The sequence below is a fragment of the Gopherus evgoodei genome, chromosome 17 (assembly GCF_007399415.2).
Source record: "Gopherus evgoodei ecotype Sinaloan lineage chromosome 17, rGopEvg1_v1.p, whole genome shotgun sequence".
NCBI classification, from domain to species: Eukaryota; Metazoa; Chordata; order Testudines; family Testudinidae; genus Gopherus; species Gopherus evgoodei.
The window spans coordinates 8,288,448-8,360,536 of NC_044338.1; the positions used below are offsets into that span (position 1 = coordinate 8,288,448).

Consider the following 72,089-nt stretch of genomic DNA (forward strand, 5'->3'; position numbering starts at 1 on the left):
GCTTGTCTAAAGGAATCTATTCATGGGCTTTTAAGTCAACTGTGGATATTCCCTCAGGTCTGAAACCTGGCATGCAATTTTGGCCATTCTACTTATCACTGGGTGTTTAAACACTAATCACTCTTGAACCATCAGAACAACTCATGGCTCAGCCTATTTTTCCACCTGCATCACTGCTAAAATATGGGGGAGCAGGGACAAGCCAAGGGAAAGCTCCTTGGAGTGGGGATCACATCTTATTCTATGTTCTGTACAGGCCCTACCACACACTCAGCACTCAAACAGTGAAAAACCTCTACTGGGAGTTGCGTGGCTTTGGCCACAAGCAAGTACTTGGGATGTGCACCTCAAGTTATTTGTACAGAAACAGGGGGTTGAGCCTCTGTGGGTCCGCCTTTAACCCTATCACTAATTAAATAGTTGAAATGTTTGTGCAGCTGTTTGGGATTTTTTTAAGCCAATGGCTCCTTTGAAATACGATCTTTGATTAAACACTCAGTGTAAAAAAAAAAGAAAAAAAAAGAGAGAGGGACTAACCTCAAATTATGTTCTGTGTCTCCATCTTCTGCCCATGAGTAGGCCACTCTATATCTTTCAACCCACGCATTATATGCATTGCATTTTCAGCTTCGAAACATTCACAAATCCTGGGTGTGCCTCAGTACTGTCCCCTTCTGTCCAATCACAGTTTTATAAACAAACGAAGAGAGAGAACAGGTTTGTTTCTACAAGTGATATGAGAAACTGCAGGTTAGTTTCTGAAGTTTGCAGGTCAAAGCTCAGAGGAAAACTATGGAGAAAGCAAGGATTAATAAAGTTTCATAAGTCTCCCTTCTCACCCTAGAGAGCAGGGATAAACTAGAAAGTAGGCTGACAAAAAGTTCCGTTGCATTAACACTAAAGCCCTTTAAACCCCTCGGGCAGTGTAAGAGCTTTAAGATGGGAGGAAGTATAGCATCGTATTGTGATTTCCATAAAAGATCCTGGCTGCAGCTCTTGAAAACAAGGTTGATGGTTATGCTTGACAGCAATAATTTTTGGGCTGCAACAGCAGTTTAATGTACCCTTCCCTAGACAGCTGCTGAGTGTATCAATGCTTTTTAGCCAGCCTTGGATGTAAACCAGCCACTGTTGCGTTTGTTTCTGCTGCGGCAGTCAGAGGGAGACAGTTCAGCGATGGGTGGGAATTGCAAATAAAATGAGCTTTTCAAATCTGCCTACAGGACCTGGAGATCCAGTCCCGTTAATTTGAACAGGAACTGGACATTCAAATTGCTTTAGGCAGCTCTGAAAACTGCAGACGTAGATTCTAGGAGGGAAAAATGTTTTCAAGGCTGTAACGAGGATGGAACGTATAAATAAATGTACAAAGGCTATAGCTGAATGAGCTTCTGTAAGAGAATTAAGACAGGGCAGATTTCTGTTCTTTTTGTTAATTTAGGCCCAGTCCCGCAACCATCACTACATAGACTTCTGTGGCCACATGGAGCTCATGGTAGGATAGGGGTCTTAGGTCTTGAAATATCTTACCCCACGGTACCATAACATACGCATAGGTAAATGTGTAGTCCCAAAGCTGTTTGGGACCTGTAAAAAGTTAGGTATTTGGTACTCTGAGGTGGGAAAGGGAGGAATTATTTTGGGGAAGTTTTATGGCCTGTGTAATATAAGAGCTCAGAGTCCCATCGCTGGCCGTTGGAGATATTTGCTGCTAGCAGTCGCAGATTGGTTACATACCATTATAGGCAGTCTCATCATACCATCCCCTCCATAAACTTTTCAAGCTCAAACTTGAAACAAGTTAGGTTCTTCCCTCACTGCTCCCTTGGAAGGCTGTTCCAGAACTTCACTCCTCTGATGTTTAGAAACCTTTATCTAATTTCAAGCCTAAACTTGTTGGTGGCCAGTTTATAACCATTTGTTCTTGTGTCCACATTGGCATTTAACTTAAATAATTCCTCTCCCGCCCTGCTATTTATCCGTCTGATATATTTATGGAGGACAATATCTCCCCTCAGACTTCTTTTGATTAGGCTAAACAATCTTATAGAAACAGAGGAATGCCGTGTTAGCTAAGTTTAGGCTCCAGAAATCATGTTATGATTTTGCTTTATATGGAGCCATTTGTTTCCAATAGTCTCATTATCACTGGAATATCTATCTGGTCTTTGAAAATAAACTTATTCGGGTTTTCACTATATCTATATGTGTGGTGCGTTAAGTAATGTGATGATCCTGAGCTGAATCTTACAAGCTAGAGTGTACTATTCCTTTGGGAACTCTGGATCTAAGAGTTCTTGAGTGCTCAGCGGAACATGGGTTGATGTATGCCTATTGCTAACCTGTACAGGTAGCGAGGCCTGTGAGGCAGTGCTTGTGTTGCCAGAAGCGCATGGTTTCAGGAAGCTGATCCATAACAGGCACAAACAAGACTTCCTCAGGTGAGGGCAAAGTGCCACACAATCTGGGTACCCCGCCCCCTCGGAAGTGTCACACACAGCTGTGCCTATCTACAATGCAGATTGGTCAATGGGGAAGTCAATCCGTGCAGCAGTCCTGCTGCATGCTATCAATTGCAAGGTGGAAGTCCTGTACCTGTAAACATATTCCATAACAAAAGTAACTAAAATAATAGAATCACAGAATATCAGGGTTGGAAGGGACCTCATGAGGTCATCTACTCCAACCCCCCGCTCAAAGCAGGACCAATCCCCGGACAGATTTTTACCCCAGTTCCCTAAATGACCCCCTGAAGGATTAAACTCACAACCCTGGGTTTAGCAGGCCAATGCTCAAACCACTGAGCTATCCTTCGCCCAATAATTTATACTCAAGAGATGACATGTCCAGCTAAATCACCAAACAGGAGCAAAATCTGGAAGACAGAACCACATCGTGCTTAAGTACTATATGCAGAGATCAAACGAACAAACTATGCCTGGGATTTTCAATACGGCCTAAGGAAGTTAGGCTCCCAAATCCTCTATGCCAAAATCTCAGCCCATATTCTATGAACATGGTTACCCTCAAGAAACCAGCTGCAGTTCTTGGGCTGGTAGGATAGCATCTTGGTTGCTGTACTGTACTATCAGACTTGGGACTATAAGTCCTAGACTCAGGTAGGAGTTTATTTTTGAGAAGAGGGGAAGTCAATGGCCCTGCACCAGTGAAGAAGTCCTCCTGTGCAGGAGGGCAGCCAGAGTAGATATAAAAGTGTGTATGAATTGATTTACATCAAGCTGTTATTCAAGTATTCCAACTGATATTTGAGTTTATTGTACAAGTGCATTAAATGTGACAAAATGTCATGCTGAGAAGAGTATACCAACTCTCCATATTTATGATCAATCTGACTTCCAGAAAAGCTAAGGTAAAAAATACCAATTCTGCCCGTGTCCTTGTGGGGGTAAGTTTTTGAAGATAGCAGCCAACTGTGATAAAAGGCTTTGGAAACAAGCTCATAAAAGGCTCTGTTCTTATAAAATATACAAAGAATAAAAAGACATTTGTTTTCAGAGTGATAACTCTATATCAGATCAGTCATCAGCCAAACCAAATGGTGACAATTTACAACGAACTAAATAGTAGGAAAGTAAAGGAGATTAAATGTTTTTTTCCCAGCATTGTAGAACTTTTTCTCAAGAGTTTCAACTGATTCAAATAAGTTTGAAATAAATGTTTTAATGTTGCCAATAGGAAACCTCTCTCCTGGACATCTTGCATACATGAAAGCAGCGTACTTCCCTCTGCATATAATCAGAAGGCACAATTTAGTCATTAAAGCAATGGATTTCTCTTCCTAAGCCTCCGTCAATTCAGTGGAGTTGATGTGGTTTGTCAAGATATCTTCTAGATAAGCAGCTACTACTACTTTAGCTTTGCCTTCTGACACTTCCTCAATACCACAAATATGCTCAATAGCTCTTTTCAACAATCTCTCTCTTTCATGGGAGTTTGTGTGTATTCCTGCTTCATCTTCTTCAACCCCCAATTTCATATATTGGGAGACATAGGATCTGATCATATCCCCATTTTCTGCTATAGTTTTCCTAATGAATGGCAGGTCTGTACTGTTTGCCAAGTTTAACAAATGAATCAGAGCCTGGCAGATCTGCGTTCTTAGGCTGGCACTGTATTTGAACTCCAGAAAATCCTTGGTGTCTTCACTCTTCTGCAAAGCTATAACCAACGCACTCCAGATCTGGGAAAACTGTTCAGTGGTTCCGTAGCACTCCCTTTGGGTAGGGATGGAGAGGGCCATGGCAGATTTGATTCGGACTTTGAAATTCTTGCATGATTTCACCACTGATGTAAGAGCGTTATAGGCGTGTGCAGTCCAAGGAGCTTCTCCTAGGAAGCGCACAAGTTTGCAGTCAATAAAACATACAAAATCAATGTTACAAAAGCAGCTGTTCACAAAGGTTTATTACACTGATCAACCCTGTCTTCATTTGAAGACTCAGGATTTCTGTCATAAACAGAAAATTATCAACTGCGTTTTGATTTATTGAAATAAAAACTAATATTCTAGCCTTTTCCTCTATATCTGAAAAAAAAAAAAACCATACTCAAGTGACATCACATTTAGACTCCACTTGTGTAGCTTATATAACAATTCTTCCAGATAATCAGAATGATACTTTTTGGAAGCTCAGTGATTGAATAGATGCCATTCATTACAAGGCAGAGCCCTTAATTTATTTTGTTTTGGTTTCACTGAAGGATGAAATTTATTAGCAAGTCCAATATCTTTACATTATCCTGAGTCACTAACCCTCATATCTAGTACCTGCTGCTGCCCTGATCCTTCAAACATGCACATACTTAGTACCATAAGTAGCCATACGAAAATCAATGTAGTCAAGTTAAGCGTGTAAATAAGTGTTTGCAGGAATGAGGTCTATTTAATATCAAACGTACATTCTGGGCCAGATTCTTCCCTTGAATGTGAAAGAAACATTCAGCCGTTTGAAGATTTATTTTCTTTTTTTCTTTCTTTCTCTTTCTTTCAGTTGCAAACACATACATATGCCAGATCAATTCTTAGTAAAAACACAACCTTAAGATTCTTCTTTTGCACAGCTCATTGTGCATTCCCAAAGAGGTCAGCGAAAATGTTTAAAAAAGGAAGATTTCACTTACCAAGTGGCAAGGCAGGGTTTTTAAATACGTTTCCCAGCGCATAACATGCATTCCACCGTACTTTCATGGTAGCCTCACTCTGGACAGTAGAAATAAGGGCCTGAATGGATTCCTTAATGGTTTCAATAAATCTGGGTTTTACTATGTGATATGGCTGAAGGAAATGAAGCAGATTTCCTAGGGCCCGGACTGCATTGCTCTTTACCTGAAACACAAAGCACAAATTATATTTTCAATTTATACACATGCATCTGGCAAGGCCTCTCAGTGCATATACAAAAGCAATTAAATACATATAGTGCTGAAATAAAGTAATTTCAGTTATAAAAAAAAACCCTTCTCATACCCTGTCAAAAAAAAAAAAAAACAACCCCTCAAACTGCCTCTTTAAAAAGTGCCTGGGAAAATAAGACAGGCTTTACAAAATGCCTGCAATGCCAACCAACTTAGGCATTGTCCAACTGATAAGAAAAAGTTACACTTTGCACTTCACTCAATGTAAACACCTAGATGCCAGCAGTCCACATCTCCAGATGAGATAGTATTATTTTATTCTACACTAAACTAATGGTGGATATGGATTATGGTAATGCCAGTTGGTGGAGTCTCAACATATTTTGCAATACAGCACATAGGATTTGTTTATATGCAAGTACTACCATCAGCTTCCCCGGTTACGCCATTCTTATGGATTACTCAAATAAAACACACTGTAATAAAAAGTTGAAAGCAAGCAATGGGTGATTTTAACTTTGCTTCTGGCTTTATTCCTTTCCCTGCCCCGTTGCAGCGTACCTTGTCTTTGTCCTTGGATGCTTCAATTGCTGATCGTAACATTTTCAGTAGTAGGAGATCTGAGAATTCCTCTTGGAAGCTCTGCCCGATCATTTCCCTAGCAAAATAAACCACACACCATCCAGGATCAGAGCAGTCAGAAACAGAAAAGACCAGATCAGAGTAGATCATCCTGTCAAGATAAGATACAGTCCCCCTATATAGGGTACATAACTGACTACATTGACAACACTCTTGATTTTAACTAAAATGCTGAGATGTAAGACAAACACTGAGCACAGTAAACACATATGATATTACACCTAACTTAAAATGTAAATCATCATTGCAGGAAAGCCTGCTGGTAGCGAAATAAGACGTTCATAAACTGCTATCTGAGATGTTCATAAACTGCTATCTGAGAGACAGAACACAGCATAGGAATCAACAGTAAATTCTCAATATGGCAAAAAGTTAATAGCAGGCTGGTCCATCGTTCTGTACTAAGACTGGGGTTGATTAATAAATATATTCATGATCCTATTTACCCTTTCATTTAACACAAGAATACAGGAATATGCAATGAAATCAAAATGTAACAAATATAAACAAGATAAAAGGAAATCTCTTTCTTATGCAGTACATAATCTGTGGAAGATATGAAACTAAGAGTTTAATGGAATTCAAAAATGGATTAGATCTGGATAATGAAATCATTCACAAGTTACAGAAGGTAGGAATACAAATTCTCATGCTTTGAGGCATAAGGCAAACTCTAATTAAGAGTGGCTATGAAGAAGCTTCTGGTACAGGCACATTAATCCATAATGTGTCCTCTACATGGGTTCTTGCACCTTTCTCCAACGATTATGGTAGAGAACATGGTCAAATATAGGATATTGATCTATTTGGACTATTGGTCTGCCCAGGTATGGCAATTCATATATTACTAGGGAACTAATAATAAAGATCTCAAGCCATTTATCAAGTTTTATTAGCCAAAATGTTGCTACCTACATGTTGACAATCAGCGTGTCTGTAAGGTTGCCCAAGGACCAGGCTGCTTTGGCACGGACGTTTGGAGACTTGTCCTGAAGGGAATTCAGGATAGCATTTGCTGTGTCGGCAACAAACATCACATCCTAGAGAATTAAAAGTTTTGTTGTTTTTTTAAAATGCATGGAAGTTCTTTTTTAAAAGATGGATGGATTTCCTTAGCTCTGTACTCTTCATTGTCTTTATCGTCACAGTGAAATCTGCACAAACACCAGCTCCATTAAAGCAACCTTCTGTGCTAACAGCTTTAAAGTATCTCTAATGTTCCCAGTACAGCTTTGTTTCATCTCTAGTTAACGATCTAACTCTAAAGTGTCCAAATTTGCTCCTCTCTTGGGTGACTGCGTCTACATGATTTCACTGCATATTTTAATTTCATTGGTACTTTAGTTACTTTGATTTAAGCATAATTACCTGGACTGACAATCTCATACTCATCAAATGCCACTGTCGAATTAGTAATTGCTTCTCCAAACTCCCTGTTGAGCTGTCTCTCTAATCTTCTCTTTTGTGGCATGTTATATTTCGTTTCCATTTCCTTGCCTATGATTAAAGCTTTTCTTTCAAAATATTTTAGACTAAAATTTCAACTTCAGCTACAGTTCAAGTTTGTCAAAACAGTCACCCATGTAAGACTTCACAACCATGCTGCAAAAACAATGGAATCCTCTCTTGCAACCAGATGGGTTAACATGGTTCCAAAGGGCAGTTTGGTCCACCTGCACAGTTGCAAATCCACCAGCCATATGCACACACTTCTCCCAGGCCCCACTGCATGCTCTGCTGAAGGGAGCTTTACAGTACACAGGGACAGACTCAGCTGCACCTCTTAGAGACACAGCACAGAACTCGCAGTCCTGACAGGGGCTATAATCGCTCTTAACTAACTTTGCATCCTCCCATTCTGGGCTGCTCCTCAGCCCCTGCCATAACAGACAGTTCTAGGCCTAAGTAACAGCAACCTATCCCCAGCTGCTCATGGGCCATAACACTGCCTGGAAACTCTGCAGCATTACGTGCTGTGACCCTATTCCTGTCATTCCCCTCCTGCTCCAGCCCCACCCTCCACACACCCCCTAAGCGAGGACTTGTGCAGAAGTCTTCAGCTCTACAGCTGCCTTCTGCAGTTCCTGCAGCGAGGCAATCCTCTCCCAGCCAGATCCAGGGCTTTTAGAGCTTCCTCCTACCTAGCTGGCCCTTTCACCTGACAAAGGGGCTGTGGAGGGTGGGGGGGTGAGGACCTTGCACTGCACCTACAGACACTCCACCTCCTGCCACATTTCACACAGCAAAATTGCACGGGTTCCATTGCCTATAGTGCCCATAGAACAGAGGAGTCAGGATTGGAAGAAGCACCAGCAAACTGCCAGAATATTTCCAGCTAATATCTCAGCGTGTTGTATTACCATTGGCCTAAGAGGGAGGCCTGCTTCCCACAAAGAAACTCATGCTCTCCGGCTTGCTGCTCAACAAATGCATTGTTAAGAGCTCCGAGTCAGATAATAACGGCCCACTGCTAACCTGCCGAAGACATGAGAAGAGGACGTAGACTCCAAGGGCTCGAGCAGCAGCAGCTTTCACCAGGGGATTCTCACTGTGATTCAGCCCCAGTAGTAGCGTGATGCACAGTATCTGCTGGTCATCCTGCAATTAGCAATGGAAATGGAGAGAGCAGTGGTGACAATATTGTACTGCAGAGCCCCCTCTTTGGGGAGAAAAGCAAAAGCTAAGAACTGATGTGTGTTTTAAAAAACGAACACCAGGAGTCTGCAGAAGCAATGAGAACGTCCCACATTCCTGAATGGGAAATAAGTGGAAGAGCTGACTGGCATCTAGATGCTACACAGGAGACAGGAGTACTCCCCACTTTTAACAAACTACCCTATGCTGGTAAAGGCGGCATTGTTGATTTCACCAAGCTGTATCTTTGTGATGCAGTAGCAACCAGCTGGGGCATGTGTGCTGCGGAAAAAGGAGCAACAAAAAGGATTGGGGTAGACAATAGGTTCACTACCCACCTGGATAGAACAGGAACGATTGTAACTGTAGGGGAGCCAACATGCCATGAGAGAGTGTCACTCTTCAGCATGAAAGCATTAAAGGAGGGATCATAAAGCATGTTAAAGTTCACATTGTACGGTCTGTGAGTATACAAGCCTGCAGCCGAGTCAACTGTGCTGCATCAGAGCCATAGGTCAAAGCGGGCAATGACTGACACCGAAGTCTGAAAGGGAAGTGGGATCAAAGTCCAGAGGGATGAAGTACACACTGTGCTTGGAGAAGTCGGACCAACAGAATTCCAGGGATATTGCTGCATTAGCAGTTCCTCTGTAACTGAGACCTGGCAGGGTTCTCTGAGGCAAGCAGGGCACAGTGACACGAATGGAGCTGCACAATACAGTGGCAATATGCTGCCAAAGCTTTAAAGTACAGAAGCATATTTCATTGTGTAAAAGAAGAGCAATGCCATCAGATTCAGTTGCAATTGAGAGCAAACATTACAGTTTCAGCTACATTTTGCTAGCCAGCCAAATGAAAAAAAAAACCCAAGTGTGTGAACAACATCAGTCCACTGCCTTCAGTTCAGCTGTCTGCATGCTTGGCTGAATTTTATCAGCAAAATAGCAGTATCTTCCACATCTCACCCACAGAACGAGATTCTAAAGGCCTTTGTTTGCCATGCAACACAACCAAGCTATTCAACCAGGCCATTAATATTCAAGGCCTCAAAGCAGTCTAGCGCTTGCTTGAGTAGCCATCTCCTAAAACGCCTCTACAATCAAACTTTTTTAATATTCCCAAGCATGCCTTTTCCCATCCTAATCGGTGATCATTTACACAGGGTTTTTTTAATATGAGAAAAGTATGAAGATTGGATGTAAAAAAAAGCAGTGACTCCATCCTTCATATGAATTTAACAGGTTCAATATTAATATAGCTAAGAGGGATAAAAGCAGAAGACTCTACTACTAAAAAAGATATCAAATTTTACCCGCAAACTGCCGAAAGCTTCCGGTAAGATAGAAGAAAGAGCATCACAGGCACTTGTCTGAAGGGTAGGATGTTGAGCATTCTGAAGGGCACCAGGTAAAGGGCCATTTAGCATCATAGTCCAAAAGGTTACAACCTGTAGCAGAGAAACTATGTTTACCAACTGAAACCATTAGACAATTGATGCTGATGTCAGATGGGCTTGACAATATTGCCCATATCTCCGATCTCTGAAATGGATGGTCTTTTCTAAGATCATCTTTAAAACATACCTAGTATCACATCAGTGGGTGTACACAAGCTTGAAACTGACTACTACAACTATTGGAAATCTTAAAATAGTTAGTTGTACAAACAATATTCTGGCTCGATCTGCTTGTTTTGTTTCTATTTATTAACATTCCCTAAAATTATTTTTAAAATAGCCTTCAGTTCACAGAAAGAATACTTAACAGACCTACATTACTGCCAGAATCCCAATTTCTCAGCTTCAGTGAGCTTGACAAAAACAGCCCCAAGCAATGGATTTCTCTGTGATCACATGCACTGGGGTATCAGCCACCTACTCAGTTCTTGTAGCAGGCAGAATATTGACACAGAGTCTTGGAGCACTTTACTATGAAATGTCACTGAGGCTGTAGTGCATATCTATTTAGGCTGTTATATAGCGGCCCTATCATATGTGGTATCTGAGCTCCTCAATATTCTTCCTGATCCCAAAGTTACAGCAGAAAGCAGGAGCAAAGGGAAAGTGTACAGTCAATACTTGTGTCTCATAAAAAGCACTTGTCCACAAATCTAAACAATGCTAGCAGGTCTAATTTTAGGCCTAATCAAACTTGACAGAGCCCCTCTATGTATAAAATTTCTGTTTCAAGTAGTCAGACAAGAGATGCCCCTCATAACTAACTGTTGCTTTCTTAAATTAGCTTGATATTTACCAGGTGGTTTATTCGGCTTTGATAAAGGTTGCCGTAGGATAGAACACGAACACACACGCACAAAGTGTTCAAATGATAAGTATTAACAACGGCAGATCTTGTCAGTTCATTTTAATAGCAGGAAACAGCCTATCAGAACAAAATCCTACAATCCAGGCTTATTTGTAGATCTTTACACTATCATAGCTTGCTGACTCAGTGTATACCATACCAGCATCTCAAGATACTTTGTACTCCCTCTCCACTTTACATCAGACTGTTATATCCACATTCAGGTTCCATCACTTTGCAGCAGATTTCACAACATGAGGGTTAATTAGGTGGAATCCCACCCTAAAGTCCATATACCTACCAAGCTGACAGGTACTTTCTCATTGACAGCAATGGTTGAATCTGGTTTGTGCTGTTGTACTATGCCTGTGCCCAGTTCCTCCAGAAGCTGCCAAGAAAAAAGAAAATGAACTGGCTCCTTATCAAAGCAAACTCAAGTATTATTTGACTATGGAAATATTTAGCACAAACCTCGGTCGTTTACACAATGAATGAAATCTGTAATTTAACGTTATTTTATATTACACTCTGTGACTGCGAGATCAGAGTTCCTGAAAAAGCTCCTCCTAAATAAAGTCTCCAAGTAGGGCGACATAGCAAACGACTGTGCCGAGATGGATAGAAATGTCTTATGGTATCCAGAACAAAATGAAAACTCCCAACTCAACTGTTGTTAGTGTAATAAGTAAGAGTCCAATTCTGGAATGCTTCCACAGCATTCAATGGAATTATGAGTGCGAAAAGAAAGCAAGATTGGGGCCAAAACTTCTATTTCTTGATGTCCTAGAGTACAGTAACGCACAAGTGGCTATAGCATGGAGAAGGGATAGGTCTTGTTTTTAGTATTCTGCATGAAATAGAAACACAGACACTCAGTCAGAGCTCTTTCTATATAATTGTCTTGACTTATAATAAAAGTATTTTCACATCAAGCTTAATTAAAAATACCTTTAGAGCGTATGTACAGAGCAACACTCAGTAAAAAGCTATCTGCATTTCTCCAAGCTCTTACTTTGGCCCCGTGGAGCTGAATAGACGGATCTGTTTCCTCCATGCATTTGCAAGCCACCTCTCCAAGCTCTAACAAATAGCTCTGAGCCACAGAGAAATAGCCCTTCACAAGAAGTGCCAAGACCTGCAAAGTAGGAAAAAAATAAATACTGAATGGAATTTACCAAAATGAAAAGAGAGAGAACATTTTAGTCAATGCAGTAACCATACACTAAACTCTAACATGAGAGCTAGAAAGTACAACACAAACTAGTGAACACAAAAGATATTGGGCCCTGTAGCTTCTATTGTCCTGTTTAACGGGACATGTCGAAAGCACTATCAAGCAGGAACTCGCAGTAAATTCATTGCTCAAGTTTAAGTGAACTCTCCTGTAGCTAACTACTACCTAAGCACAAGAGAATCTGCAAAGTGACAAGCCTTGAATCTCCTGTAGTTTGGCTGTCCTGGTTAATGACACCAGCTGTGACAAGCATCTATTACTCTAGTAAGGGAACGAGGCTGCTTAATTTCCTTGGGATGGAAGTGAAAAAATTATACTTCTCTACACTGCTGCATAAAGAAAAACAGAGGTGAGTTTATGAGTCTCAATCTTCCTATTCAGTGCTTCACTCAAGCCAAAGTCATCTATTGTTAGTATTTCACTTATAGAAGATCTTTCTAGTCAAGATTTAACTCATATGCAACACTAGAAAGAGAGGCTTACATAGAGAATACTCCCAATTCTTACCAGATGCATACACACCCCATCATCAAACAAGGTTACCAAATCATAAGGGCAGAAGAACCAGCCGATACTGGCGAGATTTGATATTTATTCTTATTTCATACATTTAGTTGGCTCTTCTAGTAGTTGTCCATTCCCACCTGTAAAGATTCCAGTCGAACAGGAGATGGTTCATAGACATTACTAGCTGTGAAGCTAGTATCGCTATCAGAATAGGAATCCTCTCTGGGCAGAACAACAGTGGAGATACAAAGACGTATGAGCCAACAAGGCTCTGAAGATGAACTCTCCCAAGTGTCTGTGGGTTCCCCTTCCGAAGGTAGTGCTCTTCTCCACCACTCAGAGGAACTGACGTGACGAGGGGTTGCAGTACCGCTGTTACTTAGTCCGGAAGAACTGGGCTGTTGCAGAAGTAACTGTACTTCTGGTGAAGGAGCTTGAGCGGATACGACAGCGCCAAACAACGTGAGGCTAGAAACCCGAACATTAACATCTGTTAAAGAGAATATGGGAAAATAAAACAAAAGGGTAAACACCACTGAGCAGTGGAGTTATTTATATAGTTACCAATCATGGGAAATTTTTCTAAATAACGAAATACCCCAAAAAATAAATAAAATAAAAAAATACTAGCAATTAAGAATTCAGGCTGAGTTAAGAATCAACATATACAGCAAGAGAAGAATCCAGCCCAATGCAATGCAAACCTTTATGACGAATGTATGGCTTTATCTGGTTCCAAACTCTTGTCAATAGACCAGGTTTTAAACGGCTGTACGGTGCATTCGATACCAAATTTGCAAGGCACTAAAACACACAAGAGATAATCGGATGAGAGGTGACGGAGGCCAAGCTGAAAATGTGGCTCTCTCATTTTGTACTCTGAGTTACGTCATTTAAGCAGCTACATTGATTAAATTTGCAAATAACTGAAGAGAGCTGGTCAGTATTTGAAAATCTGTCCCAAAAGCTTTGCTTCTAGAACAATTACTGTGATCAAACATGACCAACCATAAAAATCAAGCTAGGGAAGGAATATTTTAGATTAAAAACTCAAATCAAAATTGCCATTAAAAACACAAAAACCTTTAAAACTATTTTTCGATAGTAAGTTCTACAGCACTATTTTGTATGGCTCAGCACAGAAGCCATAAGAGAAATATGGAATCAAGAAAACTGTGTTCAAGAGAAATAATGGGACTTTCCAGGCAGACTTAATTTGCCAAGTCTTGTAAGAAAGAGAAAAAACTGCTGTTTTGACCCAGGCAGCAATCAGGATTTTTGCATAATCGCCCTGTCTCAATCACATCTGGAAAGCATGAGGTCTGCTTTGAAGGGTCATTAGAAAATTGCTTTGAGGCTGAATCGGAGACACTTACAAAACACAAGCCCATTTAAAGTAAGCGTAAGTACCTTGATGATTTGTGTAAGGGTTTGTGAGGAGGATTCTGCCACCAGGGCTAGCAGCAGACAGCGATGCAACTCTCTGATGCTGGAAGCAATCGTTACAGAGAAAGGAGTGAAAGCTCTTTTATGGTCATGTGTGTCTTCAGCAACAGAAAGAAACTGCTTAGAACCTTCCAAGGTGGCAGAGAGAACCTGAAGAGCACAGGCCCGAGTCTGAAATGATAAAATATTTCAATTGTTTCAATCAAAGAAACTGTGGGAAAATGTCAAACCTTCCTTATCCTGCTTCTTCACATCCTGTGTGTGCCCGTTACACAGCACCTCTCCCCTCGCTGGGAAAAACAAGTTACTGTGTGTGTCTGAGCTGCAGAATATGCTAACATCATGGAACCCAGCTTTGCTGAAGCATGACAGCATTTTGCAACACACTTAAGACAAAATGTCCTTGGCCTCCAAAAACCATGTTAATATGCAGAGTATGTACTCTGTTAACTGCACAAATATTATGACTGCAGGTCAATAACAGATATTCACAGGCCTGGCTTTGCAACTCAATTATTATCCAGCGACCACTTATTTTCATTATTGGGGTATTGGGATTCAACACCTCGTCCCTCAGGTTTCCTTGGATTCTCCTAGCAAAAGCTTATAAATGTTCTGCCCTGTACCATTCAGCATCACCACAGAGACCTTCACATCTGGAATTCAGGGCATCCTAAAATACACAATTTTGGACCTTGCAGATCTTTACTATGCATCAACTAGCGATTTGTAAATCCTAAGGGAAAGTGCCCATCCAGCTCAATACGCCTGTCCTTTTTGGGGGTTGGTTTAATCAGCACTTTCCAGCTTTTTTCACCACTCACCTAAATGGCCACCTCCTCTAGAAACAAACTGAGATATCTTCACATTCATTCATATTCTGTTTCAGTTGCCTTTCCCGGTACAGCAGTCCATACATTTACCTTGTGTATGAGAGAAGCGCCACCATTTCTCAATTTGAAGGGACCACTCCACTTTTTGAACCTCTTAGGGCTTGTCTACATGGAAAAAACACCCACAATAGCTGGTGAGCACTAGCTACTTCACACTAATTCTCTATGTGGACACACTGAGTGTATAGTAAGAGTGCCTTTGTGCACATTAGCTTAATACGCTTTGGAAGTGTGCTACACTAAACCTCCAGAGAGCACCCTTAGTGCGCAAGAAGAGTGTCCACATGCGGAATTAGTGCAGAGTAGCTCCTGTGCTTTAAATTCACACCATAGCTTGCTGTACACAAACTTTCCTGTGTAGACAAATCTTTAAGAGAAAACTTTTCACACTATGTTACCTCTTCTAATTTGACCAACCCCTTTCATATATTTTGGAAACTCTTTGGTCACCTCAAAATCTTCTCCAAGAAAAATAAGTTTAACTCCAATAACCTGGTCTCATAATTTTAGAGTCTACATACATAACAGATCCTTTGTTATCCTAATAATGCAGCCTCTCTTAGTCCTGTGGTACAGTGAGACAGGCCACAAAGACCCCAGCAAGATTGCACGAGTATACTAAAGTTCAAAGAAGGCAAATCTGAAGACTAGTTCTTGAAAAACAAGGCTTTCAAGACAGCAAATTATCTTACCTTTGGAGAGGGATCCTTCAATGCAATAGTCATCAAGGACACAGACTGTGGGCTGCCTATTCCAGGTGTATCAGGAACAAATGCTGACCAGTAGCCATAAAGAACTTTTTTTTCTATTGATTTGATAGTGGAAAGGAAACAGGCTAAAGCCCCTTGACGAACTTTGGCTTGATAAGATCTTTAGTGAAACAAAAAGATAAATTAATAGCAGCTCTGAAAAAATAATTGATTTGACCTCATTTATTCACATTCCTGACTAGCTATAAGAACTTCAAGTAGAATAGCTAAGGCCAAAAGGTAAAAAAAAGAAAAGAAAGTATCAGTTTACTTTCAAACTACTACTAATTACCACCTTTCAACTTCCTTAGTTAATAAATTATATAATTCACATTAAATGATTTCTTTAAGAGTTTCATTTAAGAATCCAGTTCTGGGATTGCGTGAGTGGGAGGGTGAGTAAAACGCTGCACATGTGCAAAACTGGTGCCAGATCTACAAAAAGCAACATTTAACATGCCACACAAGCACGATTGTTATGAATCACAATATTATTTGCTTCCATGTCAGTACATGAACAATAACCTCATTTTGCTTTGTATTCCACCTTCAGCATCAGAATACTCCGACTCACTGCTGCTGATCCTTTTCCAGCTGGGATAGCATGATAAGTGATCCTTTCCAGCAGGCACGTATGCAGCATCTAATGTACGATTCCAGGGATTTAGACAAGGACTATTTTGTGCATTGCCTGAATGTAACTGAAATATATCCATTCCATGGATTGCTCCATCTCCTATATCGCTTTCTAATTCTTCTTTCACTTCTTCCCCCAGTTGTCCTTTCTTTTGTTTCCCTTTGGACTTTTTCCTTCGGGTCTGTGTTAAGAGAAAAAAATAACACAAAAGGCAGAGACAAAAGTAAGAATTTTGCAACCAGAAAAGATTTTTTTATTCTGAAAATCTCTTTGAATGACAACAAAGTCACTTTTGAGAAAAAGAGAGACTATAAAATCCCCAAAAGTAGCATAAATGAATAATCTCCAACATGGTCAGTACTTAATTCACCAACATGGAAATGCATATTTTATAAGCACCTAGATGGCTTATTGTAGGGAGACAGATTGTCTTTAGCCAGTCAAAGAAAAAGTTTTGGTCACAGGTATTTAGTTACTATTATGAAATAGCGTTATATAAATGAATTATATATACACTGACAATCAGATCTTAATCGATTTCAGCTTGTATACGTCATTTATTAATAAGACAAAATAAACTTACTAACATCTTAATGTCCCATAGGTACATGTTACAAGACTGGTTTGCTTGGACATTTTGCATGCAAGTCTCTAGATATATGCGCTAACCTCCAACTATCAGTGTAACTACAAGTATTTCCACAATTCTCCTTTATTTTTCTTTAGAAAAAAGTATTTTTACACTGAGACACTTAACAGTAGGATATCTTTTCAGGTGTTTTATGTATGTGTTCCTGTAGCTCTTTTGGATTTATAGGAGATACTCATTAACTTTAAAAGAAGATTACAAGCCAACAAAATGACCCTACAGCTTTATTTTGTCTAATGTCTTTCATGTAATCTGTAACCCAAAATGCTTTTCAGGGTTAAATAATAAACAGCAAAGGGAGAGAGAAACTGAGATACACGAACAAGTGAGACAACTCATTTTTAGATGAGCCTGACTTCCCTAGGAAAAAGTAAAAGTGATTGTGTGTTAGAAAAGAAGTAGTGTAACTTGTGATGGAAAATGCCACTACTAGTCTGCCACCATCAGTCCCACATCTGCAGGCCACAAGTTCTTAACTACAAATGAATAACTGATGCACACAGCTAGAGTTAATCAAATCAATCTCTGCAGAACCCTACGTTTTAGTCATCTGACTTTACGAGCAATTTGTTAATCAGTGCAGAAATTTATAATCAATGCCATTAAGGCAAGCAATGTGAAATACACCACATACTGAGAACACAAAGGAACTTTCAGCCATAAACACCAGAACAGGAAATATACAGTCAAAACAAATAAACATACACAAAAATTAACATGTGGTATAATTTAAGTTTACCCCTGTTTGCTTAACGGTGCTCAATTCCGACTGCTCTGGTTTGACAGGTGATCGTCCATCATACTGAGGAAGTGGAGCAGAGTACAAGACCGCAGGCATTTCCACGTTCAGTCCAGGAAGCCCATAGAACATGCATTTCTAAAAAAGTAACAAGAACACCAGCATTCTGGTCCATTTGGATGTGCACAGAATTGTCGCATATTCAGGTGCTCACCAACTGTTTTCAGTTTACCTTATGACTTTCTTCTCTGGGTCTTGTCTCCCTAAGCTCACACCCAAGCTGCCAATGGCAGGTAAGTCAGCACGAAGAGACTCAAATAGCACAACAAAATGCCTGTATAGTAATTCTGATTCTCTAATCGGACATATTTTGGCAACCAAATTCAACTATTTCTAGAAGGATTTTAGCAAGGGTCCAGCACTGAAGCTAATGGGAGACTTGCCTCTTAACCATCAAGGCATTGCCACCCCTTTCTTTGTGAGGAGGAAGTACAAGTCAGAGAACTGAAGGCGTTATCATATTCTAGAGAGAACTTTCCCCCTTTTTACATGTCCTTCATTCCATTTTTCAATCTTCTTCTCCTTCCCCACACATCAGCTCTCCACCTGATTCTTTTTCCTGTCTTCTCTACCTTTTCCCACTTAAAGTGAAACAGGAGCACACACTATAGTCTGTCTCTCCAAGTGTGGATTTAAACCAAGAAACTATTCACCTTCAATACAGCAAGAAGGAAACCAAGCTGATCAGTCTGCATTAGCTTCATCTTCCCACCGTTTAAAAGCGACTGGATACCTTTCAGAGCATTCTGTAACAGCTGAAAATAATTTTGAATTAGGCAGCACACACAAATACAGCATCTTTCAACTCATGAATTTCATATCTTATATAGCGCAAAACATGACTGCTTAGCACCACTGAGATACTTGGAACTATTTTCACATTACTCAAGTAAAATGAGGTTACAGATATTAGCCAAGTCTCAGCTGGCAATATTCCAGATCACAAGATGTGTATAGCCTCTGCCAAACAGGAAATCTTTGATTATAACAGACTTACTTATTTCAAATCAAATTTTAAAAGTTGTCTAGATGTTCCACTGCAAAACGTAGTATAATTTTATAATTAGTGTATTTCAGCAGATTAGACTCATACATACCATACAAAAAGTGATGTCATCTACATCTGAAGTTTTGGAAGACTGTAATACACTTAGGAAAGTTTGAAAGCATAGACTTCTGTAAGACTCATCTAAGTATGGCTGTCCAGGCACACTAAAATGAAAGCAGATGCAGCTAGTCAAGATGTGGGTCTCAATATAAAGCTATACAAATTGTTCTTACGGATAACGTTACAAAAGCTCAGATCTCTCCCTCCCCAGCATAGCAGAGACATGGAGTGGGACTGCACTTTGGCACTTACAAAGGATGAAACTCTAGCACCATAAATACTATCTGGAAACACTGGTTGGTAAAAATCTCAGTACACCTTAAATTTAGTCTAACTTCTGGCTTCTCCTGCCTGATTAAAGTGGATTCCTATGTTTGGTTTTCCAGGCTGCAAGTAGGTGCAGAATGACACCAACAGCAGCAGTGTCACTATTCTGCTGGGAATGTCCTCAGACACAGGTGCCCAGGTGAATTAATGAAGCTGCATGCATATATCTTGGGATACAATTTAGCCCTTAATATAACCCTGAAACGCTTTTACATTTTCCTTCGTTTTCACAAAAACAGACTGCTTGAACGCAGCAACTTTTTTTAAAAAATTTAAATCGCCATCCATCTTCATTTACTAATGAATATAAAGAAGGCAATCACTACACCACTGCAGCCTGTGCTACCTGCATATCAGCTTATCATAACATGACCATTAGTGCAGTGGCTCTAGACCCATTAAACAACTTTATTTGTGCTGGATCCCTCAGCAGCTGGTGCCCATATGTTTAATTACTTCAAGTCCCCGGAGTGCAAGTTTGATAATGTTCACAATAAAAATCAAATATTGCAAGTGATTTTCCTGACAGTAGAATCCAATTAGAAAAATCACATTCAAAACCACCAGACACTGCACTTAGCTCATATCTAAGTGATCTCATCCAGGACCTTGATAGACTCTTCCTTTTTAAGGGTTCCATTCCATGAGACATCAAACCTTCCTTCATAATTGCAAAGCTCCTTAGAGCAGGTCTAAACTCCTGCTGGCTTAGACTGATTGATTATTCAATCTAAGTTTGTCATAGACAAACAAGAAAAAGCTTTCCTCTGTATTTGAATAGTTTAGTGGAGGTTTTCGGATGTAATGAGATCTTGCTCTGGCATCAATTTACTAATTCTTGGAATCTTATGACAAATCATTCATAGGCCAACCATTCCAGTGCAACAGATAATCCCAATGCAAGATGTAATCAATTGTTTCATAAACATTAACAACCACGTTAACCAACTGACTACTGCTGCACAGACCAGGTAGCACAACATACCTGCCTTTCCCTCTCCCTCCCTTAAATTAAATGTCTTTAAAAATAATTTTAGTTTTGGAAATGTGAGAATTCCTGGTTTTCCCCGAATGAGTATGAAAACGGCTAGGAGCACTGCAGTTTTAACTTTCACAAACAAGTCATGTTTATAACTTCCAGGATGTAACACAAAACAAAGCTGTTGGGAAAAAAAAATCTTCTCCTTTTGGCTCTCATCAAAAGGCAAAGTCCCATTAATCAATGGGAACATTCAATGCAATGGGACCTATTTATGTGGCCCTGAAACCATCACATTGCTCTCGCCTTTACTGTGCTCAGCAGGTGGACTGAACAGGCTGTCAGCATTTCCAGATGCCCATCTTTTAAAGCACCAATACAAATCACTTGAAAAGACTTGATTTAATACCTGAGACACAGATTTGCCATGCTGTGTACTGCTGCCCTCCTCAGTTCCACATCAGGTTGAGCAAGATCACTGAACTGTACCAACAGTCCGCTCTTCCCCAGCAAATCCGGGAGATACTAAAACAAACCATTAACAGTCACTATGGGCCAACAAGATACACAGTCAGGTCTGATGAATGCAAATCATTTGGCAAATTCCCTTTGTACTTCAGAACAATAGATCTACAGTCAATAGGATATAAATCAAGCTACTCCTTAAATCTTATAGCTAGGTATAGATATACCAACTACAGAATAGGTTTGACTGATATTCAAACAGAACTAAGATTTATATATCCTCTGATTAGAAATGATGTTCAGTTGCAAAGTTGTTATTCAATATTATGGAGGCATTGGTCATATAGTTCAGACTGAGTCCCATTTTGTACTTAAGGAGCGCTGCAACCTCCTTGTTTTGTATGAAAAATATAGCACACCCTTCCCAAATCTACAGCAATCTCTTTGGGCATAGATTGAATTTTCTGAGCCTTTAAAAGTAAATCCATTAACTAGTTTAGAAAGTAAAATTAATTTTAAAACGTGTTCTTTAAGAAATGTACTGTCTGCAGCAGTCTTTTCTCTGTCCCAAAAGATCTTAACAATGGAACAACACAGACACTTTACATTTTGCAGATAATTAAAGTTAATTACCTTGCACACAGAGTATATCTGAAGACACTAGGATGTAATTAAGCTAAGTTATTAACAAGTGTTGTATCTAATTGCTATTGTAATACAGCCTACAGACAGGTTCAAGTCAACAGCTCTAGAACTCTTTAAGAGGTATCATTGTGACATCACAGGTAACTCAACCCATTAATACCTTTCCTCTACAGCTAATTTGCAAGCAAAAATGTTATTGGTTGTAATGAGTCAGTGGTGTCAGGGAGGCTCCACATGAGTCAGGAGTTCACAGTGGTAGGCCACTTAGTGCAGCTGTCACTGCTCTTTAAAGAGCCTATAGCTTCATGCTAACTTTGGCATCAGTGCTTGAAAGGCTCCCATGGCACCGCTATTTTGGCTCCATTGTACAATGAGGGTTTGATCCTGCTGCTGCATGAATCTCAGGTTCCCGCTGAGCGCATGGAGCCTCGAGGGAGCATGACGAACACCCTGCCTTTATAGCAGGAAATGAGATCTTACAGGGAGGCGGTGCACATGCTGCAGAAGGGCAATTCTGTCTAGGGTCACCTCTCCATCTGGCTGAGATGGGGACACCAGGGGCCGGCCAGCCTTCACCCAACCATCTAAACCAATAAGTCAACTGCAAATTAAGGTCCACATTCACCAGTGTGCTGTAGCTGCTTTGTGCTGATCTGGCGACGCTAAGCAGCTGTACCAGCAGATTAACTGGCTCGTGTGCTCTGGCTGCTTTGGGGTTACTTTGCCCTATAATGATACTAAAAGTGGAAAAAATATGAAAAAAAAATCCTCAGGGTATATTAAAACAGTTTAATCTAATCTGGAATAACAAACAGTAAAACATAACGTTACAGTTATTGTACAGCCTCTCAACAGGGCAAAGATAAAGTTGTTTGGTGCCTTAACTGTGAATTTCTTACCTTAAAATATGTTTGGATTTCTCTTCAATGTAACCTTAACTTGGAATTTCCTGGATTTGTAATGCTTGATTATGGAATTATTATAACATCCCTGTAACGTGCTTTCCCCTTCAATTACTGACACTATGTTAGGAGTTAACATTGAGACTATGTGCGTCTGAGAATATGACATTTTTCTTTCCTTTTGAAGGAAAGGAAGGGGAAGGGAGCATAGGGATCTGAGGCTTTGGAGTTCACTTTCTCTTAGCAATAAATTCAGCACAGCTTTCAACCTACCTTCTGACAATTAGGTCCATTGTTGTAAACAAGAGCTGCTAAGGCTTGCAGAATTTCAGTGTGTGTCCAAGAGCTGCACTGTTTGAGAGCAGAGATGGAATAGGACAGAAGAAAATCCAAATTCTGTTCATCAACTACTACCTGTCATCATATAAAAATACAGAATTTAAGAACTTCCAAAAGGCAACCTTATTATATTGCACATTGTTCAAGCCAGGGTAACATTCCTCTAGCTGGGTAGTGACTCAATTGATTTGGCTGTTAGAAATTCATGCTGCTACAGAAACAGCCTACATTTAGGAAACGGCCATGGGATTCTTGTTTTCCCCAAGACCGAAGGCATGATACAAACTTTTCTGTCTCCTGCGAGAGGGTCATCACATGTAGTTCTTACATCAGCAATCACTTAGCCAGGCATAGCCAAGCTAGGAGTGTAGATCAGAAGAATGGCAGGATGAATGGAAGGTAAAAATTCAAGAGCAGTCATATTAGGTTCTTTCTATTGGTTCTGCCTCATGGAGGCGAGAACCCTTTTGGCCCACATCCATATGCTTGGAAGAGTAGGGACAGAACAATCAAATTTTCCATACCTGGAATCTGTTAAGTAAATGATGAATGAGTTGACAAACTTTGTTGACGAGATGTTCCTGATTGAGATGAACCAGTTGACAGGCTTGAACAAGTAGAGCACAAACATCCTGGATAAAAAGAGACGCAGAAGCCTTAATGATTATTTATCACTGAGACAATACAAAATTGTAGCTCCAGAGTAGAGACCATCCCACCAGCTAAAGTCTCAATTGTGCAAATGGATTTGCATGGGCAGAACACCTGGATCCACGGTCTAGATAACATTTAGTCCTGTCATGAGTGCAGAGGACTGGAATAGATGACCTCTTGAGGTCCCTTCCAGTCCTATGATTCTGTGTGGAGCACAACTGAAGTCAATACAGCACCTAGTGAGTAGACTGTCCATATGACATAGGCAAACACCTACTAGATCTGCCTCTAAATATGCAAAATACCACTTAAGAATCTAGCACTGAGAGAAATAATATTTAAAGACCAAGGCATAACATATAATAAAGGCCGAAGGAAAAAGAGGAGGTAGGAAACAAAGGAACAGAGGAAAGAAAAAAGGAGCAATATCTAAAATATTAGTGTGAAAGGAGAAGATTATCACAAGCACTTCCCAAAATGAAAAGAAAAGCTGTGTGACTGCTGTGAAAAACAAACAGGAAGACTAATGGGTAATTAAAAATTGTTACTGATTTAATGTCAGAGTAGCATGCTATATACAACAGACCCACAATAAATTATCTTCATTTTTGCATAGTTAATTTATTTCCCCTACAAAACAATTACTACGATGTTGCGCAGTAATTGAGAATCTAAATGCTGCAGAGACAGGAAATTGTCAAAGAAAGTTCTAACAACCACCTTAATTATGTCCATCACCTTCTCCTACCCATGGCATATAAACCAGAGATGTCTGCTACCACTGACCTTACCCCACTGCACATGACTATTATAACACAACTCAGCCATGGCTTCCAGACTCCCTGCTGCGAGAGCTGTAAGCATGGCACTCCTAAAAGCCGTGACTCTCAGAGTATGTTTATGTGGCAGCTGGGAGGATGCTACCCAGGGTGGATAGACAGACTTGAGCTAGCATGCTAAAAACAGCAGCATGGTCATGATGGCCTGGGTTAGTTGCCTGAGTATAAGCCCACCTGCCCTCTGGGTACTCACTGAGTGGCTAGCCCAAGCTGCCACCTATGCTACCATGTTCACACCACTATTTTTTGAGCACTAGCCTGCAAGAGCTCGTGCATGTCTGTCTACAGGCACTTTGAAGTGCCTTCCCAGCTGCTGTGTAGACAGAACCTCAGGGTCTAGGCTTCTGACACTACAGTAGGGAGCCTGAAAGGCTAACTTCAAGCTGGGGCTCTCAGGACTTCCAGGATTCCTGCTACTGAGCTGGGCTTCCCCAGGATGCCCAACTCTCAGGGCAGCTGGCTTCCCAGGCTATGGGATTCAGGGAGCCAACTTACCCAGGAGGTTGGAAGCTCTGGGGTCCCCAGTCCTGGGGAAGTGGGCATGGCCAAGCTGAACCAGAGCTTGCTAAAGGGGTAGGGGACTGTGAAACTGACAAGAATCATGCCAATTGCACTGTACTGCTGGGGATCCAGGAAACTTACTTCCTTTCAGGAACGATGTATTTTGGAGCTTCTAGTTCTTGGGAAATTTTGAAAAAAAATCAGGTCTGAAACCAAACTTCAAAATGATAAAATTTCCCATGAACTGGAAATTCCAAATTTTAGGCAGCTCTAGTGTGTTGTGACCTATAGATAAGCAAGTAGATCTATTAGCCATACATAGATGGGGGGAAGCAAGCAGAGTTATTTTTGTAACACCAGGAAGTGGGCAAAGGGCGCTTGCTCCATATGTCAATTGCAGCACAGGGGCAGAGCTAAGGTTAATGTTACAATTTCCTGACTGGTGTTTCAGCAAGAATGTGGGGCTACACCAGCAAGGAAACTGGTTCAACAGTGGATCGCCAAAATGACCTGGTTTACACTTGAAAGTTGTACCAATATAACTGTGCTGGTTAGGAGATAATTTTTTTTTAACCTAAACAGTTATACTTGTAGCCATGCTGGTATAAAGGCGATTCATGCCAGTATAGTTATCCCTCTTCCCACATGGGAATAGCTATACTGATCTAAAGCACAACTATCCTGACAGAAGTGTCTCCAGACTAGAGGCTGTACCACTACCTACACCATTATAGCAGGAAAGAGGTACAACTTTCTAGCATAGACATGACCATTCTGAATGTTTCCATCGTACGGGTGGGCTGAGAACACGCCTGTACTGAACCATTACACGCAACTGGGGTAACACTCATCCCCCTCCATGTCATGGTTTAAATCATAACCAGTCTCTGGGAGCAGGTGGCACTTCCACAGAGAGAGCAAACCTGGGGGGTGGCAGCAAGGGAGCACCCTCAGTGATAGCCTGGCAGAGTATTAGGAGATAGGACTTTACTAGTCCCACCCCATCCAGCTTTCTTTACTCCATCCCTCATTCCCACCAACCCTACAGAGCTGGTGCAGTCCCACCCTGCCCCGGGCTCCCCCCCTGTGTCAGCCCCCCTCGTTACCCACGGGCTCTGCCCCCCCCCCGTTTCAGGACCCCCCTCGTTACCCGCGGGCTCGCCCCCCCCGTGTCAGGGCCCCCCTCGTTACCCGCGGGCTCGCCCCCCCCGTGTCAGGGCCCCCCTCGTTACCCGCGGGCTCGCCCCCCCGTGTCAGGGCCCCCCTCGTTACCCGCGGGCTCGCCTCCCCCCCGTGTCAGGGCCCCCCTCGTTACCCGCGGGCTCGCCCCCCCCGTGTCAGGGCCCCCCTCGTTACCCGCGGGCTCGCCTCCCCCCCGTGTCAGGGCCCCCCTCGTTACCCGCGGGCTCGCCTCCCCCCCGTGTCAGGGCCCCCCTCGTTACCCGCGGGCTCGCCCCCCCCCGTGTCAGGGCCCCCCTCGTTACCCGCGGGCTCGCCCCCCCCCGTGTCAGGGCCCCCCTCGTTACCCGCGGGCTCGCCCCCCCCCCCGTGTCAGGGCCTCCCTCGTTACCCGCGGGCGCGCCCCCTCGTTACCCGCGGGCGCGCCCCCCCACGTGTCAGGGCCCCCCCATTACCTGCGGGCTCGGCGCCTCCGTGGGCCCCGGCGCCCCCGGGCCGCAGTTCTCGGAGATGAGCTGGTCGAACAGCAGGTGCAGCTCGGTGCGGCGGCCGCTCTCGCCCTCTCGATCCGGGCCGGGCAGGGGCCGCAGCGCGCTGAGGCGGGCCAGATAGCGCCGGATGGAGCCGCTGGACTCGGGGTCGGGCTCAGGCCCCGCCGCCTCCTCCCCAGGCCCCGCCGCCATCTTCCCCGGCCAGGCCGCGTCAGCGCTATGGCAACCAGGTAGCACTTCCGGGTCAGGGTGCTTGGGCGCCCGCCATCTGTTCCTTTGCGCCCGGTGTCCTGTCCCCAATCGCCCCATCACCGTTGCACCTAAGGGCGCAGCTCCTCTGGCCCCCAGCTCCCTTGGGCCCCAGGGGCCCAGTCCCTATCACCCGCAGCTCCCTTGAGCCCAAGGGGCCCAATCCCCATCACCCTTCCCCCAGCTCCCTTGGGCCCCAGGGGCCCAGCCCCCATCACCCTCCCCCCAGCGCCCGAGTCCCTATCACCCCCCCAGCTCCCTTGGGCCCCAGGGGCCCAGCCCCCAGCTCCAATGCCCCCGAGGGTTTCCATCTTCCCTAGCCCCAATCATATGCCGCAGCTCATTTGCACGACCATGGGTAGGGTGACCATCTTTCCCTACAGGGCTGGCCTGAGCTCTATCCCCCATCCTGGGATTGCCCCCAAATGCTCTTGCAAGCCCCCTTCCCTGCACGCGGGCAGACAGGGCTTGGGCAAGCAGCAACGCACATACTAGATAGAGTCACCATATTTCCCAAAGACTGGGACTGGTGTTGCTGCTCGCTAGAGCCCTGCCTCCCCCCTTCTCCCCCTCCCGTGCCCAAGGCTGGCATTGCTGCTCACACAAACCCCTGTTCCTCTGCACCCCGCTTTTTGGACAAAAGTGGGGATTTGTCCCATTTGCTCTTGCCAACTAATCAAAAGACTCAGGACGGCTGGGACGGGGCTTAAAAAAGGCATTGTGCTGGCCAAAATGGGACATATGGTCACCCTACCCATAGCCCGCAGCCCCCCATCACTCCCCCATTGGACACATGGTCAATGGAGGTCAGCCCCTGCTCTACATGTGTACCTGTCAGGGCTCCTGCAATTTGGGGGGCCCATCATTTGTGATTATTAAAATTTGGGGCACCTGTAATTTTGTTCAGTAGAATCCCCTTCTCTGGCACACAGCAGAGGATTGGTCCCTAATTCAGTTTTTCTCAACCTTTTCTGTACTGTGGCCCCATATTAGTGCAGAAAAAAGTTTTGGGACACTCAAAAAGTTTTGGGACACCCATCCAATCTGGCTGGGCTGAAAACACACTGCCCAGCTAATACAGCAGATAGATCTCTGTTTGATTGGAAATCCAATGACTGAAACAAGGATTAAAATCCCAGACCTTTAATAAAGTCATCTATGTACAAACATAGGCCCTGATCCTGCAAAGAACTCCTCACACATATGACTACACAACCCCTTCCCTTACACAGCTCGCAGTTTTATGCTTGGAAGAGTTTATATTCCTCATGGAAACACCCAGTCCAAAAATATTTGTTGTTCTTATTTTATTAGTTTATTATATAGAAAGGAAAACTCAAATGCACAAATACAAAATGGGGAGTAACTGTCTATGCAGTAATACTGCAGAAAAGGACCTGAGGGTTATAGTGGATCATAAATTGAACATGAGCCAACAATGTGGTGCAGCTGCAAAAGAGGTTAATATCATTGAAAATGTATTGCATACAACACTCCTGTAAGACGTGGGAGGTAACTGTCCCACTCTACTTTGGACTAGTAAGGCCCCTGCTGGAGTACTGTGTCCAGTTCTGGGTACCACACTCTAGGAAAGATGTGGACAAATTGGAGAGTCCAGAGGAGAGCAGCAAAAATGATAAAAGGTTTAGAAATCTGACCCATGAGGAAAGGTTAAAAAATCTGGGCACATGTAGTTCTGAGAAGAGAAAACATAGGGAGGACCTGATAACAGTCTTTAAATATGTTAAGGGCTGTTATAAAGACGGCAGTGGAGGGATATTATAAAGGAGGCAGTGGTCAATTGGTCTTCATGTCCATTGAAAGTAGGACAAGAAGAAATTGGCTTAATCTGCAGCAAGGGAGATTTAGGTTAGATATTAGGAAAAATCTTTCTAACTATAAGGATAGTTACGCACTGGAATAGGCTTCTCAGGGAAGTTGTGGAATCCCAATCATTGGAGGTTTCTACCCAGAGTAAGAGGGCCCCAAAGAGTTTACAATCTGAATACACAAGACAGATGAAGGGTGAGAGAAAGGAAATAGACAGAGACTTTAAAAACTGCCTTGAAATAAATCTAAGACAACGCTGTCCTCCTCCATAGGCAGTGTAGCCTAGTGGCTAGAGCATTGGACTGGGACTTAGGAGCCCTGGATTCTATTCCCAGCTCTGCCACTGGCCTGCTGGTGACCTTGGTCAAGTCACTTCACCTCTCTGTGCCTGGGGATATTGCTCCTGACTTCCTTTGTAAAACACTTTGAGATCTACTGATGAAAAGTGCTATATGAAAGCTAGGTATTATTATTATAGGACAGATCTGCAGTAAAGCACAGGATACTAAAAGGAACCTATATGCTTCAGGGGGGAGGACAGGAACACCTGTAGTTTGCAACTACTCTGACACTTGTGGACAGCTTTCTGGGAGCGCAGATACTGCACTCACATACACATTTGTTATCGATAATCTATGCACACAGCCATATTTGCTAGTATTCATGTTGCCCTTGACAGCTGAGCTGCTTCCTGGTTGTATTCCCGAGCAATATTTTGCAGCTGGTCAGAACTGTCCTCATCCTTTGTTTGCAGGGAGAAAGGCCCAGAGCTTCAAGGGTATTTAGGCCCTTAACTCCTATTGATTTAAATGGGAGTTAGGCACCTAAATACCTTTGAGGATCTGGGCCAAAGTGTCCAAAGAATTTGAATTTTGTAAAGGAAAAAAACCAGACCCCAAATTCTGAGTTTTCAGGTTTTGTTTTTTCCCCTTGTTGGGTGTTTCATTGTTTCTCTTTTCCATTTTGTCATTAAAAAGGTGGGGAATGTAAAAGGAGAGAGGGAAAAAAGAAGGAGAAGATTTTTCAATTTTTGGTGAAAACCAAATATTTGGGGTTTTTCAGTATGGCGGAGTGGGGGGGCTGGAAACTTCCAAAAAATAAAGAAAAGCCATTTCTCATTGAAAAAAATGTTTTAAACCAGGTCTAGCTGGCTACTCACTATGGTTAAGTAGGGCAGTTGCTCTCAGGCCATGTCTACATCTAAAATTTTGCAGCGCTGGTTGTTACAGCTGTATTAGTACAGCTGTATAGGGCCAGCGCTGCAGAGTGGCCACACTTACAGCAACCAGCGCTGCAAGTGGTGTTAGATGTGGCCACACTGCAGCGCTGTTGGGCGGCTTCAAGGGGGGTTCCGGGACGAGAGAGCAAACCGGGAAAGGAAACCATCTTCCCCGCGGTTTGCTCTCTCGGTCCCGGAGCCAGCCAGCAAACCGCAGGGAAGGAGACCTGCTTGCTCGGGGTTCCGGGACCGAGAGAGCAAACCGGGAACGCCGCGGTTTGCTCTCTCGGTCCCGGAGCCACCCAGCAAACCGCAGGGAAGGAGACCTGCTTGCTCGGGGTTCCGGGACCGAGAGAGCAAACCGGGAACGCCGCGGTTTGCTCTCTCGGTCCCGGAGCCAGCCAGCAAACCGCAGGGAAGGAGACCTGCTTGCTCGGGGTTTCGGGACCGAGAGAGCAAACCGGGAACGCCGCGGTTTGCTCTCTCGGTCCTGGAGCCACCCAGCAAACCGCAGGGAAGGAGACCTGCTTGCTTGGGGTTCCGGGACCGAGAGAGCAAACCGGGAAAGGAGACCAGCTTCGCCGCGGTTTGCTCTCGCGTTCCCGGAGCCAGCCAGCAAACCGCAGGGAAGGAGACCTGCTTGCTCGGGGTTCCGGGACCGAGAGAGCAAACCGGGAACGCCGCGGTTTGCTCTCTCGGTCCCGGAGCCACCCAGCAAACCGCAGGGAAGGAGACCTGCTTGCTCGGGGTTCCGGGACCGAGAGAGCAAACCGCGGCGAAGCTGGTTTCCTTTCCCGGTTTGCTCTCTCGGTCCCGGAACCCCGAGCAAGCAGGTCTCCTTCCCTGCGGTTTGCTGGGTGGCTCCGGGACCGAGAGAGCAAACCGCGGCGAAGCTGGTCTCCTTTCCCGGTTTGCTCTCTCGGTCCCGGAACCCCGAGCAAGCAGGTCTCCTTCCCTGCGGTTTGCTGGCTGGCTCCGGGACCGAGAGAGCAAACCGGGAAAGGAAACCAGCTTGATTACCAGAGGCTTCCTCCTTCCACGAAGGTCAAGAAAAGCGCTGGTAACTGTCTACATTGGATTACCAGCGCTGGATCACCAGCGCTGGATCCTCTACACCCGAGACAAAACGGGAGTACGGCCAGCGCTGCAAACAGGGAGTTGCAGCGCTGGTGGTGCCCTGCAGATGTGTACACCTTCAAAGTTGCAGCGCTGTAACTCCCTCACCAGCGCTGCAACTTTCTGATGTAGACAAGCCCTGAAATCGATGTAAATTTGAACACCGACTTCCTTGGAAGCAAGAGTAAGCCCAAGGTTAGCAAGAATTCTTTTCCAAGCTACGGCAACATATGCCTCTTTCTTAAAAGGTGTCTTAACATTTCCATCTGCCTGCAAGAAAGGAAAGCAGAAACATGCTACGGTATTGCTCTTCCAGTTCGGAAGAGGAGAAAGTGCCCTCTAGCCTTAAATACTCTCTCTTCATGCTGTGTGACTGGTCACTTAAGTCAGATGGCAGTGTTTGTTTCCTGATTACCGTATTTCAAAACACACAAAGAGCTTTCAGGATGGTCATGTGAATGCTTCATTTGAATGCTCTGTGTTCATACATATTTGCACAGGAAATCACATCATCTTCCCTTTCCTCAAAAAGCCTTATGAACAAAATTTTGCTCACACAAGTTATTATTTAACACTGATATTATCATAGTATGCGGAGTCCCCAGTCACGACCAGAGCTCCACAGGCTCTGTCTAAATACATTCAAAGGGACAGATTTTTCACAGAAAGAAAACAATAGTAGACAATGATGCTATATATTTGCTATTCTAGCAAATTTGCAGTTATACAGATAAGTGTTTGCAAACACTTTTATGCAGCATTTTCCCAGCTCTCGTACAAATGTCTGTATAGCACTTACGTCTAATTTAGTGAAACACCTTGGAGGGAATAGCATGCCACACTGTTTCTTTATTTAGAAAAAAAAAATGTGTTTAGCCTCACTGAGAGTGATTTTTAGGGCCAACAGATGTTTAGTGGTTTAGATGATGAGATTACAGTCTAACATTCACAATGGTTTTCTCAATTGAGTGTTTGATGTTGTAATTTTCCAGGGTATTAAAAAGCATATGACATGTTGTGAGGACAAAGGGCCTTTTATTTAATGTTTGTTTCTGCTTATATTTCCTAGTTGGATTAGAAATATCCCTAATGAAATTGTTTTCAGGCCAACGCTGGCTTGGTATCAGGGAAGCTGTGTTGTGCTTTTTCTAATGGATATTACAGTGGCTCCAGTTGGGGCCCTGTGTTTGTAGTTTCTATGCATTTTTGTAATGTCAGTGTGTTGGTTTATTTACCTATCCCATTTCTAGGGCAACTATCATGAGCCATATGATAAAGCCAGACCATCAAACACTGGTTAAAAAAACAAACTCTAGCCAACTGTACACCCAGAGGGATTGGGTGGGAGCCTAACGGCTCACAAGGCAATCTGCTCATCTCAGCAAAAAATCAATTCCCGACAGATGAGAGAGAGAGAGAGAGAGAAAAAAAAACACGAAAAGGAGAAGGACCTCAGAGTAAATGATACAGAACAAAAGGGTGTTCCTCAAAGTCAGCCAGCAAAGGACTCCATTTCCTTTGACAGGTTTAGAAGCACAGTGCCTGTGTCATTTGTACAGGCATAAGTAGGCTTGGAAGAATTAGATTTTTATCATTAAATGTTAGTAAACATCTATTTCCCCATCTACCCACAAACTGCAGAAACAATAATCCCACTGATAACTGAAATATACAGCTAGACAGAGTAAGAAAAATGCTGCTTGAGAACTTCTTAGAGTCAAAATCCAGTGATTTAGACTTATGAACAAGGTTTGTTACAAGTGGACTAGTGAACAAATGGTAAAAACAGGTCTGGATTTAAGAACATTTACTTTCTATACTTTGGCATGTGATGTTGATCATTGAATGGTTTATAAAGTTTTAACTTTTTGAATCTCAGGGTCTACTCTCATTAAATATTTGTCTGTACCACCCCTAATTTCCGACAACTGTGAAAATTTAAATCAATACAAGTCTAAAAGACATCAATATCTGTCAAAATGATAAACAAATTAAAATCAAATTCTGCCAAGCCGAGACGTGACATCTTGATGTCCTCGACAGAATTCTAATTTATTTCATTGTTAAACAGCACTATTTCACAGGTGTTTGCCTTGTTTCATAGCTCTGGTTTTACAGATGAAAATAAAACAGACCAGGTTTGGAACTGAATGAGGTGTTTTGGTAGGTGTGAATTACGCGGAAGCCCTGGAGATGAGAGTAGGAAACAATAGATAGGGCATGGGCTGCTCTTCATGTACCTCTCAAAATCCAACTCTTGTGGTTTATATATGACACTTAATTTATAAAATACTACTTTGAGGGATTGAGTCTAAGCTAACAGATATGAAGGAAACATGGGACAACACTCTCTTCTCTTCCGAGGCTCAAATCTGAGAACAGAGCATTGGAATGACCCAGCAACAGCCCACTGAAAGTTTGCCCAACTAAACACCTAAATAAAGGACAGATTGGACAATCTATCTCTTGTCTGTGGGAGGAGGCATTGTGACTCTAGGTACATGGCATCTAGTTAGTGCACAACAGGGTGCTTCATAAATTTAACGGTAGATAGACCATTCATTCTAAGTCCTCCCTGTCCTTATCAGAGCACAGAACTCTGAGTTACTTTTCAAAATCATCCCTTTCCTGACATTTGGATTTATTAGGGCTTATCTCTGCATGGAGTTATTCCTGATGTTCCTAGTTAACTCCATGTGTGGACATTCTTATTCTGGGATAAGGATTTGTGTACACTTGACAACTAATTCTGATTAGGGTGGGGTATGAATTTAAAATGCAATAGCTATTCATGAATAATTCCATGTGCAAACAAGCCCCGCAGCTTCACGACTGGACTTCATCTGCCTTAGTTTCCTCTAGCCCAAAGAACCACTCCCTCCCTCTTTATATCCTGGTTAAATCCAAATGGACATGCCTGCACATGATTCAGCAGTAATGCACCATGAATCTTAATGCAAGGTTTACCACCTAAAGCCTAGGGAGATACTACAGAAGAGCCTTACATTCCTATATAGGGTCTTAGATGCAGCTATCTTGTTACAGCTAATGTAATAATAATGTTTTCACCCCTCAGCCATAAGGCTGAGAAGCGATATATCACTCTCAAAGTGTATAGATCTCAAAGTGCTTTATCAATTAACCAGTTGCTCTATAAACTACATAAGAATCACTTCACGCACCACCAAAAGGCTGTCACAGCTAGGATGAAACCCAGCCGCTGTTTAACAGTGCACAATTATATTACCCAGCGGTTTAGGAAAGTGTGTGAAGAAGAGTTCTTTATCCATTGGAAACTGGAGGGAGAATTTAGAAGAATAAGTATTTGAACTGGAATGTAGCTATGATGTTAGGGCTAACACCCTTATTGTCACAAAAAGTCCCAGGGGATTTTTAATGAGCTTGAATGATCAGGATTCTGGTTTTACTTCTCATCTGAAAAATGAGTGCTTCCCTGTGGGATTCTGAAGCCAATGATGATGAGAAGAAAGGACACGATGAACTATTTGCAGGGCTTTTGCATTGTTTGCAAAGTGGCAAAGAGTTGTGGCTGATAGGTAGATTAAGTTCAAGCATCTGCAGAAAACTATACAGTAGGTGGCACTAACTGACTATGTTTCCCACCGGTATTGTCACAAAGCCCCAGGTGAGTAAGCAAAGAATCTTCAGTGTGATTTCAGTCAGAAAGACAAAGTGGAGAGGTGCCTGGTTTTGCCTTTCTCTGTTTAACAAGATGACACAACTCTAAGATTAACTGTTTAGTAAAGGATCATGTAGCTATTGATCATAGATAGGAATTTTAGGTCCTTTTTATGTTTAATTGTAGCAAAAGGAGAATTGACAACACTAGGTATCGAAAGGTTATACATATTATATAACCTCCATCACTCACAGGGCTTCATATGTTATCCACCTGTTACCCTTATTTTATAACTGGCTTGAATATACTCATAAAAGGTGACAGATACACAGCACTGGAGAGTTAAGGAAATTGGAATCGGGATACAGAATCTTTCAACTCTAGGACATTGGTCTAGATTTGGCCTAGATAGAGGTTAACAAAGTAATTCCTTTTCTGATGGCTGTTTGGTGGGTTACATTGAGGGAATTGGTGGTCTCATTCCATTCCCTAGAGAGTAAGGACTTTCAGCAGGAATCCAAGGAATTGAAGAAGGGGGAGGGCGGGCGGTTATCCCTCTAGGTTAAAAAGCCTGTTAGAGCAAAGCTTGTACTTGCTACCAATCATGCTGTACCTGCTCTGTGCAAAGAGGAATTCAAGCAGACGTGGAACTGGACACCTTGCAGTGGTTTAGTGAGCTGGTGTTTCGTTTTGTTTTGTGGTAGCCATTATCTCATGCGCCAGCTCATGGCAAGTTTTCATTTGAAAAGAAAAAGTCTCCAACCCTTATGGTTGCAAAAAGAACCTTCCAAATGTGAACTGAGCATAAAGCAATGAACCTTGGCCTTCCTGAACCCGCAGACAGCCTGAAACAACAGCTTTGAGAATCGTGAACTGTTCCCGTTCATTTCAATGAGATGTCAACTGTGGAGCCTAACAAGTTAAACATAGACATGGTTAACTATTTCCCTGCTGATCGAACCAAGAAAGAAGAGGGATATATGTATTATGACAATCTCTGGTGTCACAAGTGAGTGGAACTTGGGGTTTGGATAGAGGTTGGGGGATCATCACTACATTTTTTCCCCCCTTCTCAGTTCAACCCCTGGATTTATGGATGCAGATTCAGTGGCTTTCACCTGCCTTAAATTCACCAGATATCTCAAACAAGAACAGCACACGATTTAACACCAAAAGTGCTGAATTGTTTTCCAATTTGTTCTTGCCTTTTTATTTTGGGGTAGGATTGTTTTGTTTCTTTGCTAATTCCCTTTGTAATTATAATTATTATTTATACTGCAGTAGCACCCAAAGGTCCTGATTGGGGCCCCAGGGTGCTAGGGCCTGTACAACACACAATGAAAAGCATCCTTTGCCACAGGAACTTCCTTACTATTAATACATTATACTAAGGCAATTTTAGTGAGCTTTTTACCTTCCCAATCAGACCCTTGCTCTAGGTGAAGCATCTGCTTCCTGTAACATAAATATGCTGGGAGGCAGACTAGAAAGCAGAGCATATGGCCACCTCTGCCAGTGTGCAAACTTTGTCTCAGGCTAATTTTAATCATAGACACACTCAGGCTTAGTTCTTTTTATTTTGAAGCTATTTAAAATCTCTTGTGCTTCAGCTGTGATGCAACATTTGTAAATAGTGCATGGAAGACTGCATCCTCTCTGCTCTAAATCCGGACAGAAGCCATGTATTGTAAAACATAGCACTATATTTATACTGTAGGGCTCACAGATTGTTTCTGGGAGTTGTTCATGCTTTATTCAGCCAGATACTACTCTGCAAATACTATATTCACCGTGGACAGAGATCAGGAACAATTTCTAGTACAGTACTTGGGAATGGAGACCTATGGGGCTTACCATGTTGCAGTAAAAACACTTAAGTACTAAACACCAAAACATGTGACATTCCTTTCCTTCTTTTCAGAATATCTATGAGTCCCATATGCCATGTATGCAGGAATTTAGCTATGCAACTTCCATTAACACCAAAGTTGCTAATTTGAAATGAGTTAGATCCCCGTTTTCCCCACACCTATGCCATGGCTTTTGGGGTAATTAAATAAGATGATAACGTGAAAGTCTTATTCAAGTTACACAAGATCAGTATGTTGCCAGCTGGAAAATTATACATCATGAACTATGTGCAAGTAAGCAAAAAGGAAAAATATATATAACAAAAGCACCTGGATTTGTACTTCTTTATGACAATCTTTTTGTCAGCCTGGCTTAAAACACTGGCATCTTTACTTTGGAAAGATGACATGCAGCAGTTCTTTTGTCTGTGCTCAGTATCGGAGTACAGTGTTCCGTTCCTCTAGTCTAAACCTTGTAGCCAACATTTTCAAATATGCTAGAGATTTTGGGTGCCCAAGTTGACACAAACCTAAAGGAGCTGGATATTCAGACAGTCCTAAGCAGCTGACCCCTTTTAAGTGCCTCCGGTTGGCCACCCAAACATTGAAGGCTCTAGAATCACTAGTCACTTATTAAAATCTTGATCTGTGGTTCTTGGAGCATTGTCTTTGGGTGTTACATAAAGGCCTGTTTAGATTTAACACTTAGAACAGGGCCTTGTCTATAAGGCAGCAATCAAAGTCTTAATTTTAAGACCTGTGAGGGTTCATATTCATTGATGTCAAAGAAATTGGATGAGGCCCTATATAAACTGCACAGAAGAACTTCATCAAACTCCAGAACACATTCGTGAATAATAACAGAAGATGACATGAAATGCGGCCCGGCTCGCATCTAAAAAGTGACTACGCAAAAATGGCAACCTCTTGCCCAAGCCCTGTGTGTATCTGTTGTCATTTCTGCTCACTTTACTGACTAAAATAAGATTCGACTTCCGTTACCTGCTCCTGGCACTGAAAAATTGATACAGTACAGAGACAGCTCACACATCTTTGATATAAGTGTAAACTAAGTTCTGATTGTAGCAATTGTTGGTGAGGCATAAACCAGAAAAACTAAGGTCAACTTTCAGTTCACAAGTTGAGTTTCCAGGGCTGGCAGCTACTTTTTTTATCTGGAAATTGAGCATATTCTCTCTGGGAGTCATAGACATAGGACCTCAGAATGCTATTTGTTCAGAGCAATTTCTCAGAAAGGAAACATGCTTTAATGTGCTTGTTTCTGCAGCGTTAACAACTCTCTCCAGTCCCGAATTTTAATTTTGAAATACATGTTCAGTGCCATCTTCTCCCTGTCTCCCACCCCACTTAAGAAAGAAAAATAATTTTTCTAGGCACTGTGGCATTCCTCAGAGTGTAATCTGGACAGTTGAACAGCTGTGTCCCCTCAATTCCCCAACCTGGGGTGCCTTTTACACCATTTCACTGTGAGAGCAACCACTCCTGGCCTGCTCATACACAACCTCTAGCATGTAAATTACTCCCAGCTGAGTAATATGAGTGCTTTTAGTCAGCCATTCCTGAATTATATTGCAGAGTGACACCAGACTTGTCCCCAGACATGTGCATCTTGTACTGCCCAGTACCTCCTGGACAATACAAGCTCATATAAGTCTGTCATTTCATTAATAGAAAATGATATGCACAAACCTTGTTATCTCATATGGTGTTTTCCAAATACTTCAATCCAAACACACACTGGTTTCGATAAAACAGCACAAGAAGTTTATTAATTACAGAAAGAAAGATTTTAAGTGCTTACCAGTAATGAGGCATAAAAGTCAGAATTGGTTACAAAGAAATAAAAGGTAAAACGCAAACTAATACCTAAGGTACTAAGCCAAAGTGAAGCAAAAAGTTCTCACCACATGCTTTAGTGGTGTTACTTGCTAACTCCTTTCAGATAGGATTCCCCCTCTCCCTCCCCCCAGTTCAAAGCTGTTTCTTTGATCTTCAGGTGTTGGAGAGAATAGATAGAGAGAAAGGAGTGGTTCAGGCAACAGACAGTCTGTTTACATAGGTTCCATTGCCAAGATGTAAATTTCTTACCCACACCCTTTTTCCTGCCATAGGATGGCCCCTTAATCAGGTCATAGTCCATTTTATTATGGTGATATATGGCTAAGGTGATTGCTAGCCTTTTGTCTCTGGGGCATTGATTTGAAGCTGTTTTCATAGACTTGGAACATGTCTTATACAATAGAATTTTATAACTTTACATATGGTGTTGCCACACATATTTTACTAGGACAATAATGTTCAGCAGATTATGAACTTTAAAATTATACCTCACACTGCATACTTTATACAACACTTATTAAAGTCTTTTTTTAAAAAAAGGATGAACGTAAGGGTACTATAGACTGTCTCAGGCAAATCTTCGAAAACGAAGCTTCAAACTAAGTCAGAATTCTCTGTAGTCAACTCAACACTCACAATCAACAAATCTGAGCATTCTTTCTTGTTAGTTTCAACTCTACAGTCTGGTCCAGCAATCTTTATTTATGTGAGTTACCTCATTTAACCCAATGGGCTACTTGCATAAGGGGGTTGGATTTTCAGCTCATGTAAATTCGTTGACTCCAACAGAGCTACATTGACTTGCACCAGCTGAAAATGGGCCCAAGGGCTTCTCTGCTTTTGAAACCACAGAGTTCCTTTTGTCTTTTCAACGTTCTTGCTTAAAATGGGCATTTAAACATTCATGACCCGGGATCCCTTACCTCTGAGTTCACTGATTCCCCGACTCAAATCTTTGAGCACAAGATTGAAACATTCTGTGGACTCGTGAAACAAACAAAACCAGACATCATGCCATATAAAGACACTGAGCCAGATTCACTGTGGCTGTAATGCCACTGAAGCCAGTGCGCTTGCACCAGGGATGAATTTGCACCAATGTCTACTAGATCAGTCAATGTTTGCTCTTCCCTCCAAGACCAAAAAGACAGAACAAACATTACACAATATCCAGTGGGGGTGGGGGGAGTAGCAGAAGTTTGCAATTGTTGAATAAGCTCTGCTACTCTCATGTAAATACATCTGGTTCAGCAGCAGAGAAACAGACTTCAAAGGACATATAAGTTTCACAGTTATTAGACTCACAGTTCAAAGAAAAAAGTGAGCAGCTGGTTTAAGCCATCTGGTAGGGGACATAAAATGGTCTCTTTCTTCCCCAGTCAATCTATGGAATTTTCATTAATTGTGTGACCATCTTCCAATATCAACTGCTATAATATTATTAAAAGTGAAAGTCTTAATAAATCATCAAAACTCCTTTCTCGGGAGAGCAAAGCTTTTACAATCCAAAGCCTGTGGGTTCTTTCCGCATGTATCACACTGGGCTATCATTAACGTTTTAGCTTGGGATTTTCAAAGGAGCCTAAATCAATGGGATGTCTAATTCCCATCAGCTTCCTTGAAAATCTCACCCATAGATTTGAGTACAGATTAGGTAGAGAATTACTTATACCCTGGCTGAGTCTCCTGCACTGATTCCATATTGCATAAAGGAACACTTTTTGACTGAAAAAATCATATATAATGATAATGTTCCTACCTGGGTTATTACACCATAGATGAAAAAATGATGTATTCATTATTATTTGTATTAACAGTAGCACTTACAAGCCTCAAACAAAATCAAGGTCCCATTGTGCTAGGAACTCAGAGACAGAGTTTGCAGTCTGAAAAGACAAGACAGGCAAAGGAAATAGTGAATCCCTGAGTGAGCCAAGAGACAAGGGTTGAAATCCTGGCCCCCTTTGAAGTCAAAGGCAAAACTCTCATCAATAGAGGTGGGATTTTGCCCTTGGAGTCTAGACACACAAGTTCTGCTCCTGGTTCTGCCACTGACACACTGTACACAAGTCACTTAGACCTACGTTTGCAAAAGTGGCTTCTCATTCTGAGCCCATCCATTTTGGGGGTTCCCCCCTGAAGGCAGCTGAGATTTTCAGAGCTGTCACACTTTGCCCTTTTTTTTTTTTTTTGGTCAAGAGATCAATTTCTCGCTGTTAAAATTATTTGACTGGCAGACAGACCCCGTGTTCTCTTTGCAGAACTCCTTCACCAGCTCATAAGAATAGCCCTAGGTACAGTACACTGCAATAATCTACCCTTGATGTAGCCTCTTGATTTAGCGGGTGTACTAGACCAAGGTGCTAAAGGGGCAGCAGCACCCTCCGACCCGGCACCACAACCCTAATCCCAGGCCGGTGAGGAGGGGTATGACAGACAGGCCAAACCCAAGTGGTGGGGCAACCCTGTGCAGCAGACTGCAATACTACTCACTCAGATTTGGCCCGCTCTGGGCGTTGTGACCTGTTTTCCAATGTCCATTACTTTGCATTTATCAATACTGAATTTCTTGGAGGGCTGTGAATGACACAGTGAATGAGTCATTAAAGACTTTATTTAATATAAAATAGTAAGCTAAGCAAACAAGCATTGTACTATTACCATACACTGCCTTGATACACACAGTATGAGATAAAATGATGCATTATGGGGTGATCAGTCCCTAAATAAGGAGAATGGGGATAACCCGTTCTCTAATGGTGCCCTGATGGGAGATGGGCCCAATCTAAAATTAGCATGATACCCTTTTTATAATAAATTATAGAAATGCTCTTTAATCAATTAACATTAAATCCACCATTTTAACCACAATTAAATATTTTCTACTTTCTCATTGGCCATTGAACATTAAGCTCATCTTTAATTAGCGTCTGTGTAAATGCCACCAATAACTGTCAATACAGATAGCATTTTCCAAGACATTAACATTTTATCTAAGATGCTTGTGAAAATCAGTTAGGACAAAATATGTCAACAACATGGTCTGGGGTTATGTCCTAGGTGACCTGCAACTTGCCTCTGAACTGTCCCACTTCCCTTTACTCATAGTTTACTAGGCCTCACTTGACTGCTGTCAAGCCTATTTTTAGAAAATAGATTTTGGGGCCTGCTTACATTTCAACACATTTCTGTATAAACATAAGCAAACATCATCTCTATAGGTACGGCTCCAGTGGTGCTCAACCCGCAGCCCAATCAGTAGTGACCAGATGTCCTGTTTTTAAAGGGTCAGTCCCATAGTTAAGCCCTCCTTCAGGTGTCCCAACTATTTCTTCAAAACAGGCAAATTGTCCCATATTTTCTGTCTTGCCCCATCAGTACTGGAGGGTCCCTGCTCGGCAGCCACCCGCCCACCAGCAGTGAGTGGGGCGGGGGGGAGAGGATCCAGTAGCTAACAATGGGGATGGGTGTGCAAGGCTGGTAGTGGGACCGTTTACATGCTTCCCCTTTCATTGTCCTCCCCCTGCTTTGCCCCTTCACCCCGCCAACCCAGCTGCTCCTCTATATCCCCGCAGCGGGGCACATCCCAGTCCCAGCGTAGTGTGGAGAACCAGACTCTGGTCTGCATGCTCAGCTCACCAACAGCCTGGCTGTCAGGCTCTTTCCTTTCCCCATTGCCTCTGGCTGGGCCGGCGCCCCGGGAAAGCTCAAAACCCTCTGGCCCAGGGCGTTGGCCAGAGGAGCCGAGCCCGGCATGTGCCAAAGCCTGGCACAGCGCTGGCATGGGGAAAGCCTCTCTGCCCCTCAGCTAAGCTCTGGAATGGTGGGGGAAAGCAATTTCCAGCTTGTTCATGCCCCGAACCTGCAGGCTCCACAGCAGCCCACAGGGCAGGGGATTAGCACCCTCTTCATGCCCCTCCCTGGGTCCTGCCCCCAGGGAGTGCAGAGCTGCTCTGTCCCCTTGGTACCCTCCCCTGCTGAGCCACCTCTCTGGCCAGGCTCACTGAAGCCCCGGCAGTCAGGTTCCCTGGGCCCTGGCGCACAATGCATCCTTACGTCTTAACCCCTTCCTGCTCGTGCTGTAGCCAGGGAACAGGACAGGAGGCGCCTGGGTTATGTCAGTGGCCAGTAGCAGCCTGGAGGTGTTTAGCTGCCTTTCGACACTGTGCGGGCAGGAAGGGACAAGCTGCTTCCAGCACACAGGAGCAGTGCGGGGTGGGAAGAGATGAGCTCTGCAAAAACACAGGCCAGGTCATCCCTTCCCCTCCTCCTGCTCCCTAGCAGCTGGAAGCAGCTCCCGTCCTTCCCTCCCGCACAGTGTTGAAAGGCTGCTGCTGGCCACGTTCTGGTATGAATCCTGGCAGAAATCAGGGGAGGAGGAGCATGTGACCCTGCATCCCCCCTCATGTGTTGCCTCAGGAAGACACGGTGCCAGGAAAGGCGGGTCCGTCCTGGGGGCCCAGCCACCTATGGAGGGTGTAGAGAGCCAGGCAGGGAGGGTCAGGTTGGTCGCTCTTTCCCCCGTGTGAGAGAGGTATACAGGAGTGTGTGTGTGTTACCCCTCCGTGTGCGTGTGTGTGTGTGAGAGAGTGAGTAGGGGTGTGTTTGTATTACCCTTCCCCATGTGAACACTAAAGCCTTAAAGATAAGAAGGTAAATAAAAAGACTCCAGCTACGCAGTATTTCTTTTTAACAGCGGCTCAGTCAGCTTGATGTTAATTTGAACGTTTGTACGATTGATTGCTGTTGAACTCGCTTGAATATGAGTAATTTTACCAGGTGTCCCATGTTCAGCAGAGGGAAATATGGTCACCCCACCAATCAGCAGCCAGCTGCGGCCCATGTGACAGCCTCCGGGCCATACAGGTAGTAAATATATAGTGCGGCTGTGGCCCAAATGACAGATAGAGAACTGCATATGTGGCCCACAGTGTAAATAGGTTGAGAACCACTGATCTAGACTATATGTGTACCTTGAGTTATGTCAGTAAAAACTGTTGGGCCTGAACTGTACTCTGTTGCATACATACTTTACATTTATGTTGCATGTGCTTTAATCTGATGGGGTTCCTTTATCATCCTCTTTGCTAGGCTTTATCTTTATATAATCCAGGATATGCTGGCATATTTCTCATTACTACTGATCTTGCTTCCCAGAAGAGGCGGCAGTAACATTAACTTTCCTTGGCTTTTGACTTTCTTGTGTACTAGCCACCTTTAAGGCTGAGATTTTTCAAAGCTACACAAGCGTAGGAAGTATCTGCCTGAAGGGTTGAATAGTTTTTCCCAAGCATATATATAAAATAGCAAAGACTTGCGTTGTTGTTATTGTTGTTATTATTAATTAATATTATTATTATTATAGCTAAATCTTTTTCTATCTATTGCATGTATTTTTATTGGTGGGTTGGTTTGTTTGGAAGGAGTATCTCACACTGAGGCAGCAAAATCACTTGCTCTAGATCTGAAATCAGTTAGGGAACACAAGACGTCACCTTTAATATTACTTTTGATTTCCAAGATCTGAAATTCCATCTGAGGTTATTGCCCACACAAAAGGCATTACCAGTGAAATGTGGCAGTTTTCAGCCATTACCACTGAAATTATTGTGAGCTGGTAACATTCAGAGAGGATGTTCAGATGGCTGCAGAACATATAGATATTCACAAAGGATTAACACCAAACATGATCTAATCCCTAGCAAAAGCAGAAGTGAAATCATCGTTCATATGCATAATTCATGTGCATAATTTTATCTTTGCTATGTATTCTCCAAGGATGTAAGACAGAAAGTGCTTTTTTTCCCTCCTTCTTGCCCTTCCAAAAAGAGCCATAGCTGCAAATCACTGGAGATGGCAAGAAATACCAGCTTTGCTGAATTTCTAAATAAATGCTAAACTTACCTGAATTTCTAGCCTACATACTGGCAAGTTATGCAGATTGAACGTACACACGCATTTGAATATACACACATATTTGTAATGATTGCGGCATTTTAATTGCTTTCATTGCGAACCCTGGCTTCTGACTGTATCTGCATGGAAAACTGTAACAGTTTGCACTTGTAAATGTTAAAAAATGTTAAACAATAATGGCAATTAAGGATAATTATAGTTATTCTGAAATAAGGATTCAAGTTAGATTCCAAGAAGACGGCCTAGAAAAAAATGGAATTGCCCTGTTTATCATACAAACTGCAGCCTGCTTTTTGTTTGCTCAGAGATCTGCCAGATTTAATTGTTTAATGATTTTCTATAAATTATTGTATGTAATATAATATCTTCAGATGGCCTAGGCTGTTCTTGCCTCGCATATGTGTCACTTCTGCTGAAGTACAATCAGAACCATGAAAACAATGGCTCGGCTTCGAGCATCTGCTGAGTCACAAAATATTTTCTCCTTTCATGCTAATTATTGTTTACAAAAATGCATGTGGCCTTTCCAACTCTTGCACTGCCTTCCTGCCGGCGTGCTGTGGCCCTGCGGTGGAGAGAATCTTCAGTAGAGGTTGAGTGAAGCCTTCAGGTCCTCTGATGCATCTATCTTGGCCTCTCTTTTAAAATGTCCAATTCTGGGGGTAGTTTTGCAATGTGAAAACCAGTGGCTCTAGATGTAAATCCATCAAACTCAGGTCACATGATGTGACGATCTGGGGAATCCATCTGCACAGCTTAATGATAATGTGAAGTTATTCTTATGAAAATTGTAATATCATTGAATAGCTCTCTGTGTGGTTCTATTATAGGCTGACAAAGGCTGTATCATGTCCCTCCCAGACCAGGTACAACGGGAGGTCGTTAGACCTCAGTGACCACCTACTTAGGTGGAAGCATCTTGGAACCGTCGGTTAGCAGAAGCTAGGAAAACCAGTTTTATCCTACTTGCCTGCTGGCGTTCGGAGAATGGAAAAATCCCAAACAAGACAAAAAGACAGAGGTGACAATACAAGAGGTTTAGAAAGGACTCACAAGGGGAAGACTCAGAGAGCCACACGGAAAATCTTTGGGCAGCAGAGGAAGAAACAGACAGTTTTCATAGCAGGGGCAGGGCTGGTTTAGCTGAAGACCAACTGGAGTCAGAGGAAGCAAGCTGATCTAGTGGGAGAGAGAAGCTCCGTGGCTCAGAAATCAAGGCATGAGCTGCAGTAGAACGGTCCTGGACACACCCAGTGGACCCAGATCACAGCCTAAAGAATGCTCCAGAGTGATGAGAAAACTGAAGCAGGGAAATGTGTACAGTTTCTTATTGGTTTAAACTCTGCAGTTCTTGTGCTATTAAAGAAAGAGCAATGGGGTTTCGGAATGCTGTGCAAAGTTTGTGCTACATCTACCATGTGCCTCTTTGAAGAGGTAACCAGTGGATCCAGAACACTCCATGGCTGGAGTTCTGAGAGAGGGCTTGCTGGAGCTATGGGAGAACCTGGTCTACACTGGGCAGGGGGAGGGTGTGTCGATGTAAGATATGCAACTTCAGCTACAAGGAGTGAAGTTGACGTATCTTATTTAGACTTACCTCCCGTCCTCATGGCGCGGGATTGATGGCTGTGGCTCCCCCGTCAACTCCATTTCTGCTGCTTACCCTAGTGGAGCTCCAGAGTAGACGGGAGCGTGTTCAGGGATTTATATATCGCGTCTAGACAAGATGCGATATATCGATCCCCAACAGATCAATCACTAACCACCGATCTGGTGGGTAGTCTGGACGTACCCTTAGATGCATCAGGGCTAGCTGACTGGGTAACAGAACAGATCTGTAGTGTTCTGACTAGCTGGGCATGATATTAAGTATTCCCATTTATTAAAAAGTGTAATCAAATGCTTAACAACATGCCAAGTGCAAAACATCTCTTTAATATGGAATTTCCACTCCTCTGCTCCTGTTTATGGAGTATCATGTTCAATCTCTGTTCACTGAACATCATCTTGAAACATCCAACGTTACCAGCTAAACTACTTCCATTTATATTATCGTGACTTGGCGTAAATCTGCTTAACCTTGATATTTAGTTACAAAAAGGCAATGTTTGCAATTTAATTTAGATTTGACTTTGCAGAGTCTTTTTATTGGAAGGATAATTTCGAGGGTGGCTGGCACAGAACAGTGATTACCACCTATAGTTATTAATAGTGATACCTAATGTTTTGTCTCACTTTGCATCTTCAAAGTACTTTGCCAAGGTTGGGCCATATTCTTCTCTTTTGAACACCAGCATCAATCCAGAGTCACTCCACTAAAGCCAGCAGAGTTCCTCTTCATTTATACTAGTATAAATGGGGGCAAAATTTGGAATGCTAACCATGGCCTGGTCTGCACATGCTTTTCACACCAGTTTAACAATTTTGGCTGGGTGGTGGGGAGGGAGTGATTTTTTTTTATACAAACACTTAAACTGGTACAACCTCCCACACAATGTGGACACAGTTACAGCAGGAAAAAGGTGCCATATAGGTTATTGCCTTCTTCTATTAATGGCTATACCAGGATAAAGTATATTTATACCAATATAACTGTGGGCACACCAGGGAAGTTTTACCACATGAGATACACCAGCATAGTTAAAGCAGTACAACTTGTGTGTGTAGACCTCACATCACCACAATAAGGTAGCTAAGGACCACTAGCTCCATTTTACAGAGGGGGAAATTGAGGCAGTATTGGTCAGGTGAACTGAACAATAGAGTGGAACCAAGGAGACCTGAGTTCTAATACCAACTTCTCCTCCAGAGCTGCAACAGGATCATGGGCAACTCACTCAGCATTTCCGGGCCTGTTTTGTCTACACAGATTGTTTATCCTTTGGAGCGGGGACTGTTTCTCCCCACATATAGCACTAGCACAATGGGGCCCTGAGGCTGGTAGGACTGACAACAACAATGGCAAAGGTTCAGAGACATTTCCCAGGCTACAAGAGGCGTTGGCGTCAATGCAAGAATTAGAGCTCAGAAGCTAACCTGGCACAGGAAGATCTAATAGCTATTTGTCATTGCTGACTTTGGGTTCTAGGAGTTCTTAGTTCCCAGCATTCTGCTCAGATGTCTAGAAAACGCTTCCTATTGTCTATTAGACAAACATCTGTCAGGGATGGTCTAGATAATACGTAGTCCTCCTGCCATGAGTGCAGGGGACTGGACTAGATAACCTCTTGAGCTCGCTTCCAGTCCTACGAATCTATGATTCTACAACAGTAACTGCCTATACAAGACAAGGGAGAGGGGGTTGGAATTTACTTGTATAGATCATAAGAATAAATAGACTGCTTGATTAATGCTTGCAAAGTCCTTTCAGGACTGAAAGCACAGCATAAATGCTGACTGTTATAATTATACACTGTGGCATCAGGAACTGGCTTTAAATGAAGCCGAGGAAGTTCAGGAAGAATGGGAGCTAGGAATTGCCATGGTGAATTCCTGGGATATTTTGATGGGTCATAAACAGTGTCAGGACACATAGCAACTCTTAGAGAGCTCCTCCCACTCCTGAAATCATTCCATTCAAAGACAAGTGAGAGGGAGGAAAGTTAGAGGCAAAACAAAAGGCCACACACACATTTACATTCCAAAGGATGCTACAACAGGGCCATTTTCATATAGTTTATACTTGATTTTTTAGTCCTTTCTGAATAGTATGCAAGTGGGAAGAAAAATGTGGGGACTTTCCTATAATGCTGCAGCTTAGGGGGTGAGCTGGGGTGCAGGGCCAAGCAGATGATATAGGAAGGCAGGTGATCTGTAATCTGGATAGCTGAGTAGCAGCTGTAAATCTGCCACTCTGATTTGCCTCCGTTGGAGGCAATAAAGGAAATGGAAGGATGCCGTAGCAGGGGAAGAAGTAAGGAGCATAGCGGCTGCACCCAGAGATAAAGTTTTCATGAGGCTGGTGGAAAGCAGGAGCTGATTAGGGAAGACATGTAACCAGGTCAGTGAGGTTACAATGCATATTATAAGGAGGTCTATGATGGACCAAGAAATAGGAGCTTGGGAGATGCTCAGATCCTCTGGGATCCTCCTCCTATTAGCCCCACATTACCGAAACTGCTTCAAACTTGCAACCTGAAACTGGGATCTAGGCTTTTTGCCCAACAAGGGAGACTCTTGGGACACATGCAAGCTTCTGCTGGGCAAACTGTTTTTTAGCATGTGAACTTGGGAAGCCTGAAGGGGAAATCCAAGTCCTGAGCAAGGGCTGTGTTGATGCCCCTTGCAGTGCTCAAGGGCTCGGGACAGCAGGCTACACTGATTTGTTTTAGCTGAAAATACACAGCATGGGGGGCTTTTTTATATTTTCCCCTTTGCACGGTGGGGCAGCAAAACACAAGCACTATCCGCTCAAGCCTCAATTATTCAAAACACAGGGAACCAAATCTCTTTGTTACCGTGTTCAGTACGTAGCCCACATTTTCAGTGCATTCTGCACAGCTCTGCAGCAGCCTGGCTAACAGCCTTCAAGAGGCCACACGACTCTCTGTAACCAGGAGTGCAGGCTGTGCTCACCTGTCTCAAGGTTTCCATGGCAGCAGGATAACCAGAGCTAGGATGTGTCTGGAGAGTTACATGAACCCGGCAACCAAAACGCAGAGGAAAATGTAGCTCAAATCCTGGGCTTCACTGATCTCGACATTGACCCTCTCCACTGAGTATATCTGTACGCTGGAAGCCAGCTGAATGATAAAAACATGCCAGAACATCCCTTCCCCCTAACCCAAAAAGTGGCTCAGCTTAATGGTGGGCGATCGCATATGTCAACATATTTCTGGTGACCAGGCCGTTTAAGAAGCTGACAGCCTAAATGAGATAAACGTATCAAAGGTCACATTCTGACAGACAGAGGTGCGGCCTAGCGGAACTGAAAGCCAGACCGGCTCCCTGAGACTCCTGAATCCTAATCCAAGTACTGGCACCAAGTCTCTCTGGGCTCTTCAGCAAGTTACTCCCGTCGCTCACTTTCCCCACCTGTAAAATGGGGATAGTAATAGTCCCTGCTGCGCAGGAGCGTTAGGACGTTTAGTTTGTAAAGCGCTCTGGAGCGCGGAGGTGCTAGGTAAGTTTAAGGCTAATTAGTGTAAGCTCCATAGGTGAGCTTTTAAGCACATAGACCGAGATCCTCAACAGTATTTAGGCACCAAATTCCCATTCAAATGACATCCAATTGTAACCAATGGGAGTTAGTTGCCTACATGCCTTTAAGGATTTGACAATTCCCTGGGCGTGGTGATGACCACCCCCCGCCACACACACAGCCCTGCTCACATAAAATAGCAAGAGGAGATTTAGGAAGTCACTGAAGGAGAATCTCCATCCCAGCCAAAAGTTGGTGAGCAACACTAGAGATGGACATAAAATGGTCCTTTGAGCATAAGAGCAGGTCAAATCCAAGCCCATTCATGTAACAGGCAGCTGCTCCTCTGGCTTCCATGGGACTGTACCTGCTGCCACCAGAGCTGTACAGGTGGCAACGTGTGCACAGAACAGGAAAGTGACTCCTGCAGGTAAACGGGAGCCTGGAGCTGTGTAACATGAAACTGAGTGCTAAAGGAAACCAAGTCCATTTAAAAAAAGGCACTGTTGATGCTATCCATGGTAACTCAGACGTTATGGTGATAAGGGCCATAAAGGAGACAGATTTCAAGAGACAATCTAGGATGTATTTCTGCTCTTAGGAAGAAAATTGACACTTTCCCCCTGTTAGGGTAACATGGGCTACTGCAGGTAAAATGTAAAGACTTGACGGTCCCAGAGTCTGAAGCCCCTGGTCATCAAAACAGGCAGAGCATGGGCAGAGTTGCGCAGACACACTGCCCTACCCACATGCCTTCCTCCTAACCTGAAAAGAGCATCTTCACAGATGAGTGGGTAGTTAGCTAGCCCTGCTTATTGCATCATTAGCCTCTCTCTGCTTCTAATTGCTCCATGGATAGCTTTCTGCTTAATGCTGGACCAAGACCTCCCACTTCCATACCAACCATGGTGCAGTCATCAGCTGAGCAGGACATTTGAGGTCACTAATGAGCTAGGCTGGCTTCAATCCAGTGACCTGGTGATAAACAATTACGTGTCTTGTTAGTAGTGACTTACGATTCATCCTCAGCTGGACACTGCCCTAAGGGGAGAACCATTCTGAATTTTGTTTAATGTGGATTGTTCTGTCAACTCCTGGAAAATGGAGATGATATTTTCCTCCCTTTGAGATCTATGGACTATATCTACCATCTAGGCATTATTATTACTCAACTTCAGTAAAGGTATCAGAATCTGGTCCTAAATACAAAAAACAAAAGCTGTAAAATCCAAGTGAACAGGGAGGGATACAACATTGATATCAGTACACAGCATGTCAGGCTCCCAAAAGATTTGCAAAGCAAAGAGAGAGAAATATGCTTTCCAATCCCCTGCTTTCCCCCCCATCACCGTCCATAAATGTTCTTTATTTACAAAGGTAACACTCCCAGGTATGAGTTCTCTTCCCCTCTACGTGAGACTGACCAGGACTGGGTGCCAGTAGTTTATCAATAGTATTACATATGTGCTACCAAAGAACAACTTTGGTATGAAAAGCAGCACCAGTGCTCTGGCACTAGCCTGTGATACTGAATTGCACCCTGCATCGGGCATCAACAGGACACCCGAGTACAGCACTGCTTTGTGTAAGGGTATTGTAATCTGACCCTTCATTATTATCCTCTGTCCCTTATGACCCTGGATGTTAAGAGACTTAAATATTGGCCATCACTGAGTGGGAAAATCTGCTCAGGTCTATGACTGACCATCACTATTTCTGCCCTTTTCTTCTCTTCTTTTCCCATTCTTCTGTTCCTTTCTTTTTCCCCTTCCCTATATCACTTCTCCTCTGAATCTCTGCCCCTGGAGCAAGTGCCTCTTCTTCACTCCACCTGAGGAATTAATCAGCACTGAAATAATTAAGATTAAGGGCCAGATTGCCAAAGGTGCAGAGCACCCAAATTCTAGTTGAAAGCAATGAGAGCAGCACTGACAAAAAGTCAGAGCTTGAAAGTATTATCAGGAAGCTATAAAGTTGATATCCCAGTGAGGTAATGGGAATTATAGCTTTAGGAAGTCTGATGCCCTGGGGGAAAATCACTGCTTTAGTTTAGCGCAAGGGTAGGCAACCTGTGGCATGCGAGCTGATTGTCAGTAGCACTCACACTGCCTGGGTCCTGGCCACCGGTCTGCATTTTAATTTAATTTTAAATGAAGCTTCTTAAACATTTAAAAAACCTTATTTACTTTACATACAATAGTTAAGTTATATATTATAGAAAGAAACCTTCTAAAAACATTAAAATGTATGACTGGCACACAAAACCTTAAATGAGAGTGAATAAATGCAGATTTGGCGCACCACTTCCGAAAGGTTGCCGACCCCTGGTTTAGAGGCAGCCTACGTTTCTGAAAGCTCTCTGGAAGTGTAAGAACTAGACTTAATTGTTTAAAGTGAAAGCTGAGAGTGAGCAGGATCAGAACCTGTCATGGTCACATAACCGCATAAAGTGGGCTGGGTGGTTGAACCAGGTTTTATTCATCAGTTTCACTACCTCCTCCAATGAAGGCCTGAGCCAAAGTCCTTTAATCAATAGGACTCTTAACTTTGCTATTTAATAATATGCACAAGTAGGGGACCCTTAAGTTTGATGTGAAGTAGGTTTAGGTAAACCCACTTTCTCCCCCAAATTAATGTTTTAAAGGAGTTGATATACCTGTTAAAGTCTCCTGATTTCCAGTAGGAATATTGTATAGCTAAATACTGTATTGGGATTTAAAAAAAAACAAAAACAAACAATTACTGGCCATTTTTAGTCTAAGCCTGGAGGTTTTCCTTTCCTGGCAGATTTGGAGAGCATGCAACTGCTCATTCAAATGACATTCATAGGTCAGAGAAGAGTAGTACGTAGGCTGGGAGCATCTGCTTTGTTTTTTAGTCTTCCCCACACAGTCACAGGAGTAAAGCCCAGAGCAGTTAGTTTGGAAACAGACACAGAAATCCTCCAGAAAAAGCACTTTCTTGGGCTACCCAGCACTGAACCTCCCAGAAGCCCTGACAGCCTAAGTATTCACCTCCTTTTGCAATTGAGAGGTAAACTGTTTATCTTAAAGTTATGTCCAAAGTTTGTAACCAGACAGGCTCTGAAACATGTGTCTAGATTCACATGGCTGCACTTCCCTGCACAGGACCATTCTTCCACCTGGGAAGGGTCATTTAGGCCATTCCAAAATGAGCAGCACATGTTGAAGGGAGAGAGAGAAAGAGAATCACTTCTAGCTGCCTCAAGTGAGCATCCCATCTTGTGACAGGCAAGACTGATTGCTGGTGTGTCAATCCTCCAGCATAAGGAGTAGTCACACCCTTGCATTACTCAAGAGTTCTCTATCTCAATGCCTTCAGAGCTGTTCTACACGAATATGAGAAGGGGAGAACTTTTCACACTGAAGTCTGCAGACTATGGGCACTCTATAGAGGACTGCTTCTCCTTATTTCCAGGGCATAAGATACAGCACTTTCTTCCATAAGAAAGTAATGTAGGTGCCACAAGGTAATGTGTGGCCTCCAATGGGATAGTGGAGGGGGGTTTGTACATGAGACCTTGAAAATGGATACCCCACAGCAAGAGGGCCAGAAGCTCCAGTATAGAATCATGCTGATAGAAATGCAAGGCTTAAGAACCAGATTTTAAAAGCAACTTAATATTCTTGTTTTCCCCCTTTCCACTCCTTAAATGTGGATTGTTTTAAACCCAATTCCTCCAGGCAACCACTGGTTTTAAGTTTCAAGACAGATCATTAAATCTTTAAATTCAGAAGTCTAACACATCTCATTACTTGGATTACCTTTTTGGACAGAGGAGGCAGAACAGAAAAAGGGGGAAGGTCAATGGTTCTTTAGACCCTATTTATCTAACAAGCAAACCCCAAGAAGGAGCCAGGACTAGTTTGGAAGGCTTAACGATCCATAAGGCTTGACCAGTTGCAGTAGCTAATAAAAGCTTTAGTTCCTGCATCAAAGCAGTTTAGGATTGTCATTAAGTGATCTGACAGCCAGCATCCAGTTAGGACCTTCAGCCTACCAAGGTCATCTTGGGACTAGTCAAGTGACATTCTGGAAGAGGGTATAAACTCACTTCAGAAAGCAACAGCTTATGGTCAGCAGCTAATTTGATGAGCTGGAGACTCAACCATACAAACAGTATTAAGTGTTGCCTGATCTAGAGTTCAGTAGATATGGAGAAACAATTAACATTAAATGTTACAAATAATGTAGCCAATTTGGATTGCTAGGCCTTTGGAGACTTCCACCCTAAGCATTCTGTAGTTTGCTCTGCTAAGTAAGGAAGTGCTTTTTTACTTTGTAAGTCTGGTATGGAAAGAAACTAGAAGCTTTTTAAATGTGTCAATTCACCTTTAATGTTTGAAAAATAAAAAGGTATTTGAGCAATTGCAGTTATGAAGGGAACATCTCTTGCTCCACAGAAGAGTGTGAACAGGTTCACATCAGACTCATGCTTGGAAAAACAAACACACATTCTCTTTTTTAGATCAAAAGTGGAATTCTGTACAGACAAAAGTGGCCAAAGTGCCCTGGTTAGTCCAAGGCACCTCACCCCCAGATTGGAAGTTTTCTGTCAACATGAAATAAATTAGGACACCACATCTTGTCTAGTTACAACATGGTTCTATCAATATTACAAAATTAGGTATACTTTGGATTTTGCACAGTCTACAGACACAAGGACTTTTACTTCAGGAAAAAGTCAGCCTGGGTCATCGAGTCATTTCAAGATTAATAGCTACACTTTCTCCCCTCTCCCAAAACAGTGAACAAAAAGCAATGGCATGTTACTTTCAACAATCAACTTGGTTCATCGAGATTTAGGAGTCACCTTGCCTTAGAACAGAATTCACTCTATTCTAGAAATTTTGCCCATATTAACCACCAATCAATAGGCTCTTACTGCAAGCACCAAGTTTTGCAGAAGCCACCACAGGTGTTTTTGGAGGGTTTTTTCTCTCTTTTGTGGGGGAGGGGGAGAGAAGGGGAATTGAAGGGAAGGGGACACCCTAGGATGATCCAGAAGAACCTTCTTGCAGTTTGAGCTAGAAGACAACACTGCTGACCCTATTGGAAAGAACAACATTTTGTCTTCAGAAAATACGTTCACAAGTTTTGCCTCACAAAACAGTTTCTGCTAAGAGAGGAGAGAGATTTGGAACACAGAAGCTATTCCTGGAGAATTTTCACTGTAGCTGATGGAGACAACAGTGGCCATCTACAAGTCTTCCATATGACTAGGTTACTTTAGGGAAAGACCTGAGTTAAGGTCGTGTTGTCTGGATAAAGACATGCCAAATCAAGTCTTCCAGATTCTGGTGTCAATCACTACATTTAAAAATTTCCAGTCCATTTTGGAACAAAGACCTGTTGGCCTAAGAAAGTTAGTCTCAGTGGCAGCAACTAAGATCTGGATCACACCACCAATCAACCGAGACCAGGAGATCCTTCCTCCTACAAAAAATAAATTTAGGGGAAACATTGAATAAGTTTCGGTCTAGATTAAGTTGCTGTGAGTTTAATTGATCCATGTAGGCTGATCTGAGGGCAGTGATGTGGGCATTTCTAGAACAAACATCAAGGCCAGGTTGTATGATTTGCCATCCAGTCCCAAGATGGGAATACACTTTTTGAATGAAAACCTTTTTAAAATACCTCCCAGCTAACTTACATGGGCATTATAAGGCCTCTCCCCCCACCAACTGCTGAGATGACCAGCAAAGCCAAATTGATACAGCTCTCACATCCACCCCACAGACTAGAACTGAAAAGGAAAGTTGACCTTCCTCCATCAATACACACACAGAAGTTTAAACAGTCTAACAAGAGTATTTACTATGAACTCGATAAGATTCTCTCTTTTTGGTCTGCTAAACAAAAAAAACAAAAACAAAAAAAAAGTGTTTTCCCTGCCTTACCAAAGAAAAGGTTACTACTGGGGGAGCTGTTTGTGGAACAGTTTTATTTCTTCCCACTGAAAGGCCATTGTTTAAGCATTTACAGTTTTCCTAGTGCAATACAACCAAAAAAAAAGCAATAACAAAAAAATGCCGCCTTCTTCCCAGGCAACTAAACAGAAGTAGATTTTACTGCAACATATACACATTAAATATAGTATACAGTCCATGCAGCGGCACAGCCATGTTAAAGGGAATCTTGGCTTCAGCCATCAGTGCATTACAGTCCAAATTTCACTTGCTCCAACTTCCTATCCAGACTTGAACAGAAGAATTGCAACCTGACCCAAGTAAAAATAGATGAAGTGCTTTGTCTCATGTGTTACATAGCTGCCAAAATTTCTGCCAACAATGCAGTGCCAAGTAGGGTTGTATTTCTTGTCAAATTCCTAAAAGGGAGAGAGAGTACAGTAGTTAAGACCAAGAAAGCTCACATCAGAACGGTCTGAAATATACATTCATAACTGGTTACTGTTAGATACAAATGCAATGGAAATCTGAAGACAGAGGTGGATGCAAGATTGGACGAGATGATCTCTTTAGGTCCCTTCCAACCCTAATAATCTATGATTACTGATGTGCTAATTAGCAGGAGACAAAAGGGCTGCCCTGGAGTGTGGAAGAGGTCCCATGCTATGTACTTGAGTGATTTATACCCAAGTTCAAGGCCATAACTGCAGATTTTATAAGTCCCCTTGGTACAGTGGTATTCAAGCCACATGCATAGGCTAGTTGTTCCACAAAACCATTTAAACCCTCCCATTCCAAGCCGGCTCTCAGAAACAGTAATTTGGAACGCGTGTTCCAGCAAGCCGTTGGATCTTAAAGGTCACTTGGAGAAGGAAAAGAAGTCAGGCTTCAGGCATTCATAAAGCAGCAGCAGAATTTGTGAGGAGACTTTCTAATGTAAAGATGCAGAATAATTCACTGTCTGCCTTAGGAAGACTTCGGCGAAGCCGAAAGCTAAACAAGTGAAGTAGTGTATCATTGGGATAAACAATTTAACCAATTTAGCAATTGGGAGGGAAGAGTTTCAGGTAAGGATTGAGAGCTCTCATCCCTTCAGTTAATACAGATCTCCCATGACCCAGTCCTCAGGCAAAACTAGGGAAATATCAGAGTCAACAGGAGAAAAAAAACCAAGCAGAAAAAAAAAAAAAAAAAAAAGGTGAGAGCCTCAGACAATACACCAGAAAGCAGCAAGGTACCAACAAAAAGAGTTGAAGTCCTTTGCAAGTAACCTTTCTTCCATTAGCAGGGAATGTGCAGTAAGCCATTTCCTTTATCTCAGGAAAGGAAGCAAATGCACAAGCCATTTTCTTTCCTGAACTTTGGTTGTCTTATGTTGTATTCCATTCCCTTGTTGCACTATCCCAAGAGCCTTCTGGATTAGTCACTTTCTGACCAGGAAAGGCCAGATTAAGAAAAATATTAAAAAAATGGTCTCAAGTTGAGAATATCGAATTTCAACTTGAATTAGAGTTGAGCAGAGTTTAAGTAGTTTCAGGTCCCACACTGGGTCCCAACCCACCCTGCCTAGTTTTGGTTTTATAATATTTTCCTCGTTTCCCTCCCCTCTTGTGTTCTCCTTTGTTACTGTGTGAAGGGCCTACACAAACAGGGGACACCAACTATGCGCAAGATTCCATCAAATGCATAAGGTGAACAAACTGAAAAATACTTTGATCAGTGAGTTCCTCTGATCTTCAGAGTTCCTCAGATAAATCCAAGTAAAGGATTCAGACAGACATGAGGTGTTTTAAGTTACATCATCTCTGCAGGCCTGAGCACCCACAGCTCCATTCACCTCATTAGAGCTGCTGCTCAGAACTTTCAAAAAAAACTCAGTGTTAAGAATATATCAACAGGTAGAAAAGCCTCGGGTGGAAGTGGGAGTTTATTTAGTCTAGAAGTGGTAAGCAGAAGCAAGTAGGTTTCACTTGACTAGATGGGTTGGGGGTTTTTTTTTGTTTGTTTTAACTACAGTAGCCACACAGAGTTTAAATCAAGTCACACCTTCCAAAGATTCAGAAGATTGCAGAGAGATCGCAACAATATATTAAGTCACTACTTAAGGTAAATAGCAACCAAGTCCTTTTAGCTTGGCTAGCCAGAAAGAATGGTCCATTGGTTAAGATGCTAGCCAAGAACTCGGAAAATCCAAGTTCAAGTCTCTCTACCCCAGACTGCCTGTGTGATCTTGACCAAATCATAGAATCGGTCTCAGCTCCCATCTGAGTAACAGGGATAACAGCACTGCTCTACCTCACAGGGGTATTGTGAGCCACCCCGGTGCTATGGTGATGAGGGTCAAATAAGTGCTTAAGATAGTCAACATGTCCCAGATAGGAGCTGCATAATACCTTCTTTATATATGCTGCAATGTCTTTCTCTATGTTGTACTTCTCCATTGCCTGCGTAGCACAGTCTACAGCATCCTGCTGCATGTCCTCAGACATGTCTGCATTCTTGATCACAGCCTTTCTGTCAGACATTGTGAACCTAAGGCAGAACATAAAGTATTAAGATGTGCCCACAGGATTCTGCTATAGTTCTTTCATGCATTACACTACATGGTCTACATAATGTAGAACAGTTCTGGATCGTGTTCTGTCTTTATACTCAGGTTACACCAAACCCCTGTCCTGCCTAACATCTGGCTCTAGGCACACACCACAGTTATCCTAGGATGTATTATTCGGTTGTGAAATGCTGTAGTATAGGAAGCCACTTGGAGATTAGACTAGAGACCGCCAAGTATCACCACTTGTACATACATTTTTAGCTTTAAAACCCCATAAAGCCTATACAGAGATCTACTCCTTTAAATTACAGGAGCAGCAGGCCTGCAAATGGATAAGCAATGGCTAAAGCCAGATTTCCTTACAGGTATAGCCAATGGAGCAGTAATATGGTTCTACCAACAGCAGCCCCTAGACTATGTTTGTCTCCACAGATTGTAGGTGAATGTGTTCAATGGATATCGTGGCAGAACCGTTTATTATGTCACTCAAGCGTGTACATTCCCTTTAAATGTAAGGTTAAGGTTCAGACATTTAGCTGTTCTTGCTAGTTCAGACCAGACTGGAAGCTGTTTCAGATCTAGTTTACCTCTGTGTCATGGATTCCCTTTTGTACTCTGCTCAGCTTGACCAATGAAATCTAAACAGTTTTGCTGGTCTCATGTCCAGCACAACATTGCAATATTGGGGATGTTAGGGTTGCCGGTTCTGCTGGGGAACGATGCATCCATCCAAGCCAAGAGAAGCTACCTGTGACCTTTTAAGAGCCTGAACTGTGGCATGTCTGACAGGGTGTTTAACCTCTTTCCCTCTGCTAACACTAGTTAGGGAGTTCTCTGCTAGTCAGTGATGAGTCACTTATATGAAGTCTCAGATCCCCTGCTCGGGGCACACCCACTAGTTGTAGCTAGTTTTATATATAGTTTTGTAGATCAGCTGAAAGTTACTATTTAACCTTTCAGCCCTTACTCTGCCAAAATGCCCACTAAAAACACACTTGTGAATTTTGCCTGAGCTAAGAGTGGACCTGGGTTGATTAGTACTTTTGATGTATGACCCATTTCAACTAGCACGTGAACGTACAGCCACTTTGAACTCAGTTCTTCCTTATTTTGATGGAACAACTGGGGAATCAAGCATGATATCTGACCAGTTTAGGGCCTTTATTTGAAGGACCACACAAGTGAAGGGCAGCTGCCTAGGTGATGTCCATGGTTGCTGGTTATCACCACCAAGTTATTTACATTTTAAGGATGCAACCTTTTCACAGCAGAGAATGTGTCAAATTAGGTTTGCATAGCCCCATTAAGTTTACAGTGCCCTAACGAGGCTTAGTAAATCTTGAGCTCTATTACTAGCACTATATGTTTGGAGGTAGGGAATCCATACATGTTTAGCTCCATTAAGGAGAGCGTCTTCTACAATGATTGTTTCCTGGAGCAGTCCCAGAAAAACTGAAGGAGTAGCTTTGTTATAGCAACTAAAGGAGACTGCTATCAAGAGAGAGAGAGAATCTAGTTACATAACAGCCTTTTGATTACAATACTTCAATTCTTTATTCTGCCTGCAGTTGAAAACTCATAGTGCTCCCTAATTTATACATTTTAGATAGCAATGCTCAGTTATATACGGTATTAACAACACACACTAATAGCATTAAAGGAAGAGGATGGGAATTAATCTAGAATGCCAGGAAAGAACATGTGCATTTGTAAGAGTTTAGGAAACCAGTCACAGGTGCCTTCCACCCCCCACCACTCCAGATGATTGGGGTTTAAATCACTGTTTAGCTGAAGGGCATAGATCTGGAGCCTCAAGTATGTCAACCACTGCATAGGAAAGCCCTAGAAAGACACCCAAGCACCCAGGACAAGCCACATGTGGGTGCTTTAGAGTCAATTCAGAGGGCATCTGTAATTACATGACTGTCAGTGAGAGATCTGCAGAAAGTATCTTCCTTCCCAGTCTTATTTAGAACAGGATTCTTGGGAGCACAGACAGGCCTGCCAAGCACTAGTCATGCCAGTGGTGCAACAGAAAACAACTCCCTTTTGCTAAGTGTGTAGATCTCTCCCTCCCCCACCCACCCCCTTCTGAGCCATGCTCCCCTCTCTCCTGGCTACAGCATCCTTTTCACAACAGCTGAGTGAGGCTGCTGCAGCCATTGCCATCTGGAAAGGGGAGGGCAGAAGCATGAACAGGTAAGGGAGCAGCATGCAGAGCCACAGCACCAGAGGCCAAACATCACTGGTCTTGGCTTTGCCAAGTGCAGCTACTCCACCTGCAGCTCAGAGCAGCAGCTCCTTCCCAGGCCATAGGGCTGGGCCTTAACAATGCCATGACACCCCTCATCCTCCTGGAAATGGCCAGAGACAGCTCACTCCCTACCCAAGGAGGCTTGGCTGCTGCTGCATTTCCCAGGGGGAGAAGCCACCAAAAAAGGCCTCAAGAGACTGGCCCAGGCATAAATTGACACTTAAACTCCTGGGGAAGAAGCAGATACCTGAATTAATGCCACGGAGCAGGTAGAACATTTGCCCTTTCCTACACGTGAGGGAGGGAACCTTCCTCTTTACCCTTTTACACCTGAAACAGAGACCAGAGCCATCTCCTACCAGCACAGGATTGGTCCCTACACCACCCTAGTGTATTTCCTCCTGCTGCAGCCTGGCCACTGTTAAGCTGTCCCAGGGGAGGAGGTTTCCATGCAGTCCCCAGCAGACCCAGGCACGCTGAGGTCTGGGGGAAGAGGTGTGACCTTCACTTCCCGAGCCTCCAGGGGAAGCGTCTCGCTCGGATCAGGAGGATGACCTTGCCTCGGAAAACGCAGATACTTGGCCAGGGCAGGCCGGGCCGAGGATGCAGCAGCACAAATTACCTACTAAAAAACCACCGGCGGGGAGGGAGGGCTGCATAGGAACCCCATCATGTAAACCGGGGCATCTGAGCAGCAAGCCGGCTCCGGCTCCGGCTGGGGGAAGGCGCTCAGCAGAGGAGTAACTCAGAGGCTGCAGCAGTGGGAGGAACCGGAGCAGCTCCCCGGCTCCTGCTGCTCCCAGAGGAAGGGGCCGCTCCCGGGGCGGCTCAGCCAGGTGAAAGGGGGGGGCGGGTGCAGCCGCCAGCTGGAGGCGGGGGGGGGTGCATCCGCCCCACCCGATTGCACCCCGCTTCGCTTTCCACGGCCGGGCAGCTGCAGCGGAGGGGGGGGGGCAGAGCCGCCCCCTCCCCTGCCCGTGAATGCACCAGGCAAAAATAAATAATAATAATAATAATTAACACACACACACACACACACACCCCGGCTCACCTGCCCCGCGGGAGTCACCGGCAAACGGACCCAAAGCGCCTCCGCCGCGCACTCGCTCTCGCACCCGCTCCGCCGGCCGCTTCCCCCGCTCCGCTGCCGCCGTGTGCCCCGCTCTGCCCGGCGCTCGCTCGCTCTCCGCCCGGCCGCCTCCCCCGCGCTGAAATAGGCGCCCCACCCCTTGCAGTGGCTCAGCCAGCCGCCCTCGCCATTGGCTGCGGCGCGGCCTCGGCCCACAGCGACAAGCGTTTTCCTCTCGCTCTTCTCTGCCTACATCTTGTTTCATCCCACAATGCCACGAGCAGGCTGCGGAGCGTGTCTCGCTCACGGGGTGGAGGGGGGAAAGGAGAGGGAAGTAAATAAGAAACTCAGGGATTGGGGTGGCTTGGAGCTGGGGCCCCTCCTGCAAAAGGGCTTGGCCAGATCTGGTTCCCCGTGGGAGCCTCTTGCATTGTTGTGGGGGTGCAATCAGCAGATGTGTTGCTCAGTTTGAGGCCTGTTGCTGCTTCTGGCCCTAATGCAGTGTAAACCCTCCTGGACTGAAGTGGAGTCACTCGGGATCATAACCGGCCAAGTGGCCCTTAGGTCAGTTTCACAGTCACCTGTGTTCTACACGCCAGCGGGGGTCTCCCTCTCACGTTGATTGCTGACAATTATTGACATCAGAAAAAAAGTTAAGGTGATGGCCAGAGTTATTTACACTAAAGTAATGGACCCAACATCAATTTCGGTTTTCTGCACTGCTCAGTTTTTGTGAGTCCCTCATTTTGGGTCTTTCTTGCACACAGTCCCCATATTTGGACTTTGGAGGCTCTGGATTTCCACCTCTGTAGCCAGGAGCAAAATCTAAGCACTTGTCCTGAAGGCTTGATTCCAACTGAATTTACACCAACAGGTTTCATGTTGATGTGTCCCTGTGGATGTCAGTGGAGTTTTACTCCAGGATGAGATCAGTTGGGTTTCTTAAGTCCAATCACTGTGTCTGGCAAGGATATAGGGCCATTGCTTTACTCGGTGTTTGGGTATCTTAATGCATTCGTAGTGCTTTGTGGTTTTATCAAAGAGCAGTAGTGCTGCACGTCAACTTTGATGTGCACTAATAATAGAAATATGCACTGGCTCAGTGAGATCAGGATTGTATTGCTGGGTCTCTGAAAGATTCCAGGGCACTTTTTATCCAAGAAGGGATTTGCTGCAGTATCTTTGGCCATAAAAATCTACCTATCTTACAGTGGCATGCACTAGTCATCTCTTCTCTTCACCCCAGAAGTTGGTGCATTTCAATAGTGCCATATGTATACGGAATCTTATCCTGCAACTGGATCTACACAAGTAGATCCCTGCACCCATATAAAGCGTCATAATGTTTAGGGAGCCACGTACACGGATCTGATTGCAGGATAGGGGCCATAGTTTGTAAAGTATTCTTGGGATGAAAGGCATTACATAAAAGTAAAAAATGTTTTGCCCGCGTTAATTAATTGTAATGTTGTTGCACCCTTCTACAGTGCCTTCCACCGGAGTGTGTGACCGACGTTAATTAATTAAGCCTCACAAAATGCTCCTATAAGGTAGGTAGGCAGACAGGCAGTATTACAGTGTCTCTCATTTACAGAAGAGGAAATTCAGGCACAGAGCGAGTGAGTGATTTGTCCAAGATCACACAGCATGTTAGCAGCACCGTCAGGAACAGACCCTGTGTCTCTTAATGTCCACTTATGTGACCCTCCTCCTTCCATTGACATTATATCAAAAGCCACTTGTAAGCACCTCAGATAGAAATGTACTATTGATTGACACCCTGCAGTGACTCTGCAACAACATCTCTAGGGCAGGAACAACACATATTGAAAACCATACAATATACAAGGACAGTAGGAGAGGCAGGTTTGTCCATTGTCACTGCTCTAGGAGTTGGGATTCCACTTTTGGCTGTGATGCTGATTTACTGGGTGACCTCAGGCGAGTCACATCCATCTCCCTGTGCCTTAGTTTCCTCCTATGTAACCTGAGGATAATGATACCCTCCTTCATCAAGTGCTTTCGGAACTCATTTGTCTTGCTGAGACTAAAAGGATTCCTCACCATATAAAAACCTGGTGAGGCCTTTGACCAAACTGAGGAATACTGGCTGTTTCTGGCGATCTAGATATCAGTGGTGACCAAGAGTGCTTCCCCAACTTCTCCTGACCATTCCTTGTCTTGTGGAGCTGGGGACAGGTTGGGGGAAGGGGTGTCTTGTGTGTAATAGTGAACTCCAGTTTGCTTGGTGAACCCCATTTTGTTTCAGGGGCTCTACTTTGCATTGTGATCTCCATTATGCAGTGTGACCTTGATATTATATTATAGCCTCTTTTGTGGATTAGAGCATCTGACAAGCTGGCACAGAACAGTCTAGCGCCATCAAAATTGAATGACTCTTCCCTTCTAGAACAATGGGTTTTCTGCCAGAAGGGCTATTGACTTTGAATGATTCTCTGCACAGCAGCTGATGCGATAGGGGCTACAACCCAGAATTCCTCCATCTGAAGCAGACAGGACACAGGAGGAGAGACACATGCCAGAGATCAAGCTAAGAAGTAGGAAGGCAGGAAGGGCTGCATCACCTCTGGTCACTGACTAAACCCAGGACTCAAGGAGGGGTGAGATCAGATTTGGAGAGCTGCATTCAGGACTCTGCTATACAAAGATCTATAACTCTCCAGTGTGCTTGGTTAAGAGTAAAGTGACTGTGGTTAACAAATTTCTCTGTTAAGACTGTGTTCCTGTCTTTTCTGCTAGGTTAATTGAGAAACCAGAACTCTCACAGCCAGGTGGATTCTGGGGGAATGTGTCTAAGCAGCTCAGGAGGGCTAAAGCACTTGTTCCAGTGTTCAAGGTGGCTGGACTGCAGGGTTTCACTGCCCAAATAGGGGATCTGCACCTGGGAGACCCAGACCTAGAAACAGTGACCAGTGACTATCAACTGGTGCAGAATGTAGCTGGCCCATTTTCTTAGCAGTGTTTTGCACGTGGAGTACGTGTGCTCTGTGATTGTACTGTGCAATTCAGAGTTATGGTGGTGATCTATAAAGACATCTATTGTTTGGGTCCTGGGCATCACTACCTCGCTCTCTGTGATTTAACCCATCAGCTGAGATCCTGAAGCAGACAAGTCCTCAGATGCATTTGTTATGGGTTCGAGGGAGCAGTGTTTGCAGTGAAAGGGCCTCAGCTCTGGAACTCATTTCCTTACTTGGTCTAAGAAAGCCATCGTTTGCTGGCCTTCTGGGCATATTTCAGTCTCTCTTTTCTCAGGTTTTTCCTTTTTCATGCTGGAAGGAAAGGTCCCAGTCTCCTAGCCCGGCAAAGACGATAAGGAGGAAATAATGCCCTTTACTAAAGCACCATCTCTGCCTCCTGCTGGAGCCTGCATTTACCTTGCAGGTTTCCCATCCAAGTACTACCAGACCTAGCCCTGCTTAGCATGGGAAATCTGATAAGATCACAACTCTAGGTGGTGCAGCTCCAGACAAGTGTCCCTCTCCCGAACAGGGACACGTGCTTACATCAGCTTCATCTCCAGTCACCACAGGACCTTCTGTATCCAGTTTGTAGCTGTTTAAACTTGACTGTAGTGGCAGTAAACATAAGAACCCTAAGATATTTCTGAACTAAAGGACGTTTAAAGGAAGCAGGGATGAAATGAACATCCCCTAGCCGATGGCGACACCTTGAAAAGACAGACAGAGCACCCCAGATTAATGAGGCCACTCTATAGGGGGGCAATGGAAATAATTACTTTTTCACACCCCTATATCCTCACAGAAGGTACAGGAAACCCATCAGTAGGTAAAAAGAGAGTAGTACAAAGGAACTGGGAATAATAAGACTATTAAATCCCAAGTTAGGAATAAAACTCCCCATTCATCTCTAAATCAAGGTGAAAGGTTGTGTTGTTCCAGTTTTATGTCAGGGTAACTCTGCTGCACGACTGGGCCTAGTTTCTTAAATGGCTACATTGGAGGCCTCCAACAAAAAAGGAAAAGGAGAGGAAGGTTGTGTTGGAATTGATCTCTCCGCCTCCTACACACCTGTAAATAAGATTTAGCAAGACAAAATGGTAGGGATAACTTGCATACATTGGCTGGGAGAACAGCCTGGACAGTGATCAGTCATGTAACATACCTTAACTATAGGCACATATGCATCACCTGAACAGCTGTTTAGTCTTTCCCGCCTGGGAATCCTGCCCTCAATAACTGTGCTCTCTATATATACCTGGTCTCTTGGCTGCCTACACATGTGCCCATCTGTCAGTATGGCATCACGCCTGCTTGAATTTTGGTTACTCCATTTCACTTGAGCATAGGTGCCAAGAAGTCATGGCTTTAGATAAGCAGCCTATAAAAACACAGCGAGTGCCATCTCCTCTGCCACGCTGCTGCTACAACACACCCCCTTAAGCTCCATTGCATCCTTTGATGCCCAAGAATGGATCGGTGTGGCGTTCATAGGTGCATCTGGCTCGTAACAAGACGAATTTTAATTGCATGAAGGGCCTTGAGATCCATGGAGACCACTTGGGGTTCTGAAATCTATGGAACATGACAGTAGAGTTGCTTCTAGGAAGACAAGTGTTGGGCAGATAATGGCACCCGGGGGACAGACTGGAGTTCATTTCTCCAGTTGTGCTCTTGCCTGAGAAGCAGCCAGCTAGGTGCTTCCCTTTTACTAATTAAGTGTATTATTTTTAGAGTGATGATTGCGAGCAATGGGATGCCATTCACAACTAAAACAGCAAATAAAATATGACTGAGGAAGCCAAAAAATCCAGCCATTCCAATGAATCAATGGGCAAAGTAAGGGAGAGATCATGGAAAATACTCAAAGATTAATTGATTCCATTTTCGAGACCTTAGTCTGAACCTTGACTACACGTACAGAACAGCCCAGGATGGTAGAGAGGCAGTGTGAGCTAGTGGCCAGGGACCTGGTTTTGACAATGATGTGTGTAGCCACTGGAATATGAAGGAAAAAAAGGGTTTATTCACTTTACATAACCATCTCTCTCAAGCACTATATCTGAAACACAAGCAATCACATTCAGAGCTACTGACAGTTATTTTTCTTCATTTAGAGACACCGCAATCACTGATAATCATTGTTTTGTGTTTGATACATTGAATGGAGAGCTTGACAGTTTTCGGTCTTCTTTTAAAGAGGAACAGCAAAGAAACAACTAAAACTGTTTAAAAGAGACACTCTCGGCTAGTTTAATCCCTGCATTTAGGTTCTATGGAGGGGGAAAGATTTACAAAACGTAAATGCTTACAAATATATATTTTTCTTTTCTATCTTTTTTTTTTTAATGTATGCATTTGCCTTCCATGTGTGGGCCTGATTCTCCATTGCCAGGCACCTTGTAGAGTCATTTGCAACAAAGTAAAATGAATACTTCTCTGCACCAAATAGTTGTACTCCTTTAACTATTCCAGTATAGTTAATCTGTGCCACTTTGCTAGCATGTATGTCATTAAATAAGCATAAAGGCACTTTAGACTGATCTGGCTATTTCCGTATGGCAAGGGGAATAAACTATACCGGTATAAGGCACCAATATGCCAGTATAACTGCATTCACACTGTGGCCGTGTCTAAACTAGAGGCACTTTACTGATATAGGTATACCAATATACTATACTGGAAAAAATGCTCCTAATGTGGACATAGCTTATACCAGCAAAGTGCACTTAGGCTGTCTACACTACCAAGTGTACTCTGGCATAGCCCCTACCGTAGCTGCAACGTATGTCAACAGAAGGAGTTTTTCTGCCAGTGTAGGAACACCACTTCCCAAATGAAATTAGCTATGCCAACAGAAGCACGTTTAGGTTGGCATAACTGCTTTACACAGGGGATTTTTTTGGTGTGGTTTTTACTGGTATAGCTGTGTCTACACTAGGGATTTCTGCTTGCACAGCTATGTTGGTCAGAGCTCACACCTCTTCATCCCTCAGCTGACATATCTATGCTGGCAGAAGTGCAGACCTGGCTGAGAGTTTGTACCAGTTTAACTCTATCACTAAAAAAAAAAAAAAAAAAATCACACTCCTAACCAATATAGTTATACCAGGAGACCTTTCAAGTGTAGACAAGGCCAAAGTGTAAAATACTCCCAGGTCAGAATGGCAGTTGCACGGCAGTTTTGTACCAGTGGAAATGACTGCGCTGGGAGCAGGGCAGAGTCAGGCCATTCTACACATCTACAGAGGAGATCTTGTTGGCTGCAATGAGGTTGCCAAGGTGTAACAGAGAACTGAATCTGACCCCTAATATTCTGTTAACTAGGTGAGATCTGAAACGGTTATTTCTAAAGCTGTGCACTGCACCTGCCTGATGATGGTGCATTAATTCGAACAAAGCGTTTTTTTTCTTCTCTCGTACACAGGCATCAGAGTTCAATGTCCAAGCTGCATGACCAAAGCATGGCTTCTGTATCAAGGGAGGCCAGGCGTTGTAAATCACCCTCCAGATGTTGGGTTGGGCACTCTTCCACCACATGAGTTATTGTCTGCAACACCGCTTCACAGTCACAGCATGGGGGGGGAAAACCAGGCCACACTGGTGGATAGCTGCAGCAACTGTGGATGAGCCAGAGAATAGCTGTGAGTCTGGTCCATGATCTATATCAAGTGAGCAAGGAGACAGGTGCTGCAATGAACTCCTGAATGTACTTAGTGCCTTAGACGCTTTTCCACCAATGCTTCCACTCTGTAAGGATGTAGTATTCAGCTCCCTGGGGGTGCTGATTGTCTGTGCATGGTAAACGGCCAATTGTGCTCTCATCCAAGAGTGCATGGGCTGCCATAGCAACTGTTGAGAGATCAGGTATGGTGTGACACAAGAACAGGTTTCCACTCCTGAATATAAGCAGACCGTTGAATCGAAGCTGCATGTTATTTCCTGTCTAAAACTGGTCCATCAGTCAACTGGAGATGTAATGGGTTGTTTTCATCGGTCACAGCTCTCCAGGCAGATTTCACAGCAAACTATTAGGAGCTATGCGTGTTAGCACACACAGAGACTGGAAACTGGTATATAATTCAAGTAGCTACTAATAATACGAGTGGCCAAATTCAGCTCCATGTCAGTAACCAGAGTGTGATGGTTGCACAGCTGTATTCAAGTGGAGCAACCACCATGGCCCATACAGATGTCGGCAGGACCAAAGGGTCTGCTCCCAGGAAGTGCCTGATAGTTTTCATATCAAGGTGGTACAGGAAGAAATCTTAGTTTTCAGGGATTCCAGATGAGGCCAGTAAGTCCAGCTACAGCCAAGTTTCATTCCCGAGTGACCGCAGAATGGAATGGCAGCAGCATTCCTTGCCCATGGATTGAGGTAGCTTGACTGGCAAGAGAATTATATAGATGAACAATAGTTGCCACTGTCTTGATTTCATGAGAATTAACCTCCATTGCTAGAAGTAAGTGGTCAAAATGCCGAGGTCTGGGCTGAGATTCCCTTCAAGCTTGTGGAATTCATTTCCAGTATCCACAATACAGATGTCAGTCAGCATACACATACTTTTCGGCCTGAGTTCTAGGGAGGTCATATGTCTATGTACAGGGGAGCCAAGAATGACCCTTGTGGAAGGCCATTACAAAGATGTTTCAGGTGACTGATTTTTCCCTGGACTTGCAGGATGCAGCTTCAGATGCTAATAATTTCTTAGGTGAATCAGCACTGTCAGCCTATAAGGAATCACTTGCAGCAGCTTGACAGTCAGCCCAACGTGCCACACAGTGTCGTAGGCTGCCATCAAATCAATAAGGACTGCACCAACTTTTTTTCCGGACTCAAATGCATTTTCTGTACATTGGGTCAGACAAAGTAGCTGGACTCAGATACATCATCTCCTCTGGGAACCAGCCTGAATGCAAGGCAGCTGAGGATCAGTGACCTCTTTAATCTGCATCAGGATTAGTGTCTCCATCAGACTGTATGGAACATACAACAGAAAAATCAGTCAGTAGCTCTTTGGGACTGTCAATAGTTTCCCTGGCTTGGGGACAGCCATGACCTTTGCTGTTTGCCAGACTTTAGGAATCCTGCAATCCTGTATACAATCATTCAAAAATCAAAGGAGCCAGGTTTTGCGGGTTGACCCATAGTGAGAGACAACCTTTGGACCAGGTATTTGGGAGAACATCAGTGCTACTACCAAGCTTTCTGTGATAAAGCTCTGGCTATTGCAAATATATATATACCCAGGGAATCTCGTCTACAGTTCATTCCTGGATGGTCACCTGATGAGTTTATATCCACCAAGAATGAACAGGAGGTTTGTGATAAAAGTAGAGACCTTTTTTCCCTCCTAAATCAAACTAGGCAAGAGTGATGGAGAGAAACTATCTCCAGATTTAACTTCATGTACTAGTCGCAGATCCTGGCAAACTATTAGGAGAGTCAATAGAGATTCCAGTCTTGGCAAGAGGGAATACCCACTCACAGCAAACTCCATTGCATCCCTGCAGGTGACCAGAGCTCCTAACTGAGAAAAAGGTTTCAGCTGCTCAGCTGAAATGGTAGTTGCTAAGAGATGGAAGGCTCAGAATGTGGATATGAACTTGATGGCTCTTTTTAGTGCTCAAGAGTTGAACCTGGCTATGCATCAGCTGCAGCCTAACAAGGCTCCTAGCCTAGATAATATCCACAATATTTCTTATAACCCAGAGTCAATACTTTTGGCAAGTGTTTTACAAACCACATTAAGTAAGGATTGGAATAATTTCTGGCTGCTTTGATCATTCCTCTCCATGGTGCAGTTTTCAGTGCCTAGGTTAAATCATCTCCCTAGAATCCCCTTTATAAATCCTCAGTACATTCTCGGTATATAAATGGTGAAATGCTTTATAAAATTCCAGTGGGAAACTGTCACAACAAGCATTCAAGAATTTGATCACCGTAAAAGATTTCATTAACATTCATTTCAGTCTCAGGGTCCAGCATTTATTGTTCATGAATTTAAAACAATAAAACATTTTGATTACCTACCTTTCTGTTTATTGCAAAGTGCCTCAGTTCTGATCAAGAAACGTTTCTGTGTCAAATGTGTGCTAGTCTCACACCCCTCTGACTCTGGGAATCAGGTTATCTTGTGTTCCACTCCTATGGATACAAGGTGAATCTAGCCGGCAGAAGGAAGGGCAGAAAGGTTCGATTCCTCCTCCCATTGTCAGAATACACTTTCCACTCCAGGGTTAGAACTCAAATATGAGACTGAAATATTAGATATGCTATGAGCATTCCCCAAAATACCCAACCCAACTACTCAGAAACAAAGAGATGGGTCCCTGTCGTCCTGTGACTGGGAGAAATGACCCTTCATAGAAATTATTGCATGCAACTGGGTCACGTAGTGTTCTCATCAGCATTCTGCACAACTGCCAGGCCATTCAATCAGAGAAAGCAGGAGGCTTTCAAAAGCAGAGCAGAAGCTTGGTATCATAATGGCACTGGGGAAGACAGAAGGCCACCAACGCTCTAGCCTGAAGTCCTTTGTATTTCTGAGAAAAGCCTCAGAGTGAGCAGGGTCTGCCACCCCAGAATTTGTTTTCCTTTTGGTGGGAGGGTACGGATTCGTTAACCTCACTTTACTTCCTCTCACACTCCAATCCGAAGGCAGATTCTCCTCCAGGCAACGAGAGCTGGAGTAATTAGTGCCCTTCACAGAGGGCAGCTCTACCTAAATGACCTCTATGACCTCCATGATTGTAGCGCCTGAGCTGCTCACAATCCTTACTGTATTTTTTTCATAAAACCCCTGTGAGGTAGGGTGGTGCTGTTATCCCCCACTTTACAGATGGGGAACTGAAGCACAGAGATGCTAAGTGACTTGCCCAAAGGCACACAGGAAGTCTGTGGCAGAGCAAGGACTTGAACCCAGGTTTCCTAAGTCACAGACAGGCTTGTGCTCCAACCATCCTTCCTCATTAAGATGCCAACCTCCAGGGACTGAGGATGGATGTGGTTATGTCAATACCACAGCTGAGCAGCCCCAGAGGCAGAAGATTGCCTAGAAGAATGGGATAATAAGTGGAAGTTTCAAGAAAGCTGAAAATAATAAATCATCCAAATGGAATGGGATGTTTTCCACGGATTGGACTAGAATGCCACACTAAGCTCACCTCTAGTTTTCAGGAACCATACACTAGGCAGCTGGCTATTAGCTATCATATATGCTGGTTTCAATACCAGTACAGTACGTATATCCCTGCCCTCTGATTTGCTTCTGCTCTTGGAACCCACTGTCCATGTGCTCAAAACAAACACAGTGACCTCCACTTTTTCTTCTAAGTGTAAACCTCGGGCCAAACTGTAACCTGGAGTTCACAGGCATAAGTCAATTTACACCAATGTGCACAAGCTGAAGATGTGACCTGTAATCTCTAAACATTCCAGCCACAATTGAGGGTGCTTCCGGCTACATCATCAATAGCAGCATGCTGGGCTTAACACACTCCTTGTAGTATAGCTACAGGGCTGGCGCTACTGTTTAGGCGACCTAGGCAATGGCCTAGGGCGCCAGAATTTTTGGGGGGCGCTATTTTTCTATGGGGGCGGCACGCGGGTCCGGTGGACCTACCGTAGTCATGCCTGCGCCAGCTCCACCAGATCCTTTCCACCAGTGGATCGTTCGCTGGCATGACTGCGGTAGGTCCACCAGACCCGTGGGGGGCGGCGAAATGGCCATCCACCTAGGGCGTCAGAAACCCTGGCGCCGCTCCTGTATAGCTATTAACTCACAAACAAGGGGCACCTTCAGGTTATATAAATAATAATAATTGGTGCCTAGCCCTTTTCGTCCATAGAGTTCAAAGCCCTTTATAAAGGTGGGTAAGCATCATTATCCCCATGCTATAGATAGGGAAACTGAGGCATGGAGGCATGCCAGGGCTTTGCCAAAATCACTCTGCAAATTAGTGGACAAGAACCCGTCTGCAGCCTTCATTCAGTCTATTAGACCACAGCTGCCTGCCCACAGCTGGGGGCAGCAGACTTCCCCATTCATTTTAATAGAAGAGTTGGATGCACAGGACAGGACCCCTCACTTCAAGCACCCCTTTCATGGAGTAAAGAATTAGACAAGAGAGAGAAGCATGTCCTATCCACTGACAGCTGCATGGCAAGATGGGCCCTTCTC

The 72,089-nt window shown here is 43.5% G+C and overlaps 2 protein-coding genes across 4 annotated transcripts; both read right to left on the bottom strand.

Moving 5' to 3' along the window:
- Positions 1-3,249: 3,249 nt before the first annotated feature.
- Positions 3,250-26,491, bottom strand: HEATR6 (HEAT repeat containing 6). Its single transcript, XM_030536579.1, has 20 exons — positions 26,263-26,491; positions 23,159-23,266; positions 22,569-22,709; positions 20,693-20,808; positions 18,967-19,081; positions 18,523-18,624; positions 17,810-17,947; positions 16,310-16,602; positions 15,728-15,905; positions 14,107-14,313; positions 13,401-13,500; positions 12,834-13,186; positions 11,968-12,090; positions 11,257-11,343; positions 9,965-10,099; positions 8,494-8,616; positions 6,934-7,058; positions 5,938-6,034; positions 5,143-5,347; positions 3,250-4,350 (listed from the first exon to the last, which is right to left on the bottom strand). The coding sequence occupies exons 1-20, from the start codon at positions 26,488-26,490 to the stop codon at positions 3,800-3,802; spliced, it is 3,525 nt and encodes a 1,174-aa protein (XP_030392439.1). The 5' UTR covers position 26,491; the 3' UTR covers positions 3,250-3,799.
- A 28,570-nt stretch (positions 26,492-55,061) lies between these two features.
- DYNLL2 (dynein light chain LC8-type 2) lies at positions 55,062-61,031 on the bottom strand. Of its 3 annotated transcripts, none has more exons than XM_030536635.1 (3): positions 60,900-61,031; positions 57,442-57,580; positions 55,062-55,467 (listed from the first exon to the last, which is right to left on the bottom strand). In XM_030536635.1, the coding sequence occupies exons 2-3, from the start codon at positions 57,571-57,573 to the stop codon at positions 55,330-55,332; spliced, it is 270 nt and encodes an 89-aa protein (XP_030392495.1). In that variant the 5' UTR covers positions 57,574-57,580; positions 60,900-61,031; the 3' UTR covers positions 55,062-55,329. The 3 variants fall into 3 exon arrangements, with proteins under 3 accessions (XP_030392495.1, XP_030392494.1, XP_030392496.1); XM_030536634.1 differs by having other exon boundaries at positions 60,908-61,029; XM_030536636.1 differs by lacking the exon at positions 60,900-61,031 and adding an exon at positions 60,104-60,198.
- Positions 61,032-72,089: the final 11,058 nt, after the last annotated feature.

Bases quoted from the DNA above. Each gene is read 5' to 3' on its own strand.
- HEATR6 (XM_030536579.1), bottom strand. From the start codon at position 26,490: ATGGCGGCGGGGCCTGGGGAGGAGGCGGCGGGGCCTGAGCCCGACCCC. The intron at 13,187-13,400 runs GTTTGCATTGCA...TCTCTTTAACAG, and splicing joins GCCATACATTCGTCATAAAG to ATGTTAATGTTCGGGTTTCT. The intron at 10,100-11,256 runs GTAGGTATATGG...TCTCTGCTACAG, and splicing joins AGAAAGTACCTGTCAGCTTG to GTTGTAACCTTTTGGACTAT.
- DYNLL2 (XM_030536635.1), bottom strand. From the start codon at position 57,573: ATGTCTGACAGAAAGGCTGTGATCAAGAATGCAGACATGTCTGAGGAC. The intron at 55,468-57,441 runs GTATTATGCAGC...TCTCCCTTTTAG, and splicing joins TTGCAGCATATATAAAGAAG to GAATTTGACAAGAAATACAA.